The sequence below is a fragment of the Plecotus auritus genome (genome assembly GCF_963455305.1).
Source record: "Plecotus auritus genome assembly, chromosome: 3".
Taxonomy (NCBI): domain Eukaryota; kingdom Metazoa; phylum Chordata; class Mammalia; order Chiroptera; family Vespertilionidae; genus Plecotus; species Plecotus auritus.
The window spans coordinates 219820520-219886757 of record NC_137772.1 but is presented as its reverse complement, the minus strand read 5'-3'; the positions used below and the strand labels follow the sequence as shown (position 1 = coordinate 219886757).

The 66238-nt window shown below is 56.9% G+C and overlaps 3 protein-coding genes across 4 annotated transcripts in view; all 3 read left to right on the top strand.

The window, feature by feature from the left end:
* Nucleotides 1-25420: 25420 nt before the first annotated feature.
* Nucleotides 25421-38539, top strand: RAC2 (Rac family small GTPase 2). Its single transcript, XM_080660346.1, has 7 exons — nt 25421-25585; nt 27594-27665; nt 33390-33507; nt 34252-34314; nt 34767-34926; nt 37242-37374; nt 37826-38539. The coding sequence occupies exons 1-6, from the start codon at nt 25551-25553 to the stop codon at nt 37370-37372; spliced, it is 579 nt and encodes a 192-aa protein (XP_080516472.1). The 5' UTR covers nt 25421-25550; the 3' UTR covers nt 37373-37374; nt 37826-38539.
* An 8251-nt stretch (nt 38540-46790) lies between these two features.
* SSTR3 (somatostatin receptor 3) lies at nt 46791-55229 on the top strand. 2 transcript variants are annotated; one of them, XM_080659634.1, is made up of 3 exons: nt 46791-47390; nt 47545-47708; nt 51720-55229. In XM_080659634.1, exon 3 carries the CDS (start codon nt 51760-51762, stop codon nt 53032-53034), a length of 1275 nt encoding a protein of 424 aa, XP_080515760.1. In that variant the 5' UTR covers nt 46791-47390; nt 47545-47708; nt 51720-51759; the 3' UTR covers nt 53035-55229. The 2 variants fall into 2 exon arrangements, with proteins under 2 accessions (XP_080515760.1, XP_080515759.1); XM_080659633.1 differs by lacking the exon at nt 47545-47708.
* A 10329-nt stretch (nt 55230-65558) lies between these two features.
* Nucleotides 65559-66238, top strand: part of C1QTNF6 (C1q and TNF related 6) — a gene marked incomplete at both ends in the record, with an annotated part of 2470 nt that continues 1790 nt past the window's right edge. The window contains one exon of the mRNA XM_080660296.1: nt 65559-65811. Within this exon, the coding sequence (XP_080516422.1) occupies nt 65559-65811 (253 nt within the window). The remainder of the gene's footprint in view (nt 65812-66238) is intronic.

The window sequence follows — 66238 nt, the reverse complement described above, 5'->3', positions numbered from 1 at the left end:
CTTTGAGCCCTGGTCCTGTCGAGCAGCTCGTGTGCCTGGGAGGGAGGGACACGCCCATTGTGGGTGGCAAAGGGTTTGGTAGAATCAGTGGTAGGGGAGCCAGAGAGACCCAGATGCAAACCCTGACTTAGCTAGTTGTATGAACTTCTCCCCTCTGAGCCTTGTTTTCTGCAAAATGGGAACAGAAGAGACTAGGCTTGCTGACGTGAAACATAAAATCCAAGTAACATGGGTTTAAGAAAATTAGAGGTGTATTTATCTCTTATGATAAAGAAGCCTGAGGTGGGGAATAGACGCCTGGTGATCAGGGATCAAAGCTCCTTCTAACTCCCTGCTTGTATCCTCAAGGTCTCCTCATGGGCCAAAGGGGCTGCCGGTCTCCAGCCGTTGTGCCTGAATTCCAGGCAGGAAGAAGGACGAAGACGTGAGGGGCTCCCTTTAACGGGACCTTCCTGAGGCTCTTTCTGGCCTGCAGGCAGCCCTTCTTCCCCAAACGGGGCCCATGTGCACTGCATGGAGGTTTGTAGTTGGTTATGGGGCAGCACACAGCATTCCCCAGATATGGGGTCTGGGAGGTCCCCAAACAACCGCCACTACCATTTATGGAGTCTCTCTACACACCAGGCATTGTGCTAAGCGATTGTACATCTCACTGAATCCTTTTCACAACCCGACAAAGGGCACTACGTCCCGTTTTATAGGTGTGGAAACTAAGTTCAGAGAGGGTAAGTCACACAGCCAGGAAGGAGCAAAGCTCAGACCCAGCCCTGTGCGGTCTGCCTTCATGTGCACGCTGAGCTTGTGCAGGTCTCCCTTGAAACGTGGAGAAAGAAGCTCAGTGGCCTGCCCACCCCCAGGGGAGATAGGAAAGGCCCAGAGCTTGAAACCTCTTGTAACAACACTGAATGAGTGATGCTTCCTCTTGGCCCCGAAGCTCAGAGTTCCTCACCCGGTCACAGCTGGCTCCAGGGTGAGAGAGCAGGAAGGAGCTTAGAGGTGGTCTAATTTAGTGACCTCCTTCTACCTGGGACAGAGGGGACTTAGAGTAAGGGGCAGAACCTGCCCTTGAGCCCGTTTGGGCCCCACTGTTAGAGTACTCTATCCATCCATCCACCCATCCATCCATCCACCCACCCACCCACCCACCCACCCACCCATCCATCCATCCACCCACCCATCCATCCATCCACCCACCCATCCATCCATCCATCCATCCATCCATCCATCCATCCATCCACCCACCCACCCACCCACCCACCCACCCACCCATCCATCCACCCACCCACCCACCCACCCATCCATCCATCCATCCATCCATCCACCCACCCACCCATCCATCCATCCATCCATCCATCCATCCATCCATCCATCCATCCACCCACCCACCCATCCATCCATCCATCCATCCACCCATCCATCCATCCATCCATCCATCCATCCATCCATCCATCCAACTGTTCAGTCGATGGTTATTGAAGCCCTGTTATGTGCTGTGTGCCCTTCCTGGCATTGGCACAAGACAGACAAAAATCTTGACCCTCATGGGTACATGGTTGTGTAGGCTGAGCTGGGTAGGACCTACCAGTGGTGGGCAGGGTGTGTGTCTGGGATGAATAATCTGAGTCCCTCCCCTTCATCCTTCTCTCTGATTTCTCATTTTTCCTAATGACTCAGAACTGGAGACAGCCTCGGTCTGGCAGATGGAGTCTCTCTGTGTCTTGGAACTGCCGAGCTTTCCTGCATTGGGCCTCGGGGCCCTGAGCAGCAAAGGGGGCTTCAGGACCCAGGGGCTCTAAATGTGCCAGCTCCCCCCCAGACCTGCCTCCTCATCTAGGTTTGGGCACAAGACTTACCGAGAGCCTACAGCACAGAGGGACACAGGAGGCTAGACCCGGGGAGGCTCCATAATTCAGGAAGTCAAAGGCAGGGGTGGGGGTCAAGGGCAGTGGTGCACACTTTGATGTTCAAGTTCACCTTTAGAACATGCTCCTAATGAGATACTGCTCCTCCCAGTATCATTGATAACCAGGGAATTGGGGAAGAATCAAATGCTCACCAGGGGCTGAAGGTTAATAAATTATGCAGCGTTTAGACTCTGTGCCCCTGTGAGCCATTAAAAAGAATAATGATGATGTAGAATTCAAGCATCTTTTGTTAAGTAAACATAACTCAGTCTAGCTTAAACTGGAGTTCACAGGCTCAATTCCTGGAGAGTCATGGATGGGGTTAACCTTGGGGATATGAATACCAGAGGCTGAAATGTACTTGTTCTCCTCTCTCTCTCTCTCTCTCTCTCTCTCTCTCTCTCTCTCTCTCGTTCTCCTCTCTCTCTCTCTCTCTCTCTCTCTCTCTCTCTCTCTCTCTCTCTCTGTCAATTCCTTCCTCCCTACCTCCCTCCATCCCTCCCTCTCCCTTTCTTTTTTCTCTTCTCTCAGTCTATCTTAGTTGTTTCTATTTTTGGCTTTAGATGGCCTTTCTCCATAGGGCAGTCAAGCTGGCCACAGACAGCTCCAGGCTCACATCAAATCACCTTTGACTTCAGAAAGAGAGCTATCAAAAAAAATTCTCAGGGAAAGACTTTGATTGGCTAGGCCTGGGACATGTGCTCATCTCTGGACCAATCACTGCAACAGCATGGGAGGAATACCATGGTTGGTCAGGCTGGGTCACATGCTTAGTCAGAAGGGAGGTGAGGGAATGGACAGATCCACCAGGAGATGAGCAGCTCCTTAAAGGAAGGAAAACTGGGCAGATAAAAACAGCAGGTCTCTACTCTTGCTATTTTGGGGTAAGTTTTTGTCTTTTGTTTCTATTTTACTGGTAACCCTAGACTATGTTTATTTTTTTATTTTTTTTTATTTTTTAAAAATATATTTATTGATTTCAGAGAGGAAGGGAGAGGGATAGAGAGATAGAAACATCAATGATGAGAGAGACTCATTGATCGGCTGCCTCCTGCACGCCCTCTATTGGGGATTGAGCCCACAACCCGGGCATGTGCCCTTGGCCGGAATCGAACCTGGGACCCTTCAGTCCGCAGGCCGACGCTCTATCCACTGAGCCAAATCGGCTAGGGCTAGACTATGTTTATTGATATGGAAAATTATTTTCAACATATAGCTGAGTGTATGTGTCTATAGCATGGGGGTCAAAGGCAGGCTCTGGAGCCAGACTGTCTGGGTTCAAACGCCAACATTGCCACTTTCTTACCATGGTCTTGGGCAGTTGACATAACCTCCCTGAGCCTCAGTTTTCTCATCTGTAAGATGGACATGATATTCGTGCCTACCTCATATAATTCCTGTGAGAATTAGGCAAGTTAACCCATATCAAGCATGTTTGGTGGGTGGCATGGAGTAGGTTTTTGATAAATGTGAGCTGTTGAAGATGACTACCTAGAGCAGGGGTTGTCAACCTGAATTCTTCTTGGGTGGGGGGAGTTGTGGGGGGCCGTAAATGAGGGAAGTGGACCTACTTGGGGATACAACAGGGAATGGTGGCGACTGTGGCAAAATGAAGCGACTCGTTCCATATAAAGTGGCAGCTGGTCCTCAGCGTTTGCTGACTATTGCCATGAAGACATGGGAGCTCTGTTGGCCAAGGATAGGTAACTGTATACATCTTTGTGTGATGTTAGTAATCAATTAGTTCTGTTGTTTGTTTTTTAATTGCAAAATGCTGAGCTGGAGGACAAGGGGAAAGCCCACGAAATGTGTAGGTCTGGCTCCCGGCTCCCGCTTTCGGTGCCTCAGATGTAAACACAGGATGGAAGAAGGGCCACCAAACTGCTAACAGACGTGGTCATGGAATTTAAGGTGACTTGAACTCTTATTCGTCTTTTCTGTGTCTTTGAATGTTTCAGTCAACAACATCGACATCAGAAGAGACAGCAGGCGTTGCAAGAACCCGGGCATAGGGCACATGGGAGAGACCGTGGAGAGAGAGGACAGCAGCAAGAAGGGTGTGCTTGGGGGATGGGGACCGCCCTTGACCCTGAGCAGGTGCAGCCAGAGCTGCATTCCCAAGCATGGGCGCCCATGCGGGCTCTCTTGCCTGAGGAGCCTGACTTGGGCTTAGATCCCAGCTCGGCCTGTACGGCTGGGCCACACGACTCTACCCTGTGAGTCGGCTCCTTCCCTGCAAAGGAAGATGAGGATGCCTCCTTCTTCCCTCCGTGGATGAGAAGTTTGCAAAAACAAACACGTGGATGGCGGGCACACGGTGCAATATATACAGATCGTGTGACATAGAAACCCACCCTGAAACCTATTTGATCACGTTGACCACTGTCACCCCAATAAACTGAATAAGAATAAAAAAGCAAACATGTGACTACCTGTAGCCCAGGGCACAGGATCACGGTGTGCTGCCCAGCGCGGCATCTGAGAACCCGGCCCCTCTGCCGGAGACGTGCGCGTGCCCTCCGGATGCCCGCGTGCTTCCACCCCGGTGCAGGCCTTGCCTGGTGGCATTTCGAGGGGAGGGGGGCTTTTAGGTGAGAGCCATCATTTCATGCTGAGTGGGTGGCAGGAGTTCCTGAGTGCAAACTTTGTCCCAAGCAGAGTGCTGGGTGCTGGGGTCAGAACACTGAACAACCACCACCAACACTCCGTGCTAAGCCTGGGGGGTCGGGTGGGGGGCTCTTCACCTGTTCAGCGAGGGCTTCCCGGGGTGGGACGCCCGTCTGAGTCTTGGGTGTTTGTACAGGTGATGCCATTGCAGTCACCTGGCTGTTATTTAACCGGAAATGAGGTCAGGGAAGACTAGCTATAGGTATGCCATTTATACAGCTTTGCCAAACATTTAACATTCTCCAAGTCTGTTCTCCACCGATTGATGGGGGAATGGACTGGACAAAGGCAGTTTAGACACAAGCCCATTAGGTCTGAGTGACGTGGACAGGTGCCTCGCTGTCTGCCAGTCCCACCTGGGAACAATGAGCATGTTCCGCACATGCCCCCTGGTGGTCAGCACGTGTCATAGCCACTGGTTGTTCGGTTGTTCTGCCGATTGCTGTGTTTGCATATTAGCCTTTTATTATATAGGATTTTTGAGGATATTTTCCATTGACTTTTATTTTTTTACACCTTTTAAAAAAATGTATTTTTATTGATTTAAAATAAATCGATTTATTTATTTTAAATCAAGCCCCCCTCCCCTCGAAATGCCACCAGGCAAGGCCTGCACCGGGGTGGAAGCACGCGGGCATCCGGAGGGCACGCGCACGTCTCCGGCAGAGGGGCCGGGTTCTCAGATGCCGCGCTGGGCAGCACACTGTGATCCTGTGCCCTGGGCTACAGGTAGTCACATGTTTGCTTTTTTATTCTTATTCAATTTATTGGGGTGACATTGGTCAACGTGATCAAATAGGTTTCAGGGTGGGTTTCTATGTCACACTGGAAGCACGTGAAACCCAAATACTCAAACTTCAAAGCAAAGAAGCTGCTCTCCTGTGGCTGGGACGCGCTCCCCTTGGCCACGGGCGCACAGCCATGCTGGACTCCACACGCGGACGAGTGGACTGTGACCAGCCTGGTGCTGCGCACACCCGCCGTGGGTGGGCCGGGGGCGCTGGCCGCGGGTGGGCCGGGGGCGCTGGCCGCGGGTGGGCCAGGTGGGCCGGGGGCGCTGGCCGCGGGTGGGCCGGGGGCGCTGGCCGCGGGCCTGGCGTCCAGCTCTGCAGGGACCCCAGCTGACCCTTTCAGGGCTGCCTTAAGGGGCAGGACTTTGGAACCAGAGAAATATCACCTCATGCAGATGCAACTCCATGTAACTCCTTCCACAGCCCAGCCCCGTGTGCATCTCAGGAAGTTCATTCCCCGAAGAGAACGCAAGATCCTCACTCCCGCGAACGACAGGGAGCTTGATTCTCCGGCAACACAAGAAGGAAAGCATCCTTGGACGGCCGGCCGAGTTTGGCTTTGGAGCAGGGGAGGGGAGGGCGTTCCGGGCTGAGGAAGCGGCATGAGCAACGGCTCTGAGGCTGCGATGGAATGAGGACGGGGCTGGGCGAATCCAGGCCTGGATCTAGTTCTGTCTGGGGTCTCTGCCTCCCCTCCTCCCCCCCCCCGCCTCTCCCCCCTCCTTTCTGAGCCTCCACACTCACTCAGCTGCTCCTTGACTCCCACTTCCCCTTTCCAACCCGGCGGCAGTGGTTTTGGGACCGCAGTTTCTGCAGGGACAGAAATACACACTTGCCCATCAAGTGCCTCTGTGCGCATCACGTGCAGGAAGGAGGTGGCTCCGGCTCTACCCTCTTCCAGGCTCACAGGTAGGGGCCTGGAGGAAGCAGCGTCTTTAGCGGGTTCAGGTGGCTGGGCCATGGCATGGGACTGGGCTGAGTCCGAGAGGCCAGAGGCAATGTCTCCCTTGGTCACACCTCCCTCGTGGTCGCCAGATGTCTGTGCGGTTCCAGGCATCTCATAATTATTTGATGACACACATGAGCGGAGCTCACCTCATTTGTCCAAGGTCCATGCTCACACCTGGATGCAAAGGATCCTGGGAAACGGTGTACCTGGCCTTTGCACTGTCTAGGTGGGCGGCGGGCTCCCCCAGCCAGGGAGCTGGGATGGAGGGGCTGCTGGTAGGAACCAAGGCACAGCGTGTGGGGCCCTGAAGGGAGATGGTGCCACAGGGACCAACGGAGCAGCCAGAGACACAGGAGGAAGCCCAGGTGTGGTCAGAGGCCCCGAGACGAGGGCCCTTCAAGGAGTGGTCAGAGGTGCCCCCTTGGGGGGAGGTGAAGGTCTCTGAGCATCCAGTGTGAGCAAATGGGCCACTGGGGGTGGGAGGTGGTGAGGTGAGGCACCAACAAGAAGGTGCTGAGAAGAAACCAGAGGTGGGGTCCACTGGAGTCAGGAGGGTGGGCAGGCTGAGGAGGGTGTTTTAAAGACAGAGTGACTTCCCTAGCCAGTTCGGCTCAGTGGATAGAGTGTCTGCCTGTGGACTGAAGGGTCCTGGGTTTGATTCCAGTCAAGGGCACATGCCCAGGTTGTGGACCCAATCCCCAGTAGGGGATGTGCAGGAGGCAGCCGATCAATGATTCTCTCTCATCATTGATGTTTCTCTCTCTCCTTCCCCCTTCCTCCCTGAAATCAATAAAAATACATTTCTAAAAAAGGTGTAAAAAATAAAAATCAATGGAAAATATCCTCAAAAATCCTATATAATAAAAGGCTAATATGCAAATAGACCAAACGGCAGAACAACCGAACAGCCAGTCGCTATGACATGTGCTGACCACCAGGGGGCGTGTGCGGAACATGATGGGCGTTGGCCTCGGCAGGATGGTGGAGCAGGTGAGCAGGGGCACCAGACCAAGGCGGGGCACCGGCCGCTGTCATTGAGGTGAGCCTCTGGTGGTTACTGAAAATTCTTTGCTCCTGTGTGCCGCGGTCCCGCCTGGCACTCACACCTGCTGCCAGCGCTGAAGCTGCTGCTCATACCCACTGCCAGCACCGGCTCCGTTTGCACTCACAGCCAGTGCCCAGCGCCAGTCCTGATCACTCGGTTCCATCAGTGGGTGTGAGTGGCAGCTGCCGGCCCCAATTGCCCCGGAGGGCTTCTCCACCTCCCCCTGCTCCTGAGGGGCGATCAGGGCAACAGCTGCTGCTTGCACCCACTGCTGGTGCCAGCCTCAATCGCTCCGTGCCATCAGTTGCTAGGGAAGAAATAGGTGAGGCAGACAGGGGACCAGGGGTGGGCCACAGTGGGAGGGGCCAGGTGGGGGTGTGGAGGATGGGCCGAGGCCTGCCCCTGTGCCTACTGCAGCCTTGTGGCCCACAGTTCCTTTCAAGGTGCACGAATTTGTGCACTGGGCCCCTAGTAAATAAATAAATAAAATAAACAGAGGTAACAATACAAAAAGAAGAAGAAGACGGGCACGACTTGACTTGAGTTACAGCATCAGACTGAGAGGGTCCCTGCAGGAGAGGAGGCCCAGGGCAGGGCTGCCAGGGGAGAGGCTGGAGGGCCTCCCGCTTCCCACTTTACAGAGCAGGAAACTGAGGCTTGGCAGGCTGCAGGCTGCTCACGGCGCTGCCGCAGGGATTCCGGCCTGACTTCTGTGTGGCTGTGGTTACGCTGAGTCACCTTTCTGGGACGGGGCCTAGCTAGTTTGTGGCCACCCCGCTAGGGTTCGGCAGTTCTTCCAAGGATTGCAATCGGATACCTCAGTATCTAGACTGGTGTTAGGCTGGGGCTACTGGGGAGTCTCATTTATTTGCTCAAAAGTGTGACTACAGAGCTTGAACAAAATGACCTTTCCCCACGTGTCTCTTGGACCCCAGGCCACGTCTCTGTCATGTTGGTCTCATCTCTTCAGCCCCCATGTCCACGTTCATGCCCCTGCGACATGCGGGAAGAGGAGGGCCCCCAGCTGGCGTGCTCGGGTCGCCACGCCATCTAGGATCACCCGCACCCGCCCCCCCCCCCCCCCCGGGTGCTGTGGACTGCTGGGACCGCCTGTTTTGAAAATCAATTGGTCAGAACCATTTCCGTGAATGAAGAGGGCAGGGCTGGGTGTTTTAAATAAATGTCCCTGGGATTTTGATTTTCTTCAGGCATCCTGGGGCCAGCAGAACAGGTGACTGCCACGAGAATATAGTTTGCTACTCCCCGTTCCCAGGAGTATCAGGCACGGCGGCTACACAGGGCCACATGGGGAAGCAGCAAGGCCAGCCCGGAGGGAGAAGAGCGAGGGGGAAGCATGGACAAGAGTCTTCACTCTGGCCCAGCCGTGTGGCTCTGTGGTTGAGCTATGACCTATGAACCAGGAGGTCACAGTTCAGTTCCTGGTTTGGGCACATGCCTGGGGTTGTAGGCTTGAGCCCCAGTAGGGGTAGTGCAGGAGGCAGCCAATCAATGATTCTCATCATTGATGTTTCTCTCTCCCTCTTCCTTCCTCTCTAAAATCAATTAAAGCCCTGGCCGGTTTGGCTCAGTGGATAGAGCGTCTGCCTGCGGACTCAAGGGTCCCGGGTTCGATTCCGGTCAAGGTCATGTACCTTGGTTGTGGGCACACCCCAGTAGGGGATGTGTAGGAGGCAGCTGATTGGTGTTTCTCTCTCATCGACGTTTCTAACTCTCTCTCCCTCTCCCTTCCTCTCTGTAAAAAGTCAATAAAAGATAATTTTTTAAAAAAATAAATAAATAAAAATAAAATCAATTAAAAAATATTTTTTTTAAAAAAGAGTCTTTACTCGGGTTTGCCAGGGAAGGAATAGGCGAGGCAGGGTAAGCAGCTGAGCAGGCTTAGGACTGGCCCGTCGGGATAATTTGGAGGGCTCTGGACTGCAGTGGTGGTCTCTAGTTGCCTGGTGCGTGGCCCTGGTTACTAGGGCAGAGGAATATTGCCTCCTGGAGTGGAAAGCCAGACAGCAGAGGCAAGTTGGGGGCACGGATGCAGGATTGGTTGGCTTGCATAGGAAAGGCAAGTTGGCAGGCCAGTCAGTGACCACCTCTGGAATGAGCTCATCCTGGGAGGGGCGGTCGCTCCCCAGGAGTAAGGCCCCAGATGCCTGAGCCTCGGGAACCCAGAAAAGAAGGAGCTATGGTTGGTTTCCAGTTAAATATACTGGCATGGTTGGTGTGGTTCCCTGTCGGATCCCAGGCACCAGAAACAGACTTGGCACACAGTAGGTGCTCAATACCTGTTAACACTGTCAGCCGTGAGACTCGGGCTGTGTTTTGCGAAGGGTGGATGTGTGTCACAGCTGGGAGGACTGGCCTCTGCTCTGTGTCCCCCTGTAGCTCACCGGGTCCTGATGGGTCACCCTGGCCTCAAACCCCAGAGTCCGCACCCGTGAGCCATGGCTCCCTCCCAGCTCAGCATCCTTACCTGTAAGAGGAGACACTGTGCCACATCTCACCAACCTGGGAAGAACAGAGGGCGCAGGGTGAAGGGTGAGGCCTGGAGGGGCCTCGGGGGAGGCAACCCCAGTCCCTGCCCTGCTTGTATGGTTTTTAAAGGGCTCCGGCCCGTGGCGGGCCGCAGGGCCTTGCTTTACTGTCTGTTTTCCTGCAAGTCAGGAAAGATGGTCTCAGGCAGGAAAGCCCAAACCTAGACGTGCAGCCGCATCACCCAGCGTGACTGTTAGGAGACAACCCTCTGACTCCTGGGTCCCTTCTCTTGAGAAGGGGCATGAAATAATTTTAGTTTTAAACTGTTCTCAGATGCTGTGACCCGCGTCAGAGAGCTGTTGTCTCTTCTCTCTCTAAGACTGTCAGGAGACCCTCTGGGCTTAAGTGCTCTGGGAGCAGCCTTTAGCAAACAAGTTGCGAGAAGAAGTCAGGAAGCAGTGTGTGCTCGCTGGTGAGGGCATGATGTCACCCGTGCCTCTTACGTCAAGAACGCACAAGAGCTCTCTTCTAGCGTGGTGTCAGAAAGGCCCAGCTCACCAGGGAACTGGCACGTTTCCCCTTTTCTAGTAAGGAGAACTGAACAACTTGCCTAGTTTTTCCCTTTTCACTCTTGCTGCCAGGAAACTCAGGCAAATTTTTTCTTTCAGAGGGAAAGCAGGAGAGGTTGGGGCGGGGGGGTAAGAGATCAACCAAAGGACTTGTATGCATGCATATAAACATAACCAATGGACACAGACAGTAGGGGGGTGAGGCCTGTGCTGGGGGCGGGGGCAGGCTGGGAGAGGTCAATGGGGGAAAAAGGAGACACATGTAATACCTTCAAGAATAAAGAATTTTTTAAAAAATTTAAAAAACAAAAATTTGATTTCAAATTTGAAAAAAAAATGAAACTCAACTATTACAACCCATCATTTGGCATATTTGCTTTTTTTCCTCCTTGGTCTTGATTTTCTATCTTCATGTTCCTAGCTCTTAGTGTATATATGTGATGGTCTGGGAGAGACACATTCTCAATATAAAAGGAAGGAAGGAAGGAAATGTGAGCGCAATGGTTAGGGGCGACCAGACTTCACGTTTTGCCACCAGCCTGCTGTGTGCCCTGGGCCACTCACTCACACTCTCTGATTCCCTCCAGCCTCCAGACCACTTCTCAGTCTCCTCCTGTCCGGAAATGCTCATTCAGCACATACTTCGGAAGCACTCCCTCTTCCGCGGTGTAACAAACCACCCCAAACGCAGTGGACTTACACGTTTATTTTGCTCACAGACCTACCGTCTAGGCAGGTCTCTGCTCCACTGGTGTGGGCTGGGCGGCTCGAGGCCGGGCCGGGAGTTCTGCAGGCCGCCCTCTCACGCACTGGCTGGCAGGTCTGGGAGAACCTAACAGCTGGGGCCCCACATCTCGCTCTCCGTGGCCTCTGTTCGGTCCCGTCCAGCACAGCGGCTCTGGGGTAACCGCCAGCCTCAGAAACCAAGGTCGCCTAGTGCGACTCGGCCTCAGATGCCTCTGGGTGTCACTCCCACCGCGTCCCAGGGCCACACTGTAAGCAGAGCACATGGGAGGGGACGTTGGTGTCGCCATCCTTAGGAAATACTGCCTGCCACTCTTCCTCATGCCAAGCAGCATGCCGGGTCGTGGGCCCACAGACACATGGTGTGTAGGAGGCTGGGGTTCCCCCGGGCCTGGCACAGGACCCCTTTCTCCACGGTTCAAGTCCACCACCGCACACTGACACGCCCACACCCCCGCCTTCTGCCCATACTTTCCTCGACTCCTGACCTCATTTCCAGTGTCCTGCCTTGGCCCTCAGCTCAGTCGGCCCCAAACCGTCCTGTCATTTCTGTCCTGTGTCCTTCAGCTCGGCAAGCGCTGCACCGGGCCCCGAGTCCCCCCATCACCCCGGCAGGACCCTGGGGATCGATTAAGGACTCCTCCCTCCTCCCTGCCCAGGTAATCAATACCCCATACAGTCTGATGTCCCCAGTGGCTCAAAGCCACGGCTCCTCAGGCACCCTTGCTGTCACCTCCCCATTGGGGCCACCATCATCTTTCCTCATGTGACAGCATCTGTCGGTCCTTTGGCCTCCGGTCTTGCCCCACTTCCAGCCAGAGTCTCCTCACAGCATCCAGACTGACTTTGCCAAGACATGAATCTGATCGCATCGCTCTTCTGCTTACAAGCCCTCCGTGGCTCATCACTGTCCTCTGATGGCACTGAGATGCCAAAGCATGACCCCCGAGGCCCCCAGAGCTGCCTGCTGCCTGCTCCAGCCCCCGTCTCCCTCCCACTCTGTGCTACAGCTTCACGGAAACATGTTCTCTCATGCCCCAGGGCCTTTGCACATGCCGCTCCTTCCACCGGAAGAGCTCTTTCTCCTTACATCTCTGGCCAACGCTGGCTCATGCTTCAGGTCATGGCTTAATCTGTTTCCTCTTGGCCGTTTTTCCTGACCTACATGCTCCTGGCTCCTGGCACACCTTCCCAGCATTCTAGGACTGACACTGACACCGTAATTGCTTGCTCAGTATTTGTTTTCATTGTTTGGGTCATACACTCTGTGAGGGACGGGCCAGGTCTCTCTGGTTAGTCGTGGCATATGGAGGTGGCTAAGTATTTGTTGAATGGATAAATGGCTGAGGCAGGACCCAGGGTTTGACCAAATTGGCTCAAAGGGCCTTTTGACCCCTGACTTTCAACAGTCAATTTCTGTCCACCCTAAAGGCACAGACCAGCAGGCTCAGAGGTTGGCATCCCTTCTCCACCCACTGACCCAGAGGTGGTGACACTGTTCCCAGCGAGGTCCCTGCGGGGCCTGGGGTAAAGCGAGAGCTGAGTCCTCCAGCCATTCCCACCAGTGTCTAACAGTGCTACCTCCATAAGCCATGGCACCTCTACTCACCAGAACCTTCCGTCGTCTGCAAGCCTTGGCCAGGCTGGGCTGGCGTCACGTCCAGGGATGGTGAAATGGACCAGCTTGTGATGGGAATGAGCTTGCAAACCCTGAGCCCTGGAAAGATTATTCTGGAAGAACCCTTAGCCTGTCTGAGAGCTCTCCCCTTCCGACTGCAGAAGAGAAAACCATGGCGGATGGGGGGCAGGGAGGTGGTCCTAAGCACGAGCTTCCGGTTTTCATTCTCTCTTCCTACTACCCTCTCGCAGCCCCTCACACCTCTCAGGCCCTGCCATTCTTCCCATGGGGGCTGTCAGCGAGCTGGCCCTCCACTCAGCCCCAGGCAGACAGCTGCTGGCCCTCCACTCAGCCCCAGGCAGACAGCTGCTGACCCTCCACTCAGCCCCAGGCACAGACAGGAGCACTGTGCCAAGCCACACCAGGGGAGGGACAAAGGACTCCGGCTCCTCCCTGCTGGAGTTCCTGTCCTAGACTTCCTATCCGGCTCCCCTGGGTCTGCCAGCCGGGCCAGGGGCCTCGGGTGGGGTCATGCTGGTGGGCTGAGGGCAGGACGTACAGAGAGCCAGCAGACCAGGCTCCACCCCGCCTGCCTCTGTCCCTCCAGCTGCTCTGGGCCTTGCTCTCCATCCCTGCCAAAGGGGACTGTGGGCTCCTTTATTCCTGAGACCTGCTCAGAACGCTCTCAGCGAGGCCAGGGGCCTGGAGGCCGCACAGGGGCTCAGGGCACCCGCTGGGTGTCAGTGCGGGCCTCAGAGAGGTCCTTCCCCCCCACCAGCTGCCACCCAAAGGGGCTTCCCCTCTCTGGACCTTGCTTTCCTTTTCTGCAAAAACGGATCATGACCGCACCGCCCAGGAGGGGAGGTGCGAGGCTCTCCCCACAGAACCCACACAGGCAGCTGGCACGGAGTGTGGCCTCGGCCAGGGCTCAGAACCCCTGCGCCAGTAGGAGGGCTGGGTCCTGGTCAGACAGGGCGGCCCCTTCCCTTACCCTCTGTTTCCTCAGAGACCAAACACCAGCCCACGGGCTCCCCCCTGTGGTGGCCGCGGGGACGCCACTCAGAGAAGCCACCGCTTGGGCTCTGTGGGTGGGAGGGAACCTCAGAGGGCCCTTCACCCAGACACCCAGGAGCCTGTGGGCCAGGGTTGTAGCCGGGCAGGGCTGGTTGCTGCGAAGGGCGTGGTCTTCTATTCCTTCTTCACGGAATCCTCCCTGACTCTGCATGGCTGGCCTCAGCAAGGGGTGAGGTGGTGATGGAGTGGATGGGAGGGGGTGAGAGGTGGGGGGAGATAGGGAGGTGCTGGGGTGCTGGGTAGGGCCTGGACCAGGATGAGACAGATGAGGCTATACAAGTGCTGAATCTGTATTTAAATAAGTACATTTAACTATTTATTATTAAAAACATTTTTTATTGATTTTTTAGAGAGAGGTAGGAAGCGGGAGGGAGAGAGAAACATGGATGTGAGTGGAACAGTTTGGCTGCCTCCTGCACGTCCCCCTATTGGGGATCCAGCCGGAAGCCAGGCATGTGCCCTGCCGGGGAACCCAACCGGCGACCTCAACTGGTGACCTGGTGCAGCAGCTCCCGGGGTCAGTTCCGCGGGGTCCTGGGGGCCCACTCACTCAGAGCGCATGTCCTGGGATTTTGTAAGCACCCGAGTCCCCATGTTAAAGCCCTTTCTGCGTAAGTCCCTAGAGCGGCTGTTAGTTCCCACAGCAAACCATGCCTGACACTGTGGCCTTTGGATTGAGGGATCGGGAAGTCTCCGGTGACCTTTGAGGAAGTGGTTTCAGTGGAGTGAGGGCTGTGAATTATGGAGCCCTGTCGGAGCCCTCTAAGAACACGGCCTAATCCGCAGAAATGGGCTGAGCCCTACAACCAGGATATATGGATTTAGCTCCCAAACGGGTCCTGGCTCTCTGGGGTCCCTGGTCCCCAGCCTGTTTGGGTTCAGTGCCCCATCTTTGTGTATTACAGTCTGTCTCTGATTTTGCCACGAAGGAAACCAGGTTGCAGCAGCTGAGGGGTTTCCTGGGAGGTGAGGGCGGGGAGAGGGCGTGGGCTGGGAGGGGAGGATGGGGGGGGGTGGCCCTGGGGTAAACGTGGGGCTGTTTCTTTCAGACGTGATGTGGGAAGGAGTCGATGTGAGAAAGGAGACACCTGAGAAAGCAGAACAAAGAACTGGAAAAGGGAGGGGACAGAGATGGGAAGGGAAAGGCCGGCCCACGGCCACAGTAACCGACATTACCCAGTGTTCGCAGGGTCCTGGTGCATTGCACGCATCACTCTCCTCCTGCTCGCGGCTCTCCAGCCAGGGGGTGAAGGCTGCTTTCTGAGGCTGCCCAGCCAGCTCGTGGAGGCGGCGGGATGTGAACACACAACTGAGTGGGAGAGGAAGGAGGCTGGAGGGGGGCCTGAGCCATCTCCAGGCGGGTTTGGGTGCAATGGAAGTTGAGGTTCTCTCCCGAAGGACAAGGCTGGTGGGCCCAGGACAGAATGGCTGGGGAGAGGGGTGTGTGAGAAACAGCGCCCTCTAGGCGCCAGCAAGGGGATGGCTGAGAACAAGGGCCTGGCTGCACGGAGGTGGAGTTCGAAGGGGGTAGGTACATGGGGAGGGTCTGGAGGTGTAGGTCCCAATGAAGGAAGGAGTTAAGGGCTTTGAGTAACTTGTGCAGGAAGTGATCTGAGATCGAGGGAGGGAGAGCATGCAGCCAAAGTAAGTGCAAGAAGCTGGGGTGGGGCTGAAGGCCAGGTGGGGAACGCCTGGACGGGGAGCAGATGTGCCCCCAGTTATGTGGTAGGAAAGATTTCTGGCCCTCTGGCCCCCTCCCAGTTCCTTAGTGTGAGAGGCTGTCAGTGGATGTTCTGGTCGTGGGCTCGAGATGGAAAGAGAGGCAGCTCACCATGGGCGCAGGGCCCCAGGCGCGGTCCTGCCTGCCCTGAGCGGCCCTCGGTGTTGGAGCCCTATTGGTGCTCTGAGGACATGGCCTAGTCCTTCCCCGGTGACCTGCTGCCTTAAATACTGTCCATAGCTGGACGAGTCCATGCTTATGTCTCCACCCTGGATCCGTCCCCTGGGACTTATCATCCAACCGCACACTTGACCTCCCCATGTCCAACATGCTTCTCAACCAAAATGTCCAGAGTGGAAGCTTCGATTTCGACCCTGCAAACCCTCTCCTCCCCGGCCACCCCACATCTGGTTAAATGGAACTTCCATCTGCCACGCTGCTAAGAATGAAATTGGCACCATCGTTGGCTCCAGCAGATCCTGCAGACTCTATAAAGTACATCTTGAGTCTGGCGACTTCTCACATCCTCCACTATCACCTCCTTGGTCCAAACCTGGGTCCTCTCTCACCTGGACACCTCAGCAAGGCACTCCCAGTTTCTGCCCTTGTCTCAGTATGTCTATTCCTCATATGGCCACCAGAGGGCGCTTTCTAGATTCGGATCTCCTGGCTTCAGGCTCACAGAACGAATGCCGTCTTTTTTAAAAATTATTATTTAATATATTTTTATTGATTTCAGAAAGGAAGGGGGAGGGAGAGAGAGATAGAAACATCAATGATGAGAGAGAATCATTGGTTGCCTCTTGCACACCCCCTACTGGGGATCAAGCCCGAAACCCAGGCACGTGCCCTTTACCGGAATCAAACCCGGGACTCTTCAGTCCGCAGGCTGACGCTCTATCCACGGAGCCAAACCAGCTAGGGCAGTGGTCAGCAAACTGCGGCTCGCGAGCCACATGCGGCTCTTTGGCCCCTTGAGGGTGGCTCTTCCACAAAATACCACGGCCTGGGCGAGTCTATTTTGAAGAAGTGGCATTAGAAGTTTAAGTTTAAAAAATGTGGCTCTCAAAAGAAATTCCAGTCGTTGTACTGTTGATATTTGGCTCTGTTGACTAATGAGTTTGCCGACCACTGAGCTAGGGCATGAATGCAGTCTTGACTAAAGTTTCCGGCCCTCCAGGCCACTCTGCCTTGGGCACTTCATTCAAGCCCCACAGGCCTTCTTGCTGCCCCTGAAAACACTCCAGGCTCCTCCCACCCCCTGTACCCTTGGCAGGCCCTTCCCCTGCAGTGTTCTGAGCTCAGTCAGATTTGACTCTTCCCTTCTCGATCATTCTCTTTTGTTCAGCCTCCTTTGTTATTTTTTCATGGTGCGATGTGGGCTCTCTGGGCGCTGGGACTTCCCTGGGTCTGCGGCCATTTCCCCAGGACCCGGCACCCAGGACGAGCTTGTTAAATATGAGTTAGTTGATGAACCATGCATGCCAGCCTAACACGGCAGGCAGGAGGCCATGCTCCCCAAGCCCTGGGCTAGGACCCATTGAAGGTGCTTCCCCTCCCTGCTGGCCCGTCCAGCATCAGAGCTGGTTGAGCCAGAGGACTGACACCCCTGGCTAGGGCGCAGGGAGAAAGGCAGGAGAGAAGGAGTTAAATGGCCTGGGGGGTCCATGGAGGAGGGAGTTGACGTTGAAAGTCAAAACCCGAGACCTGTCCATTGGCGGAGGCGGGGCCTGCCCTGGGGGGAGTGGAGCTGACACCCGAGACTCCTCCTCGCCTGGCCTCTGTCTGGCCACTTCTGTGCGTTCAGGTGCGAGCTGGCTGGGCTGGGGGTCTCTGCTCCTACCCCTCTGTGGTAAGCACAGGGGCTGGGCTCAGAGTCTTGAGGGAGAAATAGGATTTGGTCAGGCAGATGGGGATGATGGGGACTTCTGCATGGAGAGAATGGCAGATGCAAGGACACATTGAATGTGGCATTCGAAGACCCTCCAGGGCTCTGGCCATGCAGTGACAGAGGGAAGCAAGACAGGGAGTGAGGAGGGGGGCGGGGACAAGCATGGGGACCCTCCTGCGGAAGTGAGAGCCTGCTGGGAGGGCAAACAGGATCCCGCTCACCGTTGGGAAAGCCCACAGCCCTGCTCCCCAGCACTGACACGTACACAGCTGTGCCTCCCTGGGGGGAAATGCTGAGTTCTGAACCGAAGCTGCGAGGTGGGAAGTGAGAGAATAAGGCAAACTCAAGTAATAATAGGAGGGAGACAGAGAGAGAAGCATCGATGTGTGGAGGTGCCTGGGTGCCGGGACTGAGAAGGGCAAGTACCCAGAATGCTGCCAGCCCACGAATAACTTCCAAGACGTGTGCAAAGTGGGTATGAGATCAAGGTAGCTTTTCAGTCAGGGGGGAGAAAATACATTATTGGAAAAAAGTGGGGCTGGGTAGCCATCTGCTAAAAATAGAGTAGGATCTGTACCTCACACTGTGCAAGGGGGTAAGAGAAGAGGAATCGAATAACCAAACATAAAACAACGAACCCATAACCGTCCAGGGAGACACCGTGGAGGAACGCTTTAAAATGTGACTTCCGTGTGGCACCCAGGAGCCACAGGCGAGAAGACCCATGAAGTCAGGGACGTAAGTGAAAAGAAGCTGCTCTTCGCAAAGCGGGCGACATTGTGGGGAAATGTGATTGTCCCTCAGGGGCTGGGCAGAAGGCTAATTTGCCTAATATGTAAATCAATGGAAACACCAGCAGCAAAGAGGAAAGTGGGCAGAGGGAATGGAATCACAGTCCATGGGAAAGGGAAGCGCAGAGGGCATCTCACCCTCTGAGGAAATGCTCACTCCAGCTAAAAGACATGCAAATTCGATCTCCATCGCCACATCTTTTGTGGGTTCCTTTTTTGCCTCAAAAATTACGAAAGTTGTCTCAGAGCCTGTGATGGTGAGAAGTGGGGGAGACTGGGGTTTTATGCGTTGCTGGGGAGGGGATTTGGCACGAAGGACACCCCCTATCACCCAGGGACCCTCCCCAAGGGAGGCCACCTTCAGACACCCCCCTCTGCAAAGCAGTGTGCGTACCCTGTGACACAGGGCTGTGCAGCTGGAGTAGCTAAAGGTGGGGGGCCCTCACCTTTTCCTCAGCAGGCAGGAGTCAGGTGAATTCTCCACGCCCAGCCATGGCATTCTGCTCGTGCCAAAAGGAAGGAGGCCGCTCTCAGTGAACGAATACAGAAGGAACCTCAAGGCGAACGTCAATGGGAGTCGGCGGGGCGCGGGCCGCCTGGTGCCTGTGCTCCCTTGTGGGGCGGGAGACGGGACTAAAGGATGCTTTCGTGCTGGAGTGTCTCGGAAGGGCACATGCCGGGCCTCCGAGGAGGGGACAGGGCCGTGGGAGATGGGCTGGAAGTTCACTTACTGTGATGGCTTTTCTGGGCCTTCTGAGTTCTGGGCCGTGTGACTACATTGCTCATTCAAAGGTAACATGAAAAGATTAAAATGTAACCAAAGCCCCGCCGGCGTGGCTCAGTGGTTGGGCGTTGACCTATGCACCAGGAGGTCACGGTTCGATTCCCAGTCAGGGCACATGCCTGGGTTGTGGGCTCCATCCCCAGTAGGGGGCATGCAGGAGGCAACCGATCCATGATTCTCTATCATTGATGTTTCTATCTCTCTCTCCCTTGCCCTTCCTCTCTGAAATCAATAAAAAATATATTTAAAAAAAATGTAACCAAAAACACTTGAAAAAAGTTTGCTGTCTAGGTCCCGGTTTAGGGAGAGGGACGGCTGGGTGGTGGATGGGAGGTGGGGAGGACGGCTGAGGGGCCAGGGGCATCGGGGCGGGGGCCAGGGGCATCGCCAGCAGGCCTGGCAATGGCGACAGGAGCATGCGTGGCCGCCGAGGCGTAAAGAGAGAGGCCGAGACAGCATCCCGAGGAGCGGGTGCCTGAAGGAGAGGAGGGAGAAGGTGCGCCTGCACCCAGACCTGCACGGAGGTGGCCTGCTGGGGCCGCAGGGAGGGCTCCCTGGGGTCCGAAAGTGGGGGCAACAGGAGCCTGGCTGTGTCAGGGGCAGACGGAAAGCCCCGGGCGGGCGGGGAAGACAAGGAAGTCCCTCACTCTGCATCCAGGGCTTCGTGGGGATTTCCTGGGCGCAAACCCGCTCCCTGAATCCTGAAATTTCCCCACGGAGCCTGTGGACCCGAGCCTGGCTCCTCCAGCAGGAAGGAGAGAGATGATGCCCTGCAGGGCGGGTGCAGGGGAGGGAGTAACCACCGGCTTCGGTGGCAATCAGCCCCCCAGGAATGTGACCCCAGAGCGCAGTCACTCGGGAGGACCCTGTCAGGCTGGGGACCAGACGCCAGCCACAGGGGACTGCCTGGAGCTGGCCACCCCTCTGCGACCTTTCTTGGTTGTGACGCTGAGCATGAGACTGGTCCAAGGCACAGTGTACCTCCACCCGAAGGGGTTCCCAGCACTGCCTTCAGGGGGGCCTGTCAGAGACCCTTTAGGCACCCCCAACCCCAGAGGCTTCTGTTATTTGTTTTTCAAAGCTCTTATTTCTATAATAATTTAGTAAGTGCCCCCTCTGTGCCAGATCTTAGAATATAGTAAAGACTTAAAAACTGTTGGCTGCTATTGTAATAAAAGGTTAAAATTTTAGGAAGATATAATAATTCTAAAGTTGTATGTATTTGACGATAGAGCCTAAAGATTCATGAAGCAAAAAATAAAAAGTGACCTTGTTACAAGAATTGACAAGTTCACCGTCATGGTGGGGGGAGGTAACGAACCTTTCTCGGTAGCTGAGGGATCAAGAGGAACAAATAGAAACCACTTCTCATAGTAGGAGAGGGTTAAGCGGCCCGGTTAACATCTCTACCTTATTGGACATTTATGGAACACTGAACACCTATACGTTTATGAAAAATGAACCCCATTCTAGGTCACACATAAAGCAAATCTCAGCAAATTTAAAAGAATCAAGCCAAGTTCTTTTACCACCTACCATTAAAAAAAACAAGAGCAAAAAGATACCAATCCCATTTCCCAACGATGAAGAGGAATAACAGACTTTCAAATACCTCATTGATCAAAAAAACACATTATAATAAAAATTTAAAACATTTAGAACGTTTAAAATACGGCATATCAAAATTGCAGGTTGTGGTAAATGTTATGTCATTTAAAAATCGTGGTATATTTGACCATGATTTTTAAAAAGTTGGTTGTGGTTAAAGTAGTATTTGAGGAAAATTTAGAGCCTCAAGAGCTTACCTTAGGAACAAAACAAGGTTGAAAATTCATGAACTAAGCATTCAAAGCTCAAAAGTAAAGTAAGAACAACAGGAAAAACCCAAAGAAAAAAAGGAAATAATAAAGATGAGAACAAAATGTAAATAAATGGAATAAAATTGTATACTAGAAACAATTACCAAGGCCAAAGGTTGGTTCATTGAAAAGATGAATATAATTAGCAAATTTTGGGAGCAATTAAAAACAAATGCTGGAAGCAAAAAAATAATTAATATAGGATGAAAAAGAGGGATGTAACAAAAATTAAAAAGGAGAGATTAAAAGGATGTATGAAAATACTATGAGTTGCATTATATCAACAAGTTTAAAACCCCAAGCAAAATAGAAAAATAGATAAAGTATTTGTAGAAAAATATATAAAGGATGACTAAGTAACAGAAATTCCAAATGGTCCTATATCCTTTAAAAACACTGAATCAGTTTAAAGTCTACCTCTGCCTCCTCCCACATAATTTCAAAACCAGGCCCAGATGGCTTTACAAATGCTATAAAATGTTCGAGAAAGAGATAAATCGGTATTACCCAAACGTCTCTAAAAATAGAAAGGGAGATAATATTGCCGGCTCACTTAACGAAACTTTATACCCTTCTCCTGTCCCCGCGTGAAAGACAAGGACAATACGAGAAGGACGATGACTGGCCTTACACTGACGAATATTCTCTTCATACTGTGTCCCCAGTTAGGCCATCGGAAGCCAGCGATGTATAAGAGACAATCATCATGGCTGCATTCGTTACTTGAAGCTGTCGTAACAGAAAGACCCTATAACACAGTGGCTTATTTCTATTTTTATTTATTTATTTTATTGATTTCAGAGAGGAAGGGAGAGGGAGAGATAGATAGAAACATCAATGATGAGAGAGAATCATCCATCGGCTGCTTCCTGCAGGCCCCACCCTTGGAGACTGAGCCCAGCAACCCGGGCACGTGCCCTGACCGGGATTCGAATCGTGACCTCCTGGTTCATAGGTCGATGCTCAACCACTGAGCCACGCCGGCCGGGCCACAGTGGCTTAAAGACAACGTGTATTTTGCTCTTCCGCCCAGAGGTGGGTGGTCCTGACCTCCCATCCCCTACACATCAGGATTTCGCCAGCATTTCTACTTCCTAGTCAGCCGGGGACAGGGACAAAAGATGCACCGCACAAGGCTTCGCCTTCAAGGCGATGGTGACTCAGGCGCTGTGCACATCCCTTCCATTTGTGCCCTCCCTGCCACCCCCAACCCCGGGCTTAATCATGGGGCCACACCTCGCTGCAAGGGGGACGGAGAGATGTGCCCTTCAGCTGGCCGAGAGCTGGCTGCAGGCCCTGGGGCTCTGTTATTCAAAGGAGAAGCGGAGAATGACTACCGAGGGACAGTCAGCAGCGTCCCCTGGGGTGACTAAGTTGGGAAGGACGGGTCGCTGCACATTAGAGAATAGATGAACGTTATTCACAACGTCTCCATAGATACAGGGGGAAAAACAAACGTGCAATACGATTAAACACTCAAGATCAAACCAAAGCGAACGGCTGTGAGTAAGAATAGCAGGAAACTTCTCTAACTGCCCAGAATGTCTGCCAAAGCTCCCATCACGTCCAGTGCTGACACACACACAGAGGCACTCCTCCCCATCAGACAGGAAGTGCCCACCTCGCTGACGCCACTCAGTGCGGCAGCAAAGGCTCCAGACAACCCAGGGAACGAACGCTGTAAAAATCGGGAAGGAAGAAATAAAACTGTCACTTTTTACAAATGATAAGACTGTCTGCAAAGACAGTCTGGGCTTGTTAGCAGCAAAAGCTCCAGATGAGCATTTCCACATCTATCAGAATTTCCCTGTAATAAGAATTGCCATCTATATAAGCCCATTATGCAAAGTTTGACATTTTCCCTGCATGTAAGCAACCAACAGAAAATGCAGTTTTAGAAAGTGTCTGTCACCATCACCCTGAACGTGATTCGGCATCAAGGAATCATCTTACGGAAAAAATGTGCGTGACCTTCCTGGGGGGAAAGGACAAAACGTTATTGAAAGACGTAAAGAAGACATGGAACGTGTCCACGGGCGGGAGGGCCGCGTTTACAAAGATGTCAGTTCTCCCCAATCCCCGACAAAGCGAACAGAATTCTAATTAGAATCCTGGCGTGGCTTTTCTCGGAACTTGGTGAGCTTATCCTAAAATGTATGTGGAAGAGCAGATGGTCAGAGAAAACGAACGATTTTGAAAAAGTTCTAGAAAGAGACCTAGCCCTGCGGGATAGGAGGGCCCGACCCGGAATTTCGGTCAGCAAGGCCGCGCTGTGCTGGCTACGGGGCGGACAGATAGACCGAGAGACAGAGAAGCTAGGAGTAGACTCGCACAGCTCATCGGGGAGGGGGTGAGCGGAGCCTCAATAAATGGTGCTGGACACTTGGTTGTGGAAGGGACTAAACTGAATCCATATCTCACAGAATGGAAGAAGTTCATATCTCACCTCGCCTGGAAATCCATCCCAAGTGTGTAAAGACCTGAATATCAACAGCAAACTTTTATTTTTTAATCCTCACCCAAGGATATTTTCCACTGATTTTTAGAGCGAGTGGAAGAGAGAGGGAAAGACAGAGAGAAATATTGATGTGAGAGAAACACATCGATTGGTTGTCTCCTGCAAGAGCCCCCGGCCAGGGCCCAGGGCGGAGAGGAGCCTGTAACCGAGGTACGTGCCCTTGACCGGATTCAAACCGGGTGAGGATTAAAAAAAAACAAACAGAAAAAACCCTGAGAAATTCACTTGAGTTTTAGTACCATACTGGTAATTAAATGTTTATTTGTTTTGGATTTTACTACTTTTCCCACTAGGTTTTTTGTTTGTTTGTTTGTTTGTTTTGTTTTATTTTTTCTGTTCTAGGATTTAATCCCGGATTGCACATTGCATTTAGCACACTGTTATCTTTTTGTAAGGTTAATACAGAGGTTGCCCTATAGCAGTGGTTGGGAAAAGAATGTGAATATGGAGGAGTCCCCAGAATAAAGCCTCAGGTGGCCTGGGAGGCAGGGAGCCCTGGCTGAGTCATGGGGGGCGGGGGGCGGGGGGCACTGGGCCTTCCTGACCTGGGCTGGTGCCCTGACGCGCTTCCTGCCGGCACCGCCTCAGCTCAGCCTGTGCCAAGCACAGAGCAAAGACATGGAAGTGCGCTGGCGGTTTAAAAAAATATTCTAATTGATTTTTAGAGAGAGAGGAGGGGAGAGGGACACAGAGAGAGAAACATCCATGTGAGAGCAGAACATCCATTGCCTGCCTCCTGCACGCCCCCTATCGGCGATGGAGCCCGCAACGGGGCATGTGCCTGACAATTGCCTGCATGGGCCGCTGCCCAGCCAGCCAAGCACCGGGCCAAGGCCACTGGCTGGCTTTAATAACTGGCTGGCCCTGGGGAGCTGCATTTCCCTCTGCCAAAGCCGTTTGTGCCAGCCCTGCGGCTTGTGTGGACCGTTCTGGAAGCTTCCGCCTGGGTGCCTGGGGGAGTCCTGGGCTCTGTTCCCAGGGTGGGCAGTGGGAGGACTGGGTCACCCTGCTGACTCCTGAGCTCCATACTCCTGCGGTTTCCCGGTTTGCCCTGAGCGAGTCCAGGGCGGGGACCAGCGGCTCTGCCCATCTCCCCCCACCCCTTTCCCTGGAGCCATGGCAGTGAGTGGTCAGGACCAGGTGAACGTGGAACCATTGGGGAGACTCAGTGCTGCTCAGACCCCAGTCTGCTGTGCTGAGGGGGCGCTCCCCACCCACCAGCTGCTGAACTCGGGCTTTTTGCGGTGCCAGGAGGGTTTGGAGTCACCTGACTTCTCAGACCCTCTGCTTCTGCACCTTTAAAAGTGGCCGTGGATCTGACTTAGCTCCTAGGTGCCTGGTCCCACAGGGCTGCCTCCAGCACAGGGCACGGCCTGTCACTTCCCTTCTCTTTCCCCTTCTCCGTGAGCTGACCCCACCTCCCTTCCTGCTTCATCCGCCCCCCATCCCATCTCCCATCCTTCCCTGCTCAGGGGTTCCCACGTGGGCCTCTCTTTGGGGGAGCCTCAGTGTCTTGCTCAGGCAACCCCCTCCCCCAGGGTGCCCTCTCTCCCACACCACCTTTCAGGGCTGGCTCAAATGCCACCTCCGGGGCTCCCGCTCTCCCTCTGGGCCACTCTGAGGTCCCCTCCCTGCAGGTCCCCTGTGGCCCCATCACTTCCTGCCTTGATGGACGACGGTGATGAGGTCCTACCTTCCCCAGGACCCGGCTACCTGGACTCAGCACTACCTGATCCTGAGCCTGGCACGCAGCAGATGCTCATTAAGTGCTTATTGCTTCGAGTTGAGTGGAAGTAAGTTCTTGGAAACCTCAAGTTCTTGGAGAACAACTCTGGCCTTGCCCGTGGACGTGAGTCCCCAGCTGAGAGGGTCCCTAGGTCTGCAGCTAGTGCCCCAGAGCAGGGATGGCCGTGGGGGTGGCCAGGGCCCGGACCAGCACCTGAGCGCTCCCCTCAGCTGTTCCGCCAGACCGCACGCTCCGCCTTCTGCAAACGGCTGTGAGGGCAGCTTGGGCAAGTTCCCCTTCCGCTTCCTCCTGCCTCGGTCCGTCCCTGCTGCTCCTTGGGGGCGCCTACCAGGCTCTCCACGCCCTGGTGCCGCAGACGCTCCGCCATCACCGCCGCCCCAGGTCCCGACGCGATGCAGGCCATCAAATGTGTGGTGGTGGGAGACGGGTAGGTACCTGGCTGACCTTCCTCACAGCCCCCACCGGGGAACCTGAGACCCTCCTGCACAGGTGTCCCCAGGAAGCCCCTTACCTGTAGGAGTCCCTGGAGGCAGCCAGGAGGACCTGTCCTTCTCCCTGGAGCCCGAGGGAGCCCCGGGGGTGGGCTGAGGACATCTCACTCTCTCTGTCCACCTCACCCCGGGAGCTTCCTGGGTGGAGGGTATAGGACTGCGGGTGGCGGGGCCCGGGGCCCCTCGCCTGTACCGCGGAGGCTGGGGCAGGTCTCCCATGGGACCTCAGTCTTCAGCTCTGTGGACGCAGGTGGAGGGTGGGGAACCAAAAATCTGGCCTTTGTTCCCAGGCTGATCTGGGCTCTAGTCACTGGCTAATGCTGCTGTGTGGCCTTGGGTAAGTCACAGGGCCTCTCTGAACCTCGGCTTGGCCGTCTGGGATCTCCCATCAGAGTTGGTGGGGTTCACTTCAGGCATTTTGAGTGGCTGTCCTGCACATAGTGTGTGCTCAGTAAACCCCAGCCTCCTCCCCTCCCCTCCCCTCCCCAGCCCTCCCCCGCAGTTGCCCCGTTGGGAGGATGTGGGGGATGTGGGTGAGAAGCAGAAGGAGGGACATGATTGGGGAGGAGGGGGGGCGGAAGAGATGTGATTGTGGGGGTCAGTTTGGGACAGGCTGGGCTGAGGTGCCTCCTGGGTTGTCAGCCCTCCGGGGGCCAGTTTCCTGAGCTGTGAGATGACAGGTCCAAATGGCGCCTAGCAACAGTGTTCAGGGTCCAGCCCGCTGGTTCGTCCTGGGATCTCCATAGGCCCAGCCCAGCACGTTCCCGCTGGGCAGGCTTCTTGTCCAACTCTCCCATTCCACAGATGGGCAGCCTGAGGCCCCGAGAGACTCAGAGCTTTCCCGGCCTGCGTCCCTGTGGCCCCGGCTTACTCTGACTCTGATGGGCCGAGGGGGCGGGCCGATGGATCAGGCTGCCCTCAGCTGATTCTGAGGCACCCGCTGGCCGTTATCTTCCTGCCTGCCCACTTCTGCTTTGCATCTGATCTGAGGAGGGCAGGGCGGAAGCCAGGGGCGACATGCCAGTCATTCAAAGTTACCTTGCTGGCAGGCCCTGGGGGAGGGGGAGGGGGGTGGGGGGACAGGCAGCCAGCTCCTCAGAACAGGAAGTGACGAAACAGTGCAGTGGAGGCAGCGGGGAGAGCCTGGCCTGCACCTTGGGCTTCTACCTGTGTCCTGGGAAGACAGCATGAATAAAGGGCCATCACTACTTACTTAGCACTTTCTATGTGTGGGGACTCTCACCAACCCTAATATTAGGCCCATTTAGCAGGTGGGAGAATTGAAGCTCAAAGAAATTAAGTAATTTTTCCAAGACCTTATGGGATTTGAACCCAGGTCTCTCTGACTCCAAAACTCTGAGCCCTTAACTGCTGTGCTTGCTAATGAGGCAGAATGGTGGGGGGCAGGCTTTCCCCAACAGCCGGTGGCTGTGCCGGGCCCTGTACTGTGCTTGGTTTTTTAATGGGCTCCATCTACTCTCCTTTTCAGCACATTCCTCTGAGGATGGACTCATCCCTGTTTTCTAGATGGGGAAACTGAGGCATAGAGAGATTAACTGACTTGCCCAAGTTGGTGCCACAGGCAGGGGGTAGACCAGGTGTGATGGCAGAGCCCTGGTCAAGCCCTGGGGTCCCTGCAGCATTGTCCAGTTCAGGGGTGTCTTGGGCACCCTCTGCTCTTAATCCTGGGTCCCCCATCAGCATCACCAGAGAGAGCTTTTTCAAAGCTCAGGTTCCCAGTTCTCTGGGGTGGGGCCTGAAGTCTGCCCTTTGACAAGCACCCCCGATGACTCTGTGGTTCTCAGGTTTGAGAACACTGACACGGGGATCCTCAGATGGGGAAACTGAGGCCCAGAAGGGTGAGCCTGGGTCTTTCCTGAGGGCTGCGCTCGGGGACCAGGCAGGGCCTGTGACTGACGCCCTCCGGCACTTCCTGTCTTTCAGAGCCGTGGGCAAGACCTGCCTTCTCATCAGCTACACCACCAATGCCTTCCCAGGAGAGTACATCCCCACCGTGTGAGTCTCTGGGTGGGTGGGCACCGGGAGGGTGGGGCGACCCAAGTGGCGGCCATGTGTGGGCACTTGGGGGTCCAGCAACCGGGAGATGCCCCAGCCAGCCTGCCTGGCAGAGCCCCTAAAGATCTGGCTGGGGAGGCGGCCACTGAAGCCGAGATGAACGGTCAGGGGGCAAGGCTGGGGGCTCCTAAAACGAAGAGAGACTGTGTCGGGGTGGGGGGTGCTGAAGGGGAGCAGGTGGCCTTGGAGAGGGCCTCAAGGAAGAGGGAGATGGGGAGGGCCAGGCTGAGCAGGAGCAGGGAGGGAAGGGGGGCTGTGGCAGCGAAGGGGAGGAGAGGGACAGGGTGGGGAAGGAGATGATCGAGAGGTTTGGTCACAAGGAGCGGAGATACCAGCACGCACGTGTGTGTTGGGGGAGAGGGCAGTGCCCTCTGGAGGCCAATCAGAGGCCATCCTCTCATCAGATGTGGAGTCAGAGTTGTCATTTGACATGTATGTGACAAAGTGTGGGTGCCAGACTCAGGAAGGAAAGATAAGGGGGAAACACCAGCGCCTCCCCTGCCAGTCCACAGTGGCCCCCAGCGCTCACAGGACAACTTCCCAGTGCTTAGCTCGGCCTCCGAGGCTCTGTGTGGTCTTCTCCCAACCTTCCTGCCTAGCTTCACGGCCCCTTCAGTTCCCCACACACTCCTGGGCGTTCCCCCTGTCACTCGGGGCCTTCGCTGTTCCCTCTGCCTGGGGTACCGGTCCTTCGCACGTCCACATGCTCCGCCCCCCAGCCCCAGCTCTAGGGCCCCCTCCTCCAGGAAGCCTTTCTGATCTAGCCTGCAGGGTCTCTCACTCCCCAGAATGACGTTATCTGACGTTGACCATGAGCCTGTGGAATGCAGGGCCTCCAGTCCAGTGCCTTTCAGGCCAGCCCACTGTCCCGGTGCAGTGTCTGCGTTCCGTGTAACCTACACCTTGTCTGAGACACAAGAGAGATGTTTTGAGTTGACCTGACTTGAACTTCGTGGGGTCGGGGGGGTGACTGTAGGACTGATCACAGCTACCATCTTTGAGGGCCTGCTGTATGCTGGCCTCACAAAATGTCATTTGACCCTCATGGGAGCTGGGTATTATGTTACCATGTCACCCAGGGGGAAGAGGAAGCTTCCGGCCACTCAGGGGCCTGCCCCAGACTCCCCGGTCCCCTAAGTTCCCTCAACTGAGACACTGACCCGGCCCAGGCAGGAGGGGGCAGGCAGCCAGGACAGGGGAGGGACACCTGGACACGGAGCCTGGAAAACCCATAACTGCCCCAGCTTGGTCCTGCCTCCCCATAGCGTGGCACCTGCGCACACCTCTCTCCACTCTGGCCCTTATCTGCCAGGTCACCATCAATTATCAAACAGTGACCGGCACCTCCCAGCGGAGGGAGGGCTGGCTCTGGAGCGGAGCCGTGAAGCAGGCATCCATCAGGGGGAGGCAGCTGCTGCAGGAGGCCTTGTCACTGGAGTGTGTTCCTGCCTCGGCCTGTCCCAGCTGGGCTGGAGGGCACGCTTGCTGAGGGCCCTTACACCCGTCACGTCCTCTCTCTGAGCCTCAGTTTCCCTTTCTGTAGGAGGTGGGGCCTGGGAGATCCCAAGCTCGTTGCCGGCTGCCTCCTCTGTCCAGGGAGACGGAAGGTGTGTTCTCTGGGGCAGATGCTCTCAGCAACTCGGAGAAACTGGCCCCTGGTGAACTCGCTTGGCCTGGGCAACCTTGCAGAGCAGCCAGAACGGATTGGACGAGGTCCCCCCGCTGGGACTGAGGAGCTGGTCGGAGACCAGGGCCGGCTTCACCACGCCATGTCCCTGCAGCTGCAGGGGCTCCGCGCTTGGAAGGGGCTGCGTTGGGTTGAATGCTCTCCTATCCCCTCATCTTGAAATTCTTAATTTTTGAACAAGGGGTCCTGTGTTCTCATTTTGCACCAGACCCTGCAAAGTGTGTGACCAGTCCTGCCTGCCACCCTCCTTATAGAGGGGCTCAGTTTGGACAGGCCCCGAGCCCACAGTCCACGCCTGCGCCCCTGTGGCAGGGCGGGCAGTAGGTTGTACAGAGCCCTTGACAATGAAGGGCGGGGCAGCTAGGGGGCGGGGCTGGGGAAACAGGCAGCTGGATGGAGGTCAGAAGAGCTTCTGGGGTGGGGACGGGAGGGTTCGCTGGGGACTGGGGGGCCCAGGACCGGGCGAGCTAGAGCCCCGCTCAGCTTGCTCCCAGCAGCTGGGGGCGAGCCGTCAGGCTCAGACCCCCACTTCACGGATGGGGAGACCAAACCTCTCCAGGTGTTGGGGATGCAAAGACATGGCAGGAAGACCTGTGGCACAGGGGTTCTCCCCTTCCCACCACTCCTCCTTCTAGCCATTCTCAAATGGAAGCCCAGCTGAGCTTGCAAACGTTACCATTCAAGCCCATCTCCTATCCTGGTGGCCAAAGCCCGGAATGCCGCCCCCACCTCTCCCATCACCCCAGCTCCCCACAGCCTCTGCGCTCTCCCCTCCCCACCATTCAGTTCCTGGCCCAGGGATCACCTCCCTGGACCCTGTCCTCAAGGTGGTCCCTCCCTCCACCCAGGCCCCCTCCATCCCACCACCCTGCTGACGTCCTTCATAGCCGGTCCCCCCCTGACTTCCCTGCGGGGATGGAAGCTCTGGGTGGTCAGGGCCCTGTCCTCGTCCGTCCGTCCCACCAGCTGCTGGAACAGAGCTGAGCACGTCGGGCAGGTCCAGCTGCAGTGTGCCCTGAGAAGGTGCTGGAACTAGGGCACCCTTTTCACCTGCCCCCATCTTCCTCCTCCACTCCAGTCCAGGGTCAGGGCTGGCACGTGCAGAAAGAGGCCGCACAGACTCTGAGTGGAAACATCTCAGCTGTGTGATCGTGGGCAGGTACTCACAGTCTCTGATTCTCGGTTTCCTCGTGTGTAAAATGGGGACAGTGGTAGGTCCACAGAAATGATCTAGGTATGAGGGGCCTGGGACAGCACTTGTGGCTCCTGGGTGCTCAGCAAAGGGGCGCTCCCTGCCCTCCCCAGAGTTCGCAGTCAGCCCCCAGGCCCCAGCTCAAACTCTACCGAGTCCCCAGCCGTGAAGTTTCAGTGATGCTTACCCCAGGGGCTCTGAATTGGGTAACAGGATCCAGTCCTGGCTCTGCCACCAACTGTGAGGTCTTGGGCAAGCCCCTTCCTGCCTCTGAGCCCATGTCCTCCTCTGGCGATGGGAGTGAGGGCTGGACACAGTGGTGTGTGAGGCCCTCGCGTCGAGGCCGCCTGTGGGTCTCTGAAGTAAGGGGGACCCCCAGGAGCTGCAGATCCCTGAGGAGTCCCCGCAGACATCCCGGCCCTGACAGCTGGTCCTCTGCGGAGGGGCAGTGGAGCATGTGCAGGGACATTGAACACAGGGTCACTCAGCGGCTCAGCAGCTCCCCACAGGGTGGCTTCAACGTCCTCTGTCTCTTTGGATCCTCCCAATGGTCCCAAGAGATAGGGCTTTTCCACGATGAAGACAGTGAGGCTCAGAGAAGTTAGGTTACTCACCAGGGTCACACAGCCCAGACAAGACTTTACCAGGAGATCTCTGTTCCCTCCCAGTTCTGAGTGACTGATCCCAGACAGCTGTCCCCAGGTTCACTAATGGGGGTCATGGGAGAAGCAGGGTTCAGATCCTTGTTTATGAGCTGGCTGGTCTTGGGGCCTCAGTTTCCTCATCTGTCTACTGGAAGTAACTTGAGGTCCTTTTGTCTTGGGCCACCTGGGACTTCAAGACCTATGGGATGAAGGCCCCTAGCCCTCTGCCCGGGCCCAGAGTAGGTGCTCGGTGTTGCTACAGATCCTAGGATGCAGCTTCCCCCCACTGGCCACAGCCCCTGAGACCCTGGGGGGCGACCCAGAGAAGGCAGACGCCTTTGGCTCAGGAAGATGGGGAGGCTTTTGGGCACCAGAGTTTCAGACTGGACATCAGAGAAGGGAGTGTCCCAAGCGTATCCTGAAAGAAGCCAAAGACAACACAGACACTTCTTTTCCCATCATGCTCAGTGGTGTCTCCTTGGACCTGAAATCTCAGTGGTATGGGTGGTGCCCAGAGTAGGTGCCTACTATGTGCCAAACACGGTGCTGGCCTCAGGGTGCAGTGAGGAACAAGCTCCTGCTTTTGAGGTGCTGAGTTCATCACAGATTGCTGGTTGGGACCCAACCTGGCTGGGAATCAGGAAAGGCTTCCTGGAGGAGGTGGCATTGAGATAAGGCTGGAGGAGGGGTTGTGTAAGAGTCAGCCCAGCAGTGGCAGGAAGGAGAGTGGGAAGTCAGGGAGGAGTTTGCAGGAGCTTTCCAGGCAGGAGGGAGCAGGGCCATTTGAGGAGCTGAGAGGTAACCAGAAACACTCCCCAAGTATAGTGTGTTACAACGCCCGGCTGTTGCCCTTGCTGGATGGCTCAGCTGGTTGGGCGTTGTCCCATACACCAAAAGGTTGTGGGTTCTATTCCCCATCGGGGCACATACCTCGGTGGTGGGTTCAATCCATATAGGAGGCAACTGATCAATGTTTGTCTCTCGCATCAATGTGTGTGTGTGTTTCTCTCAAAGTCAATAGACATATCCTCGGGTGAGGATTTAAAAAAAAAGTTAGGCCGTCACCTTTTTTGTTTGTTTGTTTGTTTGTGGGGTCTTTCTCAGGACAGGTGTCTTTGGAGTTACTCTGGAGCGTTAGGGCTCTGCAGCCTGTCACTGAGCAGCATTCCGTGAGGGCTGCATGGAGGAGGAGACATCCTACGGCATGAGGAACCAGCACCTTCTTCTCAGGGATGTGTGTAGTGAAAAATACCGTTGAATTGTTGTTGTTGTTGTTTTAAATCTGTCATCTTGTTAGATTGCCCGGAGGCCTCGCCGGTACTGGCAGGGAGGTTTCAGGGGTCCTGGTTGGTGCCCATGCCACCCTTTGGCATTGTCTTTCCAGCGTGTGCCAGGGGCATTTCCCCAAATCTCCTGTGACTGATAGCTTTCTGTGTGTCCTCAGGTGGGTTGGGTAACAAGGGAATTAATACCCCAGGACATCCCTCTGAAAGTGGAAGATGGAGATGGTGGGCAATACCCCAGCTCCTGCCCCCTCTGGGCGGGGTGCGCCCTAGCATGGCCCATGCGGTCTCCCGGTGGCCCTGGCTGGCCGGAGCCCCCCTTGCCCACAGCAGTCACTTCTCACTAGCTCACCCTATGTCTGCTGCTGCCCTTCCTCTCCTCCCCACTGGCCTCCTGTAGCTGCCTGGACTCACTTTCCAAATAAACCACTTGTACCACCCCTCACCCCAGGGTTTGCTTCCGGGGAGACCCAACCTAAGATGGGGATAAACACTTGTTCAGCAAATACTGGGTGGCCAGCCTCAATGTCCAGCGTAGGAGGTGGGTAAATTTATTCCGATCAAACCTTGGAGGGAATATTACGCAGCCTTGAAAAACCACCTCTCCGAAGAACAGGTGAGGGCAGGAAAATGATCGAGACACTGCTTCCCTCTTTATGCTTACCTGAGTTTTTGATTTTCTATGTTGTGAATCAGTAATGGAAAAGAGAAAACCCACTTAATTGCATAGTGCTGTGTGACTTGGGTCCCGTTGTAGGGCCTCTCTGGGTCTCAGCTTCCAGCAACCTGGGTCTGGACTAGAGGGCCCTGGGCTCTGGGGCAGGAGACTGACCCTTCTGTCTTGCCCGCTCCCCACAGATTTGACAACTACTCAGCTAACGTGATGGTGGACAGCAAGCCGGTGAACCTGGGGCTGTGGGACACTGCCGGGCAGGAGGACTATGACCGCCTCCGGCCACTCTCCTACCCGCAGACGGTGAGCTCCCTGAACCTTTCTCGCGGGCTGGCCTCTGCTCCCCCTGTTCCCTCTGCGTGGGTGCCCTCGGGCCAGCTTGGCCTGGTGAACCCTGACCCTCCCCTAAGGCCCAGCTCGAGGACTCTGCCTTGTCCTCCCCAGGCACAACCAGGGGCTCCTCCCTCTGCCCCCGGCCCTCCATCAGTCCCCCTTACCTCTCTGCCCTCTTTCCAGTCCCCCCACACCGGGCTCCCTGTGGGTGGGGCAGGCAGACCCAGGATGGGGCTTCAGTAGGGAGCCTAGGACAGTGAACCCTGGGTGTGCTGAGTGCGGGGAGAAGAGACCGGGTTAAGCCTGCAGGTGGCTCTGTGGTTGCTGGGCAACCACCACTTCCCACCTTTTCCACCCTTGACCTTCCCTCCAGGGCTAGTAAGCGGATGGTGGGGTAGTGAGTGCCTGGTTAGGAGTGTGGATTCTGGAGCTCCAGATGGCAAACCCGCCAACCTTTGCAGCCTCACTCTTCCCATCTGCGGAATGGGGGCGCAGCCCTGCTGCCGGGTCTGTGTGAGGAAGGCTCTCTAAGGACACTGGGAAGTGTTGGATAAACAGGCAGCAGGCTGGACCTTACCCCGTTCTTCCCCCCTCACCCCATCCCCGCGTTACCTTGGCTGCTCCACTGCTCAGTGCTCCAGGTGTGTGGAGGGGCTGCAGGTGGGACACGCCCGGCCTCCCCTCACGGGTAGCCCTGGCCTGCTCTGTCCCTAGGATGTCTTCCTCATCTGCTTCTCCCTCGTCAGCCCAGCCTCCTATGAGAACGTCCGTGCCAAGGTGAGCTGAGCAGATCAGGCCTGGGGGGCCTGAGGAAAGGAGGGAGGGAGGAAGGACCAGCACCTTGACACGTGTCCCTGGGGCAGTGCCAACCAGTGCTGGGAGACTCCGGGATGAGACTCGGAGGGGGTCGCAGAGGGGGCTGGGAGTGCCAGCTTTATTGTCCGCCCTCTCTAACCTGTCCTCTCTCCCCTCCCCCCCCCCCTGCACAACCTCATGCCTGTCTTTTATCTTCACACAAATCACACCCCCTCTTTTCCTGCAACCACATGCCCCCCTCCCTGGTGCAACCTCGTGTCTCTTCTCACAAACTCATGCCGCCTCTTATCTTCTCACAACGTTGTGCCCCTCTCTCCCCCACTCTCGTGCTCCCCCTGATTCCTACACCATCTCGTGCCCCCTTCCCTTGTCCCTCATGATTTCGTGCCCCTCTTGTCCCCACACCTGCCCAGTGGTTTCCCGAGGTTCGGCACCACTGCCCCAGCACACCCATCATCCTGGTGGGCACCAAGCTGGACCTGCGGGACGACAAGGACACCATCGAGAAGCTGAAGGAGAAGAAGCTGGCGCCGATCACCTACCCACAGGGCTTGGCATTGGCCAAGGAGATCGGTATGGGGCTTGGGCTCAGAGAGGGGAACTGGATGCAGGGGGAGCCCCAACTCAGCCTCTGGTGACTGCAGACATGGCTCCAGGACCAGGGTGTGCATGTGCTGGCTGTGTGACCCTGGACCACTCGCTTAGCCTCTCTGTGCCTGTTTCCTCATCAGTAAAACCTGGCCATAGAAATATTTCTGGGGAAATTAAACAAATTAATACTCAAGGCACCTAATAATAACTAACACAGACTGGCTCCCAGCACCCTCGTGAGGGAATCTGTCTGTGTTAGCTATCTATATATATAAAAGTCTAATATGCACATTGTCCCCACGGGAGTTCGACTGGGAGACCGATTGCTCACTATGACGTGCGCTGACCACCAGGGGGCGGTGTGGAACGAAGGAAGGCCCCGGCAGGCAGGAGCCGGGGAAGGGAGGCCCCAGCCGGCAGCCGGAAGGCCCTGATTGCTGGCCAGGCCTAGGGACCCTAACCGTGCACAAATTTCTAGTTATTAATATAAACCATAATCGGATCTTGAAATAAAGTGTGTTTTGCCCAGAGAGACGCAGGGATGGAGTGGGGTGTGCTGTGGCCGCGTAGAGGACCAGCAGCCAAGTCAGGCTTGGGTTTTCCAGGAAGGCTTCCTGGAGGAGGCGCTTCTGCCTTGGGTTTGCAGGGTGAGGCTTTCCCTTCTGCCTCCTCACCTCCCTCCCCCGCCCAACTCCTCTCTGCCTCCTGATCACTGCCCAGAGAAGTAAAGTGGCTTTTTAAAGGTCACACAGCTAGTAGGTGGCAGAACTGGGATTTGAGCACAGGACAGGAAGTTGCTGGCTTAGGGGCCTCCTGGGGCCTCTCCCGTGGTGTCCCTAGTCAGTCCTGACCGACCTACAGCCCAGGGCACACTTGCCCAAGAGCCCAGGCCCACCAGTGACCCAGCTACCCAGGGCGCTCTGCCTTACCCCAGGGTCCTGCAGGCCCAGGATTTGGCCCCCAATCAGTGGGGCCTCCCCACCCCATCCCTGCCTCAGCCCCACCACTCTTCCTTCCGCCGGAACTGGGAGGGCCCTGGGGACTCACATCTCTTCACAGGAAGAGAAACCGCAGCTGCCACCTCCCCCTTCCCCTGACTAGCCCAGTGACATGGCCATCTTTCCTAGGGGACCTCCGCTCTGCTGAGGCCCTGGGTCCCATGTCCCATCCTGGGAGCTCTGGTTCGGCCTGCAGTCTTCCCTCACGAGTATGGGGGATGGCACCCCCGCCTTCTCTTCTTTCTGACTGGCCGGTCCCCCTGGACCCCTTCTACCAAGGCTGACGCTCCTGCCTGCGTCAACCCTTTCCCTTTAAAGCACGCGCGTTGGGATCAGAAGGGGCCTGAGAGTCCGCTGCTGCTCCTGGCTCTGGCACTGACGGTGTGACCTTGAGCCGGTGGCCTCTCCCTGGGCCTCAGTCTCCCCACCTGCAAAGCTGCCTACAGAGTCCCTAAAAGTCCTTTCCCCTCTGTAAGGAGATGACCTGGGGGTCCTGTCTTGGCCTCTAGCCAATCTCTCCTGGAGCTGATCCCAGTTGGCGGGTGTGTGTGTGTGCGCGCGCACGCAGGGGAAGGGCCTTTGAACTTGTCTTGGACCAGCCCAGGCCAAGGGCTTTGGGGATGGGGGGCTGCAGAGCTGACAAGGCAGCAGCTGCCTCTGCCCACCTGAGCTCCTTCCCAGCCTGGAGTGAGGAGTTGTGGAGCAGCTCAAACTCCCATCATGGGGGGGGGAGGGAGGGAGGGAGGGAGGGAGGGAAGGGCTCTCTTCTTGTCCTCTGGCTGAGGGCCCCCAGCTTCCTCAGGGTGACATGTGACTGGACAAACGACCTCACCTCGAGGAGCCTCAGTTTCCTCATCTTTAAAATGGGGAGAGGCTAAACACGGTCAGACATTTGGGAGGTCCTGCGAGGGGGCAACGCGTGGCGCAGGCCTCCTGGGGGGGATGCATGGAGGCCGGTGTGGGTCTCTTTTCTAGAAGAAACGGAGGCGTGGAGAGATTCGGTCACCAGCTTGAGCCCTTTCCTTCCCAGGAAAGTATCAAAATTCCCGCCTCCCTTCCACAAATTAAGGGCTTCTGTGTCCAGGAAAGACACAGACCTGCTCTTGCGGGTCTTCAGCCCTCCCACTGAATCAGGCTCCCTATTCCAGGCATGAGAAATAGGCACAGAGCGCTCAGTCCCCTGCTCTGCGTGGCACAGCCCAGTGGCCCCCAGCCTGGGGCAGGCACATGTCTTGGGAGGGGGTTTTGCCCGGGACCCTCCCCTGACCTGGGCCTCTGCGCTCTTGCTGCCTCACCCAGATTCGGTGAAATACCTGGAGTGCTCGGCCCTCACCCAGCGCGGCCTGAAAACCGTCTTTGACGAGGCCATCCGGGCCGTCCTGTGTCCCCAGCCCACGCGGCCGCAGAAGCGCCCCTGCAGCATCCTCTAGGGGTAAGGCCCCTCGCCCACTGCTCCAAGACCCCCACCCCCACCCCCACCTCCATCGCACAGCAGACTGTAGCCAGCAGGGGCCCTCCATTTCACTGGGAGTGGCATTTAGACCGGGACAGAAGGGGAGAAGCAGTGGCCTCAGTTTCCCCATTTGCCTGGGCCAGTGCAGCTCAGTGAGCGCCCACTCTGCCCTCCCTGCAGGAGGGCGGGGAAGAGAAAAGTTAGACACCTCAGCCCCTGCCTCCCAGGGGAGCCCAGGCCAGCCAGGGAGAACTGACCCCCACATTGAGGGGTGGGGGCAGGGAGGACAGAGCTGTGAGGCAGGCCTGGTGGGCAGACAACCTTAACCAGAAGCTGGAAGGCGGGAACGAGCTGCGAGCCAGGGAGGCTGCAAGCTGGCTGTAGATCCTGCTTGTCCCCAAATTCTCACCCCTGCCTGTCTCCCTTCCAGGTGTCCCAGTCTTCCCAGCCAGATGGTTCTGACCCTCCAGGGCCCCCACCCGAAACCCGATGGCACCCTGGCTGGCCATGCTGCCCCCTTCCTGTGGCGCTTCTTAGCACGTGGCTGATCGTCTTCTCTGTGCTCGAGGCCCCGAGGGTCCGAAGGTGTGAATCCGTAGGTGCTGTGTCCCGATACCTGCATGCTCCTGCCCACCCCCCCAGGGGCCAGAGGGGAGCCCCAGGACCCAATAGCCACCCCTGCATTCCTGTGGGGTGCTCCCGCCACATACGGCAGCGTGTACCCATTGACCCCAGCCCCGCTGACCCCTGAATCTCCTTTGGAAACTTTGGGCCAGATGGTTGCCGGCCACCACTTGTATGCCTTCAGGGACGGGCCGCTCACTCCCCCTGAGGCACCTCCTCCCCTATTGATGGTCTTGCCTGTCGGAAAGTTCTACTGGGCTCGTGTGAGTGTCTCAGGAGTGTGTCCCTCTGGTCTTAATTCTCCTTTGGGGACAACAAACAATCAGATTTCCTAGAAGTCTGTGGGCACTGCCCAGCCAGCCCGAAGCCGGTGCAGCTGGCTCCTGCCGCCCTCGTCTTCCTGCTCCACTCGGGATCCTGAGCTGCCTCAGACCCTGCTCGCCAGGACCTTTGCTATTGCAAACAGGAAACCCAATTCAGCCTGCTTAAGTAGAAAATAAATTTACTGATTCCAGTTTGGAAATATCATGACTTCAGGCTCAGCGTGATCGGCCGGCGGGGGGGGGTGGGGTGGGGTGGGGGGGCTCAGATGGAGTCATCAGGGCTCACTTTCCTGTACCCCTTTGCCTTGCCTTCTGCTGTCTGGTTCATTCTCAGGAAGGTGACTCTCAGGGCTTCATCCTTCCAGGTTCAAGTTCAGCAAAAAAAAACAAAAAACAAAAAAAACACCCAGCAAGTGTTTGCCCCAGGCAGAGTTCCAATGAAGATTTACTCCGATTGGCCCAGCTTAGGTCCTGGGTCCCATTTCAACCAGTCATATTTGGTAGGGAGCTGCTGGGCTTTGCGGGTCAAACCCCCAGGGTGGAGGGGTGGGTCCCTAAATGGAGACGGAGAGCCTGCGGGAATTTGGGAATATGGGTGTCAGGCAGCTGGGAACTTACAGCCTCTACTACTGGAGGTCACAGGAAGGTGGCCAAGAGCATAAGGAAGCAGTGCCAGTCCCAGCAGCACTAGGCAAAGGCGAGTTTCTTTAAAAGAGAAATGGCGCTGTTGGAAGGATCGAGAAGTTCATCCATCAAGCGCGGCGGTGCCTGGTATGGAGTCAGTCACCTTAGTGTTTGCCAAGTTACAAATGCCAGACTTCCCACTCCTGTGGATTACACGTCTTTATCTAACCGCCCCCCGCCCCGCCCCATTCATTCAACACAGTTATCGAGCACTCACTGTGCCAGGTGCTGTTCTAGGTTTGGGGCGGGGGTGGAGGGACCAGGTCCAGGTGTGGGGATCCACACGAGCTCCTGACCTAGTTAGCTGGCACTCCAGAGAGGCTAACATAAAGGAATAAAAAAAGAGACAGAAAACTCCACCCCTGACAGCTCAGAGTCCCCAATTCCCAGCCCAGTGAATTGCTTTGAGTTTCTATTTTCTTCTCCCCAGAGCCCCAGCCACCCACGCTGTCCCCCAAGCCCTGACATTCTAGGCGGGACCCTCCCGCTCCCCTGCCTCCCCCAGCCTCACCCTCTTGAAAGGAAGTGATTGCAGGGGGAAACCCCCACCTTTATTCGTTTCAGCTTAGACAAGTTTATGTTTTTAACGTTACTTCTCATGTGAAACAAAAACCCCACAGTAAAACCAACACACGACGCAAACAGATGTGGTGGGTCAGAGCCCACACCCGGATCTTCAGTGTTTAAAAGCCCAGAGGAGCCCCCACTCCGAAGGCCAGAGTCTGAGGGGAGTCTCTTTCGGCTTCCTGCTCTTCCTGGGCCCCCCGAGGCCTGGCCACACCCTGCCTCCCTCTCTCCTCCTGCATTCACACCTCCATGGTCAGACGGGACTCTCATTTCCTCAGAGCTACAGTCACCCCAGGCCTTTGCACAGCGGATCTGGTCCCCTTTCCTCGAATAATTTCCTTGGCTCCCCGAACTTCCCTGCATGCCTACCCCAGTGGACACATCATTGCTTTATTCCAGTAACGTCAATAGAGAAATTCGCCACTGTGGGTCTCACCTGGCACCTACTATCTCACTTAACCCTCCTCCTCGCCTTCTGAGGTAGGGACTAGCTGCTCTTTCTCTGCAGAGAAGGAAATGGATGCACAGGAGCGAGGGCAGAGGAATTAGAGCTCAAGTCATGAAGACACTGTTTTCCGCTCTCTGCCACTGCACCCATCCTCCTTGCCACAGAATTCCTAGTTTGGTGCAGAGCAGCCATGTATCCAACCCCTGACAAGAATACTTGTTTTCCCAGCCTGCTTTGCAGCTGGGGTTCCAAGACCACGGTTCTGGCCAACAGGCCATGAGTGAAAATCATGGAGAGGTGGCATCTGTGGATGTTTTTGTTTTCTCCCATAAAAAAAAAAAAAAATGCCCTGTGTCCTGTCCTCTGTCCTGCCTTGAATATGGATGCGCGGTCTGGAGCTGCACCAGCCATCTTGCAAGCCTGAAGCCAGCAGCATGAAGATACCCACGAACAGGCTGAGAACAGAGGAGCAGAAAGAGGAAAGAAAGGTGGATCCTTGACCCCTCTGATGGGCAGCTGAACCACTGCCAATAGCTGCTTTGTTATGGCAACAAAATGAAAACGACACCACCTATTGGTTTCCTCGCTGCTGGCCAGGCCTCCTGTTAGCTGACGGCATTTGTAAGCGAGGTCTTAGGGCTTCTAGCCCCTTGCTCTTCCCGCTGTATCGTGTGCCCAGCACTCACGGGACACGGGGCGAGTCACTTGTTTTTGCTCTGAAATTGGCTGGGGACTGGGGGCCCGTTAGGGAGGAAAGAGAAACCTGTTTTGAAACAGGAAGACCTGCTGGTTGTGGGCAGAAGCTGACAACATGGCGATGCTCACTCATTCGACAGCAGCCACCTCCCAAGCACCCAGCCACCCGGTCGGGTGCATCAGACTCGGCTCCGCACCATGCAATCATAGCCTGGTGGGCAGGGAAGCACCGGCCAACAAGACTCCTTCACTTGGGGCGCTCCATCACCGCCCGACTGTTCCTTGTTCCTTCTTCCAAAGCAGAGGCCTAGGGGTGCCCCTGGGTCCGCCCACCCCCTCAGCCCAGCATTCACTGTCACCAACTGTGGACAGGTCTGCCTCCCCACGTCTGTTAAACCCACCTCCTTACCTGGCCCACTGCCATTCCCTGGCCTGGCTCTCGCATCTCTTCCCTGGACAGTAGTTACAGCCTTTTCATCGGCATCCCAGCCTCCACTGTCTGCTTATAATCCAACCTTCACCCGGCAACCTGGGGGATTTCCTCATTTACAAACATAACTGTGCTTCTCAGATGTCTTCAAAGATGCTCACACAGCATTGATTCATTCAATCAAGTAATCATTCAGCAAATAGTTATTGAGCTGTGTGCCATACACAGGGTTTGAGGGCAGGTCAAGTGAAGGCCTGCTCTTGGGAGCTTAGAGTCCAGTGGGGAGCTGCCGAATCTTCAGAGAGCCCAGGAAATATCCCTTTTGCTTGAATGGTTCACCTTGACCCTAGCAAGTGCCTGGTAGATGCTGGATACACAGTAAGCCCAGCTTTCCAGCCATCAAGGCACCAGTCATGGCATGAGCCAACTTGGATGTGCCAGCCCAGTCGAGTCCCCAGATGACTGTAGCCCCAGCCAATATCATATGGAACAGAAGAGCCACCCGGCTGAGCCCAGCCAACCATAGAATCACGGGAGATGATAAAATGGTATACTGAAACAATTTTCAATTAAAAAAATATTTTTTATTGATTTTAAGAGGGGAAGGGAGAGGAAGAGAGAGAGAAACATTGATGTGAGAGTGGAACATCAATCAGCTGCCTCCTGCATGCCTCCTACTGGGGATCAAGCCTACAGCACAGTCATGCGCCCAGACTGGCCACCCTTCGGTGTACAGGACGATGCCCAACCAACTGAATCACATGGGCCGGGGCCAGTTTTCATTTTTTTTTTAACAACAATTTTTGCCGACATTTTGGAGCCTAAGTCCCTGCTATCTTTTTTTTTTTTAATTTTTATAAAAATTTATTTGAGCCAAAAACAAGATATGCCTGGAAGCAAAATCTCAACAGATTGAGAAAAATTGTCCCTGCTGTCTTTTCCTTTCATTGTTTACCTCTCCTCCCTCCCCACATAACTCTCCCATCACCCAAGCAATGCTGTGTATGTCTTTACCCGATCCTTCCATGCCTCTAGGGACATCTGACTCCATCCAGGCCTTGTGGGATATGGGAAGTAGGACAGGGTGGGCTCTGGGGAGGGAGACAAAGGTCTAGGATGGTTCTAGAAGACTTCTGAAGGCCTCGAGGAAGGCAAAACCATGAGCAGTCATCTGTATAACCCGAAGCTCGATTCAATTCCGTTCCCATGTACTAACCATGTGCTCTGTGCCGGGAGCTGAAAGTGAAGAGAAGCGTGAGACCCAGCCTTCTGCTCCCCAGGGGCCCCGAGGCCAGTGGGAGAGACAGACGTGTGAATCAACACCTGACATGTGGCTGGGCTCACATACCACAGCAGCGCACTCCATATAGAAAGGAAGAGACTCTGGTCTTGAGGTGCCAGGGCAGAGAGGTTTTTGCTCCCTGGACTTCGCTGAAGAGCAGCCACAACAAGAAGAAGAACACGAAACAGAAACACAAACTCTCATCTCAAAGAAAGCGGAGACACCTGTGACCCCAAACCACAGCACAAGCAGGAGAGCAGATGGAAGCGTGGTAAATGATTTAACAGAGCCGGACAAACTGCCTGCTGTTCCCTGTGGGGTGGGCCGGATTGGGGCGGGGCGGGAGGGGGGTGGAGCCTGAAGAGAAACAAACCAACTGGCCTGGCAGGACCCCAGGAGGCTCCCAAGTAGGGGACCCAGACGCCACAGATGGCGAAGTCTGTTTAAGGAGCAGTTGGACTCCAGGGCTTCCCCTCTGCACTGTGCAGCCAGGCGACCATTCTTCTCTAAACCCGGGTGACCATTCTTCTCTAAACCCGGGCAGGGAGATTCCAGCCAGAGACTTCTGCACCCAAGGCCACTGGCTACTGGCTACCGGGCATGAGGGGGTGAGAGCCCGGGCTGATTCCTGGGGGTGCGGTAGATTTGATGATGCTTAGCAGGTAATCTCACTCCCATCCCCCACCCCTACCTCCAGGCTATGAGTGTAATGTCCCACTCCACTGATGCAACCTTGCCCAGGTGACTTGCTTTGGGCCAATGGGTTGTTAGCAGACGCATCACAAGGAGAGACCTGAGTGTGTTTCGCCCTTGAGCTTGCTCTCTTGTGCTGACGAGAGAACGTGCCTGGTAAGCCTGCTGGCTCAGAGTATAAAAGAAACGGCTGCTGCAGAAGGGGGTTAAGCAATTCCATCCTTGAAGCCCCCTATGCAGTAGGTTTGAAGATGAGGGACTGAGGCTCAGAGAGGTTAAGTCACATGTCCAAGATCACACAGCTAGTAAATGATGAAGCTGAGATTCAACCCAGCAGGACCCAGCAGGGACTGATGAACCGGGCAGGGGGGGGGGTGCGGGGGCGGGGGGGGGGGGGGAGAAACACCTTGATGGGGACTCCAGTGACAAAGCCCCAGGGGGTGGGCTGGGAAGGCATTTGGGCTCATCTGGTCCTATTTGAGAGGACAGACCCCAGCATCTGCAGCTGGGGCCCCGCCCTGCTCTGTGGTTGGCTCTGGCCTAGGGGAGAAAGGGGAGGAGCAGGGTCTGCCCTGGCTCTCAGGGGTGGGAGGAGCCTGGGCCCCAGCTCCCGGGGAACCACCTGTCTGATGGTGGGGGCACACTTGTTGGATGTGGAGGAGCCAGCCCTCCAGTCTGAGGGGAGAGACATGGCCCTAGTTTTGAGGGCCAGGGTGTGATGAAAAGACACATATAGCATCGTCCTATCTTAGGGAGGCGGGCCAGACAGCCTCTCCGGGTTACCAGGGACATGAGGTGACAGGTCCAGGCCTTACACTCCAGGACCTCAATGCCAGGCAGGGCAGGGCCACCCCATGTCTCCCAGACACCCAGCGTCATCTGCTTCCCAGAGCTCACAGGTATAGAGCTGCACTTCCTCCTTCTGCCCTCCAGTCCCAGGAGGAGGGCTGGTCAGGGTCATTTCTGCTGGGAAGGCCTGTAGGTGGGAGTGGGTGTTTGACTCAGGCCCCACCTGTCCCCAGCTGGGTGCTCGGGACTCCTCACCACTCTCCAGCCTCCAGCAGCCGCTCAGCACAGTCCCCCTCCTCCTGCCACCCTGCCCACTCCCACTGGCCAGCTGTCTATCCTCTTTTCCTCATTAAACATGCAGGAAATGCCTACTGACCAGGCTAGTGCCAGGCCTGGGGACACAGTGCGGACCCACACAGTCTTCCCTTCCGGAGCTCACCGCCCCGCCGGGATAACACAGCCCCCACAGCTGAGTCTTGAGCTCAGATTAGAGGCCTGTGGAGGGGGCCTGGCTCTGGGCTGTCTGGGGCGGGGCTCTGGGAAGTCTAGGGGCGGGGCTCTGGGAAGTCTAGGGGCGGGGCTCTGGGAAGTCTAGGGGCGGGGCTCTGGGAAGTCTAGGGGCGGGGCCAAGCTAACCCAGGGCCTGGAAGGCTCCGGGAGGAGGCCACCTGAAAGAGGACTTCCTTCACCTCACACAAGGGATGGGGTGAGAGTGTCCCGGGCTGGGAAGGTGGCAAGGGGTGGGCACAGCCTGTGCAAAGGCTCCGAGAAGAACCAACACTCACTGGTTCCTGAGTGGTGAGCATTTTAAAAACATAATCAGGTCAGGAACTCTGCTCGAACGCAGGCGCCCAACCCAAGCAGACTGAGATGGCAAATCTGGCACAGTGACCTCCCTCCTTTCCAGCCACACCAGTCCCCTCCGTTTCCTCGCGCACAGAAGCTTGTCCCACCACAGCTCGGAGACCTTGCCCCTCCCTCTGCCTGAAGCCTCTTCCCTGGACATTTGCTTAGTCTCTCTTACCTCTTCAGAGGCCTTCTGAGCGCTCCTGTCTAATGAATGAATGAGAGACTGGCAGACTTCATAAATGAATGAATGAGGCTAGGGGTGCCTGGAGCATAGGCTGGGGGAGGGATCAGCAGAGGAGAAGAGGGGGTGGGGCGGGACAGGCGGCAAGATTGGGATAGTGTAAAGCCTGGGGGCCATGAGAAGCCACAGAGGCCTTGGGCAGGGGAGGGGCAGTGCCATGGAACCTTCCCTCACTTCCAGGAGCTGCCTCAGAGCCCACTTACTCCTCACCAACTTGTCTGGGCAGAAGAGTGAGGACTGGAGGAAGGTCCTGGCCCTGGGTCCACGGCTCCATGCACAAGCAGGTCTGTCTTTGGTCCTACTGTGTGCTGCAGCAGCCAGGATGGCACCCTTGGAAGAACTGGATTCCTGGCTGTCTGAGGGCCTACTACACATCAGCCTTACGACCAAGTAGGTCCAACTGTATCCTTAAGGAATGGGGCCCAGACAGTGCCTGACACACAGTAGGTATTCACCAAAGACTCCTGCCTTTCTCCTGACTGTTACCCCCTTGCCCTCCTGAGAAGGGGTCAGGTTACTCGGGGGCAAGGTGCTTGAGAGCACACCTTGGGTGCGAGGCTGTTGCTTCTCCTGTGTGATCTGAGTAGACGGCCTCCCCTCTCTGAGCCCCAGCTTCCTTATCTGTAAACCATGCACTCATACTGCTTACCACGGGGGGTGTGGTGGCGAGAAGTAGGATAATGGGCCTGAAGCAGCCCACGACTCAGAAAAATTGCCATCATTACTAACTGACCCTGAGCGTTTGTGATGCTCACGTTGAAAGAGGATCTTAGGACTGATCTAGTCTAACCTCCACACGATCCCAATGAGGAAACTGAGGCCTGAAGAGGGGACGACTCACTCATGGGCCCCTGGTCAGTCAGCACAAGCTGGGCACGGTGTCCTGGGGCAGCCAGGCCTGTGCTCAGGCCCCAGGTAAAGCACCTTAGAGCCAGGGGCCAAGTCCGCCCCCGCCTGCTGGTGCATAGCCTGCCAGCTAAGAATAGATTTCACACTGACCACTTCCAACCGGTTTGATGATGGGAAATACTACCTTTGAATTTCAATTAAGCCAAATATTATTTTCCCCCAAAGAATTCTGCTCTTCTCAGCAGTAGACCTGTATTACAAATCATTGTCCTTAATCATTACTATTGGGTTTTGAATGTTGTCGATGTACAAAGAGTGGACATTTGTTTTCCTCAGCTTTGAGTTTGCCTCCTGGGCCCCAGAGCCTGTGCATTTATTCTTGCCCCTGTCCTCCCCCGCCTCGCCCTGCCCGGGGCCCTCCAGACACAGCCAGTCTCAGGACTGACGACCCCTGCCTGGCCTTCTTCCGTTTCCCATGTCCAGTCTGTGGCTGGGAACAGGACTCTGGACTCCCATTCCAATGCTCACCCCATGCTGTCAGCCCTCCTGGTGGCACTGCCACACCCACCTGGCCTCGGGACCCAGCCGTCACCCTAGGGGACATGTGCCATGGTGGCCGGGTGGGGGCCCCTGGCCCCTGGCCCCTGGCTCTCAGCCCCCAGCTTCCCTGAGTACCACACTCTTCTCTCCAGCACCCTGCAGGAGCCAAGGCCAGCGTGGGTGGCTGAAATCTCCCCGGTAACAGGCCTCCCCCTCCTGCTAGCCTCCTCCCCTAACCTGCCGTCCCTCCTCCCTCACCCTGCACCTGCTCTCTGGCCCCTGGGCCCCTCCCTCCAGCCCCTCCCACCCCCCATTCCTGCTCCCTCCTTCCCTGGCTCTCCATGTCACCATCTGTGGCACAATCCTTCTCTGTCACTCTCTCTGCCACCCCCTCCTTCCCCTTCCTCCGTCCCCGCTCTCTATCCCTGCCTCTCTCCGCATGTCTTCCTCTCTTCCCTTCTCTCGCTCTTTCCTCCTCCTTTTATTCTCCCTGTCACGCATTTCTCATCACTCCCCCTCATTCTGGCTTTCCACCCACTCACTGTCCTCTCTCTCTCTCCCTCTCTCTCCACCTCCGACCGACCCCCCTTCTCTCTAGCTCTGTTGGCTCCTTAGAGTGCCCTGCTCCCCATTTCTCTTCTTTCCTTGGGAGGCTTCTCCCTCCATCCCCACCCCAGGCTCCCGCTTGCAGACCCCATCTGCGTCCCTGCCCTCCAGGACATGTCCTGGAGATGAGGGGGGACGCACCACGCACCAGTGGGAAGTCAGGGCTGGAGACCAGATGGAAGAGGCTCTGAGGGCAGACGTGGCCACTGCGGGCCTAGGAGGGGCCCCGGGCCGCAAGCTGTCTAGAAGGGGGCACTGTGTGGGGACCCCAGCTAAGGGTGCTCTGGGGACGGCTAGGGACTGTGCAGGGAGAAGGAACAACAGAATGATAACCAGCTTGGCAGCAAGGAGGGGATCCCTCACCCCACGGACAGGTAAGGAGGCTGGGACTGGGGTGGGGTCCTGGAGCTCCCCCTCTGCCCAGGATAAATTTGGGAGGTTGGGGCTGGCGGCTAGAGAGGGTGGGGAAAGAGGCCTCTGGGTGGGCTGTGGGGGCGGGGCCATTCATCTTGGAATTTTGCACCCCAGCTCTAGGATCTGGGCATCACTGCACGGCAGTGCGGGAGCTGGAAGGAGCCAGATGCATCGTGCTGCGTGGCCTCCTCCGCTCACGCGCCAGCTTTCCTGAGCTCCCTGTCTGTGCTGGGCGCGGGGCTCTGCACGCTCCCGTGTAATCTCAGCCACCCCGGGAGGTGGGTATGCTTGTCTTCGTTTAACAGGAGGAAACTGAGGTCCGGAGGAAGGAAGTGACTTGCCCAAGGTCACACAGCAGTTTGGCATCATCACTTAGTGGCAGAGCCCAAGCCCCAACTTAGGCATGTGGGGCGGGTTCCTGGGGTCAGATGCCAGGCCTGGGGTGGGAGTGCTTCAGTGGGCAGGGCCCTGGGCAGCAGAGGGCAAACAGGGGCCATGAGCCTGCACGGTCCGGGCTGTCCCAGTCCCGGCTTCCTTTCAGCCCGAGGCCGCAGGGACGCCGCCAGGGCCAGGGGTGCTGATGGTTTCTGAGCAGACAGAACTGAGTTTGAATTCTGACCTCCCGCTCACCAGCTGAGTGACCTTGTGCAACTTGCTGAACCTCTCTGAGCCTCAACTTCCTCTTCTCTAAACACCCTCCCTCGTGGGCCCCGTGAGGGTTTCATAATGTGAGTTTGAGGCCTCTGCCCAGGAGCAATGCCCCACGTTGCTCAGAGTTCTACTCACCGGACGTCTTGGTCTAGTCTTATTTCCTGATGTTCTGGGTGCTGTGCTAGGTGCGCAGGGGTGGGGGACAGACAAATGAAGAACCGATGGGGCATCTGGGATCCCTGAAGTGCCATCCTGAATTGTGTGGGGCTCAGGCCTGCCACTCACCCTCTCTGGGCTTCCGTCCCCCTGAACAGTCCTCTGAGGAGTCCACCCCTAGCTTTCAGGCAAGCTGTGCAAAGATAAACCAGACAGGGAGGAAGGGCCCCCCTCCCCGGGGTGAACTAGATCATGCACAGGACTCTGACTCCTTAAAGAAAAGGCGGCACCTAAATTGCAGGTCTGGCTGACGCCCTGGGAAAGCTGTTCTTTCCCTGCTGTTGGCACCCTGGCCCCTTGAACTTTGCCAGGGGAGATGGGTCCAGATTAAGGTGGAGGGGGTCGGGGCTCTGGGAGGAGCTGGTTCATCCCTGGGTCAAAGGCAGGGCCTAGTGGGTCCCCTGTATTCTACCAGCACCGTGTGCGTTAGCACATGTGCTTGTGTGGGTGGGTGCACACGTGTGTGACCAGCGAGAGGGAGGCTGTCCTCAGAGCTCACCCCCAGGCCTCCCTGGGGGCATCTGTCACTGCAGCCTGGCAATCAGGTCTGCCCGGCTCACTGCTCCTCTCTTGGGAGCCCGGCACCCCTCCCGCTTCCATCTCTGAGCTGGACTGGCCGCCTGGAGGGGAGGCTATAACGAGGATCTGCGCACAGGGAGGCAAGGGGGATGGGTGGGTGACGCAGGGCTCCGGCGAGGCAGCCAGGGCTCAGGTCCCAGATTCCACTATTCCGGGTCTCCGGAGGGCTGGCTCGGGCATTTGGAACTGTAACATTCTCTGATTCAAGGTCACGGATCTAAAAGTCCATGACTACCACTCCGTTCTAAGAATCTAAAATTCTATTTCTAGGCCTCCAAGAGTCTAGGGATTTGGGTCTATGGTCCTACTAGTTCCAGGTCCTGAGGAGCCACGAGAGCTCTGAACAGGCTGGTGGGAGAGCTGGAAGCCAGCTGGGCGGCCTGACCCACTGTGGCACCAGACAAGTGCCTTCCCCAGGCCTGGCCTCAGTCTGCCAGCCTGTGAAGTGGGTCCTCCCAGCTCTGCCCCTTCACAGCTGTGTGACCAGAGCATGTGGACTCACTTTGTTCCCTGTCTGCATGGGAATGGCAGACACGAATGCCTTCCTCATGGGACCCACAGGGTGCAGTGCGTCACCCGCTTAGCCGGGAACCTGGCAGCCGGGCTCAGTGACAAGGAGCTGGCAACACTGTGAGGACCCCATGAGCCACTGCCCAGAGCCCTTCCCTCAGTGATGCTGTCCCAGGCCCAGGGGAACTGATGAGGGCCTGGGGTGATGAGGACAGGTTGGGGGTCTCTCTCGGGCTTGGAAGAGCAGGGAGGGGGTGCTCTGAGCCCAGCCAGCCTGGGGTCCTTTCAGGGGGAGCCACGGTCAAGGGGTGCTTTGCCATTCTCAGCATTGCCCTGCCTGGCACTCAGAATCCTGGGAAGCCCCAGATCATCAGGCAGGGCACCCAGGCGCACTCGCCCACCCAGCGACGCTTGCTCCAACTTGGGGTACCTCCCTTTTCTTGGAGCTTTGCATCTGGAAAGCGGAGTCCTGATAGGGCAATGCGAACCCAGGTTCACACTGGGCCATTCCAGGCCCAGTGTTGGATTGGCTGGAAGACATTGGATAGTGGGAGGGTCAGCAGGAAGCAGGGGGAGGTCCAGGCCCAGAGGAGGCTGCGGCTTTCAGCCTGGTCTCTACCTGGACCTCCTGAGAGCCAGGAAGTCCTGCTGAGGGAGGCTAGCAAATCCGGAGGGGGGGGGCCTTTCCCAGGGGGCCGGGCTTCCACTCTCAGCAATGCATCCTCCCTCCGCATTCAGATTTGTCCCCTCTGGTTCCTCTGATTCTTTTGGGTGGTGCCTCAGACACTGATGCAGAGCTCGTGCTGGTGTGAACGGCGCAGCTGGGAGGCGGGAAAGGTTCAGAGCTGAGTGAGAGTGACTCCACACTTAAGGAGAGTCGAGTCCAGCAGGGGAGCCAGGAGGGGTCCCAGTTCCTCATCACGCACGGGAGGTGTGACAAGAAAGGCCCTAACACAGTACGTGGGAATGCTGGTTCCCACTGTGCTGGGGGCGTGCTCTTACTGATGCTTCAAAACCCATCCTGAAATGTCCTGTCTCGGAGAGGCCTGGCTTGCCGGGGCTGGGGAGGCGGCTGTTCTTATGCTTACCTCTAGTGCAGCAGTCACCAACCTCTCGGACCTCACAGACCACCAGCGGTCCGTGGACCACCGGTTGGCCACCGCTGCTCTGGTGTGTTTTGAATTTCTCTACAAGTCTCCCTCTGGGGAGAAGGGGCCCCAGATAGCCCCCCTCCCCAGGTTCACAGCCAGTCATCCTGGGCAGGGTCTTTGCACGTGGGCTGGAGCAGGCAGAAAAGGTCCCCAAGGGCTCTGACTCCCAGGGGAGGGGTACTCCTGAGCCTCTGGTTCTTAATCTGATGAAAGCTCTGGGCATTCAGAGTTTTCAGGGTTCATGGATGCTCTGAAGTTCATCTGGAGACCCAAGTTCAAGGTTAAGGACCTGTGATGTGCAGCAGTGTTTTCAAATGTGAGGGCTGAGACCTGTTGGTGGGTGTCTCAGTCCATTTGGGCTCCTACAACAGATTACCATAGATTGGGGAGTGGACGTATAAATAACCAAAATTTACTTCTCACAGTTCTAGAGGCCGGAAGTCCAAGATCAAAGTGCTGGCAGATTTGGTTCTGGTGAGGGCCTGCTTCCTGATTCATAGATGGTCATCTTTTTGCTGTGTCCTCACCTGGCGGAAGGGGCAAGGGAGCTCTCTGGAGTCTCCTTTATAAGGGCACTAATCCCCTTCATGAGGGCCCCACCCTCACGACATAATCAGCTCCCAAAGGTCCCACCTCCTAATACCATCACACTGGGGGTTAGGATTTCAACACATGAATTTGGTGGGAGACACATTGTCTATAGCAGCTGGCTACGATCATCTTATGTAGAAAGGGCAGGTGTTGCTTTATGAAACAATATGACTTCATTGGGTTGCTATGTAAAATGTACTGGCATCAAAAATATTTGGAAAGCACTGGTGTAAAGGAAAGAGCCTATGTTGTCATCGGCTGATTGAATGACCCATTGATTCCTTATTGGACATCGTGTAGCACTCACCCTGTGCACAGGCGAGGGGACACAGGCCAGCGCTGGTCCCTGACCTTTAGAGCCAGACAAGCCGGCTCTCCTCACCACACCTTAGCTGCGGTGGTCCAGGGTGGTCACTCTACCTCTCTGAGACTCAGCCTCCCCATCTGAGAAATGGGGATACCTTGCTGGCCTGTGCAGTGATGAGCTGGTGCACGTCCCTCTGGCCGAGCACAAGTTCAGTGTGAGGAGGGAGGGGCAGCTGGGAGGAAGCCGTCTTCTGCCATGACCTGGCTGTGTCCTCCCTCCTCCAGGCAGGCCGATAGCTGACCGCTGACCGCCCTCCCCTCAGCCATGGACACCCTTGGCTATCCTTCATCGGTGCCCACAACCTCGGAACCTGAGAACGCCTCGGCCTGGCTCCTGGATGCCACCCTGGGAAACGTGTCCGTGGCCCCGAGCGCGGCCGGGCTGGCCGTCAGGGGCATCCTCATCCCACTGGTCTACCTGGTGGTGTGCGTGGTGGGCCTGCTGGGCAACTCCCTGGTGATCTACGTGGTCCTGCGGCACACGGCCAGCCCGTCGGTCACCAACGTCTACATCCTCAACCTGGCGCTGGCCGACGAGCTCTTCATGCTGGGGCTGCCCTTCCTGGCTGCCCAGAACGCCCTGTCCTACTGGCCCTTCGGCTCCCTCATGTGCCGCCTGGTCATGGCCGTGGACGGCATCAACCAGTTCACCAGCATCTTCTGCCTCACCGTCATGAGCGTGGACCGCTACCTGGCGGTGGTGCATCCCACCCGCTCGGCCCGCTGGCGCACCGCCCCCGTGGCGCGCGCAGTCAGCGCGGCCGTGTGGGTGGCCTCGGCCGTGGTGGTGCTGCCCGTGGTGGTCTTCTCGGGCGTGCCCCGGGGCATGAGCACCTGCCACATGCAGTGGCCCGAGCCCGCGGCGGCCTGGCGCGCCGGCTTCATCATCTACACGGCCGCGCTGGGGTTCTTCGGGCCCCTGCTGGTCATCTGCCTCTGCTACCTGCTCATCGTGGTCAAGATGCGCTCGGCAGGGCGGCGGGTGTGGGCGCCCTCGTCCCAGCGGCGGCGGCGCTCGGAGCGCAGAGTCACGCGCATGGTGGTGGCCGTGGTGGCGCTCTTCGTCCTCTGCTGGATGCCCTTCTACGTGCTCAACATCATCAACGTGGTGTGCCCGCTGCCCGAGGAGCCCGCCCTCTTCGGCCTCTACTTCCTGGTGGTGGCGCTGCCCTATGCCAACAGCTGTGCCAACCCCATCCTGTATGGCTTCCTCTCCTACCGCTTCAAACAGGGCTTCCGCCGGGTCCTGCTTCGGCCTTCCCGCCGGGTGCGAAGCCAGGAGCCCCCAGCCGGACCTCCAGAGAAGACAGAGGAGGAGGAGGAAGAGGAGGACGAGGATGGGCGGGAGGGTGGGGAGAAGGGGGCAGGGAAGCAGGGGCAAACGAAGGAGATGAATGGCCGGGTCAGCCAGATCACACAGCCTGGCACCAGCAGGCAGGAGCTGCCTCCCAGCTGTGTGCCCGGCAAGGAGCAGCAGTTCCTACCCCAGGAGCCTCCCGCCGGGGAGAAGCCGGGCACCCTGCACATCAGCTGTCTGTAGGGCCTGTGGAGGCCGGAGTGGCCCAAGCACAGAGCAGAGGCTGTGGGTGCGCCTAGGCCTGCCACCCGAGGTGCCGGGGCCCGCAATGGGCTGTTCAGACCCCATTGCTGCTGAGACTCGCTGTGTGACCGCGGGTAGGCCACTTGCCCTCTCTGGGCCTCGTGTTCTGCTCTGTGGCTCTGGAGCCATCGGTTTAGACAAGCTCTGCCGGATGAGAAGACTGGAGGGACGTTACCGCTGGGCTGACCCTCCTGAGTGGGGCCCAGGTGAAGGGGACAGGTGCAGAGTGGCCATCTCCTTCAGAGACAGAGCATCCTGGTGGGTTGGCCTGAGTCTTGGTCCTCAGAGGATAAACCAAGGCCTGGATTTCCTGGGCTCAGAGTCAGGTTCATAGGAGAGGGGCTGGGGCCCAGGTTCACAGGGAGCTGGACCAGCGCCCCCACCCCCCAATAGAAGAAAATCTTGCCCCTTGGGGAGTGGGGTGTGAGGCTGCTCAGGCCCGCCCCGGCTCTCCCCTATTGCTGCAAGGCTGCAGGCCTCACCTGCCGGGCAACCCAATAACCCCCAGGCCCTCTTGCCCAGATGGTCAGGCCAGGACTCCTGTGATCCTGGACTTGAGGAGAAGAAGCGGATTTTTCCGAGAAGCTCCTTAAGTCCAGCTGCAGGGTCGGCCCCTTGCTGCTTGGGCCCTTCTGAGTCCCTGAGCCTAATTTTGTACTTGTAATTTTGTATTGCTTTTCTTAAAGAGGGACCCCAAAATGCATAAGCTTAGGCCACCCAAAGCCTAGCTCAGCCCCTGCTGAAGGCAGCCTACTACCCCCCAAAGCAGCTCACTTTGTGTTCGGAGGCTGGAGGGGGGGTGTGGGGTGTCTCTGGGTCTTTGAGAGCTCACAGGAGAAACATCCCTGTTCTTCCAGGCAGACCGCACGGAAAGGCAGAGGGTAGGACAGTGAGTGCTGAGAGGAGGAGGAAGAAGAGGAGGAGGGGGAGGAAGAAGGGAGGAGGAGGAGGGGAGGAGGAGGAGGGTGGAAGATAGATCTGTTCCATGACCTTGGAGCTGTCCTTGGCCCCTCTGGACTGAGCTCAGTTGCTGCATCAATGAAACTGAGGTGCCGGGCCCAACAGTCCCAAGAAAATGATGCATCAGGTAGAAGAGCAAATGCTCTGCAAGGCGCAGGGCCAGCCCCCTGGAGAGCCGATCAGTGCCGGGAAGAGGGGCTGGGCCTTGCCTGTGCTGAGAAGCAGGGCCTGGCAGACCGGAGCAGGCCTCTCGCCCTCTGAATTCCCCGGGACTGCAGGTTGGAAAGGCCCAGGGAAGACAAGACAAGACAAAAAAGTGGGACCACAGGGCCCTCCTTGGTTTGGCTCAGTGGATAGAGTGTCGGCTCGTGGGCGGAAGGGTCCTGGGTTCCATTCCAGTCAAGGGCACATACCTCCATCCTGGCCCTGGTCAGGGCATATGCGGGAGGCAACCAATCAATGTGTCTCATGTTGCTGTTTCTCTCTCTCCGTTTCACCCCTCCCTTCCACTCTCTCTAAAAATCAATGGAAATCCTTGGGTGAGGATTAACCACCACAACAAAGGTGGACGACAGGGAGAGACCACTGTCCAAGGCTGGCCTGGACCGGCCTGCACTCCCTCCCAGAGATGACCCCTCAGAGCCATAGTGAGACTGGCCCCGGGGAGGGTGGTGCCTCTGGCTAAATCCCCCAAACCCTCCACTCTGCAGGGGCAAGGGGGTCCTCAGGGAGAGCACACGGGCCACAACTGGGGAGACTCACATCTTCACTTCACCTCCAGATCCTGGCCTCAGTTTCCCCATCATAAATGGAGGTGGTTATCCCAGCTTGCCTGCCTCCTTGGATTTGGGGAGGGAAATAAGTCACACCAGGTAAACTGCCACACACACTGTAATGGGTGGGGGTGGGGTGACCCCTTCTCCTTCACCTCTCTGTATCTGGCCCTTGGGAGTGAGGACATGATGAAAGTGGACTTGGGGGTCAGAGGCTCAGGGAGACAGGGCCTAGAGGAGTGTTTCACCCCCTTAGGAGACCTGGGGGTCCAAGTGCAGAGGCCGCCCCACCTTCCTGACTCCTGGGGCAGGGAAGCCTGTTCTGCAAGGGTGGCTGGGAGGCCCCTTAGAGAAATTCTTTGCTGCATCTGCCCCTAGCTCTTGTCAATAAAGATGGTGACACATGACAACAGCCATGACCTGGGTGGATTCCTTTGCCAGGCGCTGTGTGTCTAGGTCGGTGTGATGTGTGGGTGTGTGTATGGGCATCCATCTCTATGAGGATGCTCCCTGAATCCATCTCTCAGCTCTGTGTGCCCAGGCCGCCCAGAGTCCCGGACCTCCAGGGCATGTGGAAGATGCCCCTGACAAGCCTCAGCCTATCATCTTACAGATCTTGATGCAAAAGCAGTAGTTATGCTTTCTTCCTGTATCCAAATCTCAAATCTCATGGAAGGAAGTTGATTGGTCGCAACTAGGGCACATGGTGGCCCCTGGGGCCAATAACCAAAGGCAAGGTGATAGAGTGCCATGATTGGCCAGGTGTGGGTCATGTGACCATCCTTCCAGCCAGAGAGAAGGTAGGACTCTGTGATGAACAGTCTGGCTGACCAATGGAGTAGGAGTTGGGTGGGGGACAGACTACAATGGCAGGCTGGGGTCGGGGTGGTTGGGGATGTACTAGTAAGCACAGTTCAGGTGCATAGTAGGTGCTCATGACATCTCAGCTGTATCCATGAGGGTCCAGCACTGTGTGGGAGTGGTGCCCAGGTCAGGGCTCTTCCCCCCTCACCCCCCACCCCCGCCCAACACGCTCGATCCCACAGCCCCGGAGCTTCCCCACTACACGTGTGTCACTGCCTGTGCACGCGTATGTGGATGACTGTGTTGGGGTGTCCTGCTAGCCTTGCCCCTCCAGGCAGGGACCGTTCCTGGTGCATCTGTGTTTCCAGGGCTGAGCAGCACTGTGGCCCCCTCATGTGAGGATTTAGAATAGATTAACGAATAAGGAGAATTCCATTTCACAACTCCAAGGGGAAACTTTCACATGGTGATGCTAGCCTCCTTTGGATTTGTACACCATGCTGACCGTGAATAAATGGGGAAGTGGGGGCAGGGGGAGGAAAGAGCTGGTATGGGGGTTTGGGGCTGGAATCTGTGGGCTATGGGAACTGCGAGGACTACTGGGTGAGGGGAGGCCCTGGGGTCGTGAGGCTGAGCGCGCAGCAAGGATGGCGATGACTCGCCCTGACTGACTGCAGACATCCAACTTGCTCAAACCCAGACCTTCCCTTGAACTTGTCTCTCAGAGGTGGTTGCCAGGCAACAGCCCATGGCCACCATGCTCTGGACCAGGACTTCATGCGTCAGCCTCAGCATGACAGGAGAGGAGCTGGGGGTCATAGGCCCTGCAGTAGGGAAGGCCCCTCTTCACCTACAAGGGGCCTGAGAGACAGAGGCCACTGTCCCTTGGGAAGGTGACACCCTGGGCTCCGCAGGACTCCAGGCACAGGACAAAGCACTCTAAAAGTGTGAGAACCACAGCTGTGATGTGAGGGGCTCCCCCTGGAGTTGTGCAAGGCCACGCTCCGCCAAGGTCTCGGGGGGCTCCCCTGTCAGTGGCAGGCCCTGTTGAGGCTCACGGTGAGGCCACTGGGAGGCTGTGAGGGAAATGCACCCCCTCAAACTCATGGGACCCAAAGTCAGGGCGGCTGGGCCCTAGGCCCACTCTGCCACGAACCTACTGTGTGACTTTGGGCCTTTCCCTTCACCTCTCTGGGCATAGTTCCTTGAGTTCACAAAGATTTTACTGACACTGGGCTGGGGGTGCAGTGGAGGAAAACAGATCCTGTGCTTGTGCCCTGGACACTCACCGGCAGCCACACAAGTCACTGTGTCGCTATGCAGTGGGGAGGGGAGAGGGGTTTGTTCCGGGAGAGCATCATTGTGGGAGGGTCAGTGGTGGAGGCTGCCCTGGGGGCAGAGGGTGGGGCATGAGGGTGCCAGGCAGAGGGACCTGCCTGTGCTAAGGCCTGGGCGCTGGGGGATGCAGGAATGAAAGGCAGAGGCGAGGCCCAGTTCAGGGACGGAGATTGTGTCAGACAGGACCTCCGAGAAGGCTAATTCCTGTTGTGGGTTCAATTGTGCTCCTGTCCCCCCAGTTTATGTATTGAAGTCCTAACCTCCAGCTGGGCCCCTACTCCAATATGACCGGTGTTCCTAAGGTTTGGACACAGGCCTGCAACAGGGAAAATGCTGGGGCAATGCGTCCACAAGCCAAGGACCACCAAAGGTTACCTGCAAACCCCGGAAGCTGGGAGAGAGGCCTGGAACAGCCTTCAGAAAGAAGCGGCCCTGCCTGACACCTTGACCTTGGACTTGCAGCCTTCAGAACTGAGAGAAAAGAAATGTCTGTTGCTTTGTTATGGCAGCGCTAGCAAACTAATATAATTCCCCACCTGCAAAGCAGAGACAACTCCCCCCCACTCCTGGCTCTCGGGAGGACTGATGGACTAACTTGTGCATCCTTTCATTCAACAAGTGTTTATTGGGCCGCTGCCAAATGCAATAAGCTGAAAGCGGAGAAATACAAGGCCTGCCTTTCGGGAACCAGGATAAGAGAGAAAGAGACGGTTCTTTTTTTTAATATAATATATTTTTATTGATTCTGAGAGGAAGGGAGGGAAAGGAAGAGAGGAAAACATCAATGATGAGAGAGAATCGTTGATCGGCTGCCAAAGAGACAGTTGTTAATCCCTCCCACCCTCCTCACTCTAGAATTGCCTGGGTTTGAATCCCAGATCATCCATCCACTCCCTGTTTGACCTTGAGCCAGTTCATTAAGCTTTCTGTGCCTCGGTTGCCTCTTCTCTGAGATGAGGATAAGAGCACACGTCCCTGCTGTTAGGAGCTTTACATGAGTTAATATTTACAAACAGCTTAGAACAGTGCCTGGTGCATTGTAGCTGCTATGTGTTAAATAAACGCGAGAAGTGGGGGTGGACGTCTCCTCAGGGCGGGTATGGCCAGCTGAGTGTGAAGAGGGAACTGGAGTTTGTGCCCAGGGAAGGAGGCGTGGCAGGCAGTCAAGGTGCTGAGAACAGCTCGGATATCCATCTTATAGCTGAGGACAGTGCGGCCTGCGTAGGCCACCTGACTTGCCCAGCAGCAGCACCAGAGGTAGGAGCAAGAACCCCGTTTTCCTAGCCCCAGTCCAGTGTTGACAGTTCTTTAAAACTACAATAATGAGGGCCGGGGTATCAGGAGTGAAGATGGGAGTGGAGAGAGCTCTGAGGCCACTGGGGCCAGCTCCTTGGTGGCCATTGGGCAGTGGCCGACAATGATCTCAGGCATGACCGCCAGCCCAGCCCCCATGGGACCTCAGTCGCCTCCTACAGGTCCAGCCACTCCCTAGCAAGCCCCGCAGCCTTGGCAGGCCAGGGCAGTGTGCACACAGGGGCGAAGGACTGACACACACTTGTGTGTGTGTGTGTGTGTGTGTGTGTGTGTGTGCGCGCGCGAGAGTTGAGGGCCAGACCAGCCTTCACTTTTTCACGGGCTCAAAGAAAGTGCCCGGGCCACACTGGCATTCTCCAGGGTCCCACACACCTCAGGCCTTGGCTCAGGCCTGGGGGACACAGCCTGTAGGCAGGCAGGAGCCCATGTCCTCCATGGCCAGCTTGTTAAAGGGGGAAATGAGGCCTGCAGTGGGACATGGCCTCTTCGTGCTGCTGTCTGCTCTAATGACCAGGAAATATGTCAATATTTGCACATGGGAACTGCTGGTCCTGTCGCACTTGGTCAACATGCCCAGAGCCTGTTTGGTTTCTCCATCTGTAAGAGGAGGGTTGTCTCTGAGCCCTGGCCTTGTGTCTGCTCTTCATACAGGACAGGTCTCTCCTTTCCGGCCATAATAAATGGCCGGACTCCAGCGCTACTACTTCTTAGCTCTTCGTGCCTTTGGGTTAGCCTGGGAACCTCTTGGAGCCTCCGTTTCCTCATCCATAAAGTGGGCTCCATACTCCCATCTCACACAACTGTTGCAGGCCCCGCGGAGGCCAGCGCTGTGCTCTGTGGCCCGCAGGGGGCGCTAGGGACCTCCATCTCGCCTCTGGGAGCCCGATGTCGCTCGGCTCGGCCAGACTCGGTTTCACTCGTCCCCAATCGGATCCATTCGGTCAGACTCGGCAATATTCGGCTATCCTCGGCAACACTCGGCGACACTGGGCTCTGCTCGGCCTGCTCGGCCCTGTTCGGGTCTGTTCGGCTCATCTCTGCGCAGGACACAACAAAGGCCCCGCCCCAGCGCGGCGGTTCCTCCCTCACCCCTGCGCATCAGGGTTCCCGGATGCAGGCCCGGAGGCCGGAGCAGAGCCGCATCTTGGCGGTCTCGCCGGCAGTGTCCACGCAGCCGGGTCGGCTTTAGCTGAGCCCTGGAAGGTGCGGAGCGAGGCTGCGACCAGCGGTGGTCTTTTCCCAGGACTTGAGGACGGAGTGGGCGGCGATGGAAGGGCCTGGGGTGGGGGAGTCACTCCCCTTAATTCTGCCCAGAGAGCCGGCCATGTGCGTGGGGAGGAAGCCAGCTTCTGCACCTGTTTCCCTGAGCCTCAGTGCCCCCTCTAACAACGAACAGGGTCCAGAGGGCCTGGGGCGGCGCTGGCTCTTTCCTTCTTGGGCCTCTTGGGGACTCAGTTTCCTCTTCTGTAAAGTGGGACAATTCGCCCAGTTCGGGTTAACACCTTTTGAATCAGTCGTGGGTTGCAGAAAGCCCAGGATGAAGAAACTGAGTCCAGAGAGTGAAGTCCACCCCGTTAGTCAAAGGGGGGTGGGGTGGGCTCAGGAGAACTAGGGAGCGAGGGAGCGTGCCCACCTTGGGGAGTGGGATTTGGAAGAACAAGGGAGGGAATGGGCGCCCCAACCAGCCCTGCGCGTCCCAGTGGGCTCCTCCCCCTCCCCCCTCCCCTCCCCTCCCCCCTCCCCCCTCCCCTCCCCCCTCCCCCCTCCCCCCTCCCCTCCCCCCTCCCCCCTCCCCCCTCCCCTCCCCCCTCCCCCTCTGCTCCCTAAGAAGGGGATGGGCCGAGTTGGACGGGAGCATCACGGGCCGACAGGCGCGACCCGTTCTCTCGGGTTTCCAGTTGGTGGCGCTCACGGTTTCCTTTGTTTCGTCTCTTAATTGGTTACTGTCCTGAGCAGCTGGATCAGTGACTGGCCAGTCACAACTCCCATGGCTGACTCCAGGAATCATCTGGATCTCTCTCACTTTTTTTTGGCAGGCACACGGTTCTCACGGCTTTGTAAGCACTGGTGAAATGTCACTGTGTGTATACCTTCTCCCAGCCCTTGGCTGAGAGGTGGGTTCTGAGTGTCTGCGTCTGTGCTTCATTTTTCTCACCTGTGTGCACGAGGAGGATGGGCTCCGCCCCTCGTCACACCCAGAGTTTAGCCAAGGAGAAGCGCCCAGGGGCGGCCAGTGTAGAGTACCCCCCGCGGGTGTCCCACCAGGCTGCTCAGGTGGCCTGGGCTCCCTCATGTCCCTCCTGCCCAGAGACGCCGAGGCTCGGAGGTAGGAGGACATGCCCAAGGTCTCACACCGAGGAGGCAGGCAGGCGGTGGAGCTGAGACACACCCAGGTTTGTCTGCCCCAGGGCTGGAGCTGTCTCCAAGCTACCCCACCTGCTGCAGGGCAACAAGGGATGATGCACGAATGGGGGGATTTCAGGAAAGCTGGGAGGAGAGCCAGACTCAGTTCAAGAGAGTGAAGGACAAATATTAAAGTTTAATATTTTTGAGTCCTGCTGTTTTATCTGCCCTGCCCCCAGCCAGCTGCCCTGCACTCAGGGGGACAAGGGGCTGTTTTCTGGGGCGTCGATGTGGCTGGGGGCCAAAGGACCTGGCCTAGAACCTGGCGAGTCAAGTGCCTTCCCAGGGCTCAGCCTCCTCACCTGTGAAGTGGGATGAGCAGCCTTCCCGCAGAGGGGCGGCTGGGCACAGAGCACAGTGCTGGCCACATAAGAGGCCCTGACAAAACCATTCCCGTGTCCCCCTCCTGCTCCCCATCCATTTTTCCTTCCCTCCCCCCTTTCTCAGATGCTAGGCTTTTAAAACCAAGACCCAGCTGTCTCCCCTCCCAGTGCTGCTGACTCAGCGCTTTTCCTGGAGGCAACAGCGTGGGGAGGGTGGGAGGTGACTCCCTGGCTCCCTCCCTCTGCAGCCCTGGCTCTGTGCCCTGGGAGTGCTCCTGGGGGCAGGGCCACACGGAGGACACAGCCAGTGTGGACCTGACCGTTTTCCCAGCAGCCATAGTCCTTTCATCTGCTTTCCTTTGGGGCCCTGGGACCCCTAAATAGGCGTGGGGCGGCGGGTGGTCCAGGTGGGCTTGGGAGGGAGAAGCAGCAGAGCTAGACATTGGGAGAGTCTGGCTGTCGTCCCAGCTTGGACTGCTGTCTGCTGTGTGACCCTGAGCCACATCTTGCCCTCCCTGGATCGCAGTGTCCCTGTGGGACAGATGAAGGAATTGGATTAGGTCATCTCTAAGCGTCCTTCCAGGCCTGGACAGCCAGCTGTTCGGTCATCTCCCAAAGAGGAAAACAGGCTCAGGTGAGAGCTGGTCAAGGCCACACAGCCCAGCGGTGTTCCGTCTCCACACCTGGCCCACCTGCGAGTGGTGGTGGGTGGGTTTGGGCCCGAAGTCCAGACTTCAGTAAGTCCCCCAAGATCTCTGCACTCCTGCGCCTCCAGAGGGTGATCATGTCCCCCCTCTCCCGGCAAACTGAACTGCAGCCTTTGCCCACAACCCTGCCCATGTGCCCTCGTGGGAACTCCAGTAGGATGGAGAGCACTTCCGCTCCGTGGAGTTGTGGTTCCTTTTCCCCAGCTGCGTGGCCTGGGAGTCACATCAGCTCCTTTCCCAAGGCCGGGGGAGGGCTCCTTCAAATAATGGATCGAAGACCCATTGGTACCGGAAGCCCCTGCGGAGAAGAGGCCTGGACCAGGCAGTACCTACTCAACAAGTGTAGAAAGAGCTTGGCTGGCGCGGCTCAGCGGTTGAGCGTCCACCTATGAACCAGGAGGTCACTGTTTGATTCCCGGTCAGGGCTCATGCCCAGGTTGTGGGCTCCATCCCCAGTGTGGGGCATGCAGGAGGCAGCCGACTGATGGTTCTCTTTCATCATTGATGTTTCTATCTCCCTCTCCCTTTCTGAAATCAATAAAAACATTTTTTAAAAAACGTAGAACGTGAGGGTGCTGGGGAGCAAGGGGCATGGGCCGTCTCTGCACCGGGTTCTCTGGCTCCAGAGAATCGGGCTGCGGCCTTTTTAAACCTGCCGCAGGCTAACCAGAAGGAAGCTGAGGCAGGACCCTGTGAACTCCTGGGGGCATTTCCACAGGGCACTGGCTAGAAGACCAGGAGGATGAATCAATCATGGCAAAATTCTAGGCAGAGGAGGAGGACTGGCATCCACTGGGATGGGGGTTTTGTCCGGCTGCCACCCTGATACCCCAGCAGGTAACGCCTTCACTCAGCAAACCTTGGGGCCTCTCCTGTGCCTGGCAGGGATGGGGCTGGAACTAGAGTTCTGCAGACGCTTAGGGTGTCACTAGCGGGTGGTGGTACCAGGATTGGAGCTGAGGCTGCTGGGCTGGTGCCTGTGCCCTCTCCCCTTTTCAGCTTCAGCTGGGGGCCACCAGTACAGGATTCCAGAGCTGTCTCCCCTTCCCAAGCAACTGAAGGGACTTCTGACCCCCTCTCTCCCCACCTCTGATTCCCAGCCAGCACGTCAGGGGCCTCAGATCCCTCCTGGCGCTGACTTTTTGGGCCTCTGTGTCCAACAAGACCCCACCAAAGAGTTAAGCAAAGGAAATCCAGAGCTCCCATTATCTCGGCAGAACCCAGCGGCTGGAGGGGAGGGAGCAGGGAGGAGGGGACGTGGGAAGCCAGCTCAGCCCTCTTCCTCCGCCCGCCTGCCCTCCCTCGCTCCCTCCCTCTCGCCCTGCCTCCATCCCTTACTCCCTCCCTCCTAGGCTTGGCCTGGGGGTCTGGGCCAGCAACCAGTTATTACTGCAGACATGGGCCAAGGAGCCAGAGGCTGACCCGAGGCCCGGGGTCTGTGAGCGGCTGGGCGAGCCTGCGGGACGGAGGGTGAGTGATGGAGGTCCTGCATTTACCAGGGCAGGGCCGCCCACCGAGGAGGCTGGGGTCAGAGCCTGGAATTCCTCTCCTCCCTCCTCGCTTCCTGGACACATCTCGGGCCCTGCACCATTCCTCTGATGCCTGCCAGGCCCTCCAGGCTCTCCCTTCCCCATCCCCTTCTGTGAGGCCGTAGCGCCTGGTGAAGGGCTGCCCTCTGCCGCTCCTGGCTTGTGCCCACCCTGGTGGGCTGGGACGCACACCAAGTCTACTCTGCAGGGCCTGGCCCTTCCCCCACCCCAAAGAGATCCCAGCTCCTGAGTGGAGGGAGCAGGGACCCCCTAGCCACCCCCAGTGGCATGGCCCCTCACACTCCCTGCCTGGCACCCTCCTCCATGGCCAGTCAGTGCTGCACTGTGACTTTTGTTTAAGGCTGCTTTGCTTCCTGTCCCCCAGGCCAGGAAATTTGTGTCTCAGAGCTTTTGACTGTCGTCTGGCTGGAGCCAACAGCTAGGTCCCCAAACGGGCCAGTCCTCTGGAGGAGCCCTGGGCTGCCTGCCCTGCCCCGACCCGGGAAGAGGTCACGCTGGGCAGAAGAAGGAGCAGACTTTTTATTAAGAGTCTTTTGCAGGTCAGCCAACATCGCTGCGCTTAAATCTTCCCAAACAACCCCGGCGGGAGGTGGCGGTGTCATCTCCTTGTAGCTGTCACGGAGCAGGAAAGCCAGAGGGTCCCGCCACCAGCCCCAGGTCTCCCAGCTTGTCAGCGAGCCTGGGATTTCAAGTCTGACTCCAGGGCCTCACCTTTTCCCATGAGGCCACCTTCTGGCCAGGAAACCGGGGATGGTTGGTTTTTTCAAAACCACTGGGATGTGCAGTTTACAAATAAAAGGTGAGGGTGATCATTATGGACAGAGAGGATGCTGATCTGTGTGGATTTGACCTGCCTTACAGAGCAGAACCAGGGCACTGGACCAGGGGACCAGGGCTGGGGGCAGGAGCTGGGGAACGGTCACCTCCAGGAGGGGGTGATGGCTGGGGAGGCTGCCCGGCACCCCTCGCTTCTGCTACTAGCCAGCCCTGGGGAGGGGAGGTGCTCAGGAGAGGGCCTCTGCCCCTTTAAAACCTAGCTTTTACCACAGTGCTCAGAGAGAGAGGGTGGCATTTAAAACAATACCTTCTCTACAGGTAGTAACCACAGAAAAATATTTTTGAATTGTACTAAATGTTAAAGGAGAACAAAAAGGAAATAAACAAAGAAACGCTAGAAGTGTAAAAACCAGCCTAGTTTCAAAAGCCGAGTTTCTGATCCTGCGATAACTCAGCGCCAGCCCCCAAAGGCTGCCACCAGCTCAGAGGCTCCTGGCCCGGCTTCCTGCCCACCCAGCCCCGGCCTGTCTCCAGCGGCTGGTGTCCAGCTACTTCCTGCCCCTCTCCAGGAACTCTGGATCCCTTCTCCCTGGCCGAGGCCAGAGCAGGTCCTCACAAACCCTGGCCTTCTCTGAGCCTTTTCAGGTTTCCAGGCTTCCTAGTCCTGCCCCTTAATTCCAATTTACCACCTTGGCAGCTTATTGGCAGGTCTACTATGATTGACACAACCCCTTTCCAATGATTCAACTCTTGCCCGAGGCTTCCCTGCAAGGACTCAGGGTAAGGTTGTGCAGGTGGTTGATGCCCAGAGGCGGGAAGCTGGCACCAGCCCATGCCAAGGTCCCTCCTCCATGGTGCACTCTCTCCTGTTTAATGTGTCCCCCCCAGGAGTGCCCCCTCCCTTGCAGGAAGGCCCATGTAGGCCAGCAGTGGCCGCGGCTGTGACTCAGCAAAGGACTCCTCACTGCTCCACAGTATGACCCCGTCCCCACGCAGAACCCCGTGTTTGCTCTGATGGAAGCTGCTACCTGTCTGCTGGAATGAACGAACTTTCCTTTGTCAGGACCTCGTGTTCATGCCCCAAACCATGGGCTCAGCCACGAGTCCCCTCCCCTACAGAGCAAGCCTGCGGGATCCTTTGTGTTCGTCCCAAGGGCCCTCTCACTTGTCAATGGCGAGAGAGCAAGCCGGAGGGAGTGGGGAGGGAGGGAAGAGCGTTTGACAGTCTCAGTGGTTCTGGCACAGGGGCAGCTGGAGCACCTTCCTCCCCCACCCCTGGGAGACTCAGCCTCCAGGCCCTGCCCTGCCTGCCACGCGTCTCTGGGACCTGGAAGAACTTGCTTCTCTGTGTGGACCTCAGTGTTCTTGTCTGTTAAATGTGGGCACTGGCGTCCTTCCCCGAGTTACGTCAGGAATGCGCTTGCTGTGGGTGGCGGCATTCATGCCGGGCCTGGGCACAGTGGAGATGTTAATTTAGATACACTGTCTGTTCCTCCTTCCCTGCTCCAGGCCGCCATGGGGCTAGCTGCCCTGGACCTCCTGTGGACAGTGCTTTTGCTCCCTCTCTTGGTGTTTGGGGTCCCCACTGAGGAGCACACCTCTGGGGAAGCTGTGGCCTCCAGTCCCCCCGGGCGCTGCCGACGGTGCTGTGACTCTGAGGACCCCCTGGCCCCTTCCTATGCTGCAGATGAGTCCTCAGCCTCCCCATCCTCCCTTCCATACGTGTGGCCTGAGGTCAGGCCCTATATTAACATGACCATCCTGAAGGGTGAGTACCTGTACATGGCTCAGGCTGTGCTGGCCTGGTCGGGGACATGGAGGGCATGGGGGTCTCCTCCTGGGCCTGGGGAGGTGAGGTGGAGGAAGCAGGAGAAACCAGGACAGACAGTTATTCCCGACCCTTTCGTTCACACATTAATTAAACACCTACTATGTGTCAGGACTCCTCTGAATTCTGGGGCTGGAGCATGAACAAATCAGAGATACCTACCACCATTGCGCTTCCATTCTGGTGGGGGTGGCGGACAGCGATACGCATGCTACCCACGTTAACGAGATAAAGTGTTTGGTGGTGACAAATGCCATGGAGATGGCAAGGCGGGCCGGGTAAGGGACATCGGGAGTGCAGGTGTCGGGGCAGGTTGCCTGTCACACAGCATGGTCAGTTCTCACCGAGGGAGAAGCCGTGTGTATCT

Bases quoted from the DNA above. Each gene is read 5' to 3' on its own strand.
- SSTR3 (XM_080659633.1), top strand. From the start codon at position 51,760: ATGGACACCCTTGGCTATCCTTCATCGGTGCCCACAACCTCGGAACCT.
- RAC2 (XM_080660346.1), top strand. From the start codon at position 25,551: ATGCAGGCCATCAAATGTGTGGTGGTGGGAGACGG. The intron at 33,508-34,251 runs GTGAGCTCCCTG...CTCTGTCCCTAG, and splicing joins CACTCTCCTACCCGCAGACG to GATGTCTTCCTCATCTGCTT. The intron at 34,315-34,766 runs GTGAGCTGAGCA...ACACCTGCCCAG, and splicing joins ATGAGAACGTCCGTGCCAAG to TGGTTTCCCGAGGTTCGGCA.